The following is a 69402-nucleotide window of genomic DNA, read 5'->3' as shown; positions in this document are numbered from 1 at the left end:
GATCCACGACAGAAGAAGAGATTTGTACTTTTAGCCACTGGATGGTTCTCCTTGATTCTGAACAAGGAAGTTCTCGCTGTGAACTCTTACTATTTGCAACTGTGAATCAAGAAGTGAACTGCAGCTATTCCGTGCTCTCTCTGTTGGAAGGATACACGTGCTATTTACTATTTGGGGAGTGAAGAATCATCCTTTTCTATACAGTAAATAATTTCTAATGGCTGTGGGACTAAACCTGACTCTTTGTTGTGAAGAAATATTGTCTACTGAAGGCTTTTCATGTAGCCCTCCTGGAAAGACACTTAGCACTTTTTAATCCGTGTATTCATTTACCATCTCTCAATAAGAATCACAATTCTTATCAATGCAGTTGCGAACTGCAGTAAGTGCAGGGATGCAGTTTGAATTTGCATATGCAGATGAACATGACATATATATATATGAATATGCAGATGAATTTGGCATAAATTCAGTGCTGCAGGTTCTCAGCTTGATTTGATACCTCCATATTGTTTGAAATAGTCTTGGGCCAGGGGCAAGAGACTTCAAAACAACCACGGGTCATGCTTATGGTTTGGAAGTGCAGTGATTTGTAACCGTACTTGCAGTTCACAGGGGCATTCTTCAGAAACTATGTAATGTGCATATGCCCAAAGGCTCTCTTTTGCCTTCTTATAATGTATCCTCTAGAAAACAGTGAATTAACACTAAATCTGGGTGGAAATCTGGATCCTCATTAGGTGCAATTAAAATACCCTTGAGCAAAAGCTGGAGGGGGGAATGTTATATTTTCCCAACCTCTCTGCAGGCATAAGAGCTTCTGACCAAGCAAAAATCAATTCCTCTGTGGTAGCTGCATCCCACAGACCTCAGAGGGGCTGAATGTGGGTTCCATGCAGTGGCATCCATGAAGTGTGCATTGATCCTTCACATTGAGATCCCCTCCTCGCTTCACCACTCGCCCTTGGCAACTACATCTGCTGAAGGTGCTGTGAGTAAAACCTCCTGTGACTGGTGTTCAGGTCTGTGTATGTTCAGGTATGCACTGAAGAGAGACTGCTCAGCCTTTGTTGTACATCCTAAGGATAAAGATTTGGGTTTCAATTTTCCTTCTCCATTAGCTAGGCATTAATAGAAGCATGATAGGACATGCTAGACATAGACATTAAAGGAGCATGATAAACTTACCCTGCTAGCTCTGTGCGGTTGCTTAAGGAAATCTGACCTTTGAGATTTTAGGCTTGTGATTTGGGAGGACAAATCTACCTGGTATAGAAGTGTATGGCTCAGTTTACACCAGACATGGTGCTGCTGGTCTGCATCAGTTATAGCACCTTGCATAAGTTTGTAAATCACTGGAGCTCAGTAACTTCCAGTGTTATTGGTACTGATTTAAAAGAAAGGATTGCTTAAATCCCAGTTTGTATCTTGTAAGTGGATACATGAGCCAGAGCCAGCTGAGGCAATGTGCGAGGGGGACTATTTTAACCAAAACCAAGACCGGGTAAACTACCATCATGTCTCCCTATGGGTGAGCACCAGCAAATCACTTGGTTTTAACAGTTCCATAAAACTGCTATTTTTCTCTTTTAAGTTTTGGAATATCTCTCCAAATAGTTTTCTTTTGTCAGCCCAAATCACTTAATCCCTTGATTTTTAAGGCTACGTGGTAATATAATGGGCGGAAGCAAAGCTTTCCAAGCTGTACTCTGTATATCTGTCTTATCAGTGTGTGTTGCAATTCCAGTGAAGTTATTGCTTCCAACCAGTGAAATGTTATTTTGTCTCCCTCTGCTATTTCTCTTAATGGAAAATGTTTAACTCATTTCTCTCTAAGGTCTGAAAAGCCATATAACACTACCTAAACCTCCGTGGTCAGGGGCTGTAGCGATAGGACACAGGGTAATGGGTTCAAACTGAAACAGGGGAAGTTCAGGGTGGATGTAAGGAAGAAGTTCTTTCCTGGCAGTGTTCAAGGCCAGGTTGGACGGGGCTTGGAGCAAGCTGCTCTAGTGGAAGGTGCTGGGGTTGGAACTGGATGAGCTTTAAGGTCCTTTACAACCCAAACCACCCTGGGATTCTGTGATTTAAATCTCCTTAAAACTTAGTGCTTTTTGGAACAGTTTTGGTCCTGTGCATGTCACAGCTGGGAACATTGAAGGTGACAGAGACAGTGTTCATGGTGAATCAACCAACTGGAATTGTACAGTACAGGGTGGGAAACCCCTTGTTTTTAAATGCAAGGACACAACCCATCAGTGACTCTACCTTGACACGGCAATGCTTTGAGCCATTGCTGCAGGGTTTGGCAATGCCATGTCCTCACCATCCAGCTGGGCAGCAGACCTGGGGCAAGGCAGCAAGTGCCCATGCAACCCCCAAAGGCCGGTGTCCTGTCCTGATCCCCATTATCATCAGCTCCATGAGCTCTGCTCCAGGCTGGACACTGGGTGCTTGCTGATAGAAGAATGAGGACCTTGGGGACAGAGGCTTTGCTGCTTCAGCATTTTATCTTACACCACTGCAGCAACACGCAGCGGAGCGCGCCTGGGTTTGTAGGCATCTGACCCTTCTGCAATAAACAGAGTTGGCAATTTCCCTTTCACAATGTAGTATGAATAGAGGTTTGGACATTTCACAGCAGTTCCTTGCAGCAGTAAGCCTTTAAATATGTCTGTATATAATATATATGTAAAATACAGATTCCTCTCCCACGTTGTTTGCCCGGAGTGGAGTGTTTCTTTTGCCCTCAGGCCAGCGCTGCGTTCCCGATACTGCCGTCACGCTCCCGGTGTCTTCATTCCCATTCAGTTCCTGCTCTCCTCTGCTCAGAAGGACTTGGCAGGCAGCACACTGCGCTCGGCAGCTGCCAGCTGGTCCTTCCCACGCTGATTTTCAGTTCCTGCTTGGGATGCAGCAGTCGTGGTGGTGACAGGAGAAGAAGGGATGCGGGATGTACCCATTGGAGCAGCGTCTGACTCCCTGACCACTCTGCAGAGCTCCAAAGGACAGGAAGGACAAACGTGGTCGGGGTGTTACATTTCTGGTAATTTACTGTGGGAAATCACTGTTTGCCTTCATTCATTGCCTTCATCACTGTTTGCCTTCACTGGGTACCACTTCTGAAGCTCTAGTCCAGGAATAACTTCTTTGCAGAGATGGGTTTCCTCTTATCTTTTCCTGATGGGCAAATGAGATACAAACTGCATCCTCCATGAGCCCTGTTCAGAGATGAACACAGATTAAACCCCTCCAGCGTTTCACATGCCTTCCCTGTGAGGAGGCTGGGGCTTGTCTGAGTAAGCCACAGGAACTGTTGCACATGTCTTCACCATGCATTGCCCAGGACACAGCTGGGTCACGTTTGCAGGCACCTTGCTTTGTCTTCTCACGTGGGATGGCTCTGGTCCAGCTCCTCCTCTGATGGTCAGATAAACCTTGTGGGTGGCTGGGAGCAGTGGGGCTGGCTGAGCTACTCCACCCCAGTTTAGTCACTTGTTGCTAGTGTTAAAAATAGCCCCGGGCTGCAGTGACAAACAAGAGACATTCTCTTGCTGTTAAAGAACACTTTAATTCCATTTCTGTTAAGGTGTTGATTGATTTCATAGAATCATGGAATGGTTTGGGTTGGAAAGGACCTTAAGATCATTCAGTTCCAACCCCCCTGCCATGGGCAGGGATGCCTCACACTAAACCATGGCACCCAAGGCTCTGTCCAATCTGGCCCTGAACACTGCCAGGGATGGAGCACTCACCTCCATCGGTATTTATGACTATGCTGTGGTTTTTCAGCCTCTCTTCTGGCAGGCTCTGGCAAGCAGGACAGAGCTGCTCCTGTCTGTGTGAGGGGCTCAGAGGCACACAGCGAGGCTGAGATCTGCCCAGAGCGTGTCAGTGCTGGTGAGTTTGCAGAGGTTTGAACGGAAGGTGGGTTCTGCAGCACTGCAAAGGGCAGGAAGCAGCAGTGATGTTTGCACAGGTCCAAACTCCTTATTTTTACATCCAGACTCTCGGAAGTGATTCACTGGGGGAGACCTTAGAGCAGCTCCAGTGCCTAAAGGGGCTGCAGGGAACCTGGAGAGGGGCTTGGGACAAGGGCCTGTAGGGACAGGCCAAGGGGAATGGCTTGAACCTGCCCGAGGGGAGGCTGAGCTGAGCTCTTAGGCAGAAGCTCTTCCCTGTGAGGGTGCTGAGGCGCTGGCACAGGGTGCCCAGAGAAGCTGTGGCTGCCCCATCCCTGGCAGTGCTCAAGGCCAGGTTGGACACAGGGGCTTGTAGCAAGCTGCTCCAGTGGAAGGGGTCCCTGCCCGTGGCAGGGGTTGGAGCTGGAGGAGCTTTAAGGTCCCTTCCAACCCAAACCAGGCTGGGATTTCAGCAAGAACTGGGTGCAAAGCGGTGTTTTTGGTGCCTTGGTTGCCGGGAGGAGGATGCTCTCATTTCAGTATCACACACTGTAAGAAGGCTGCGTGTTACCGCACTGGCAGTATTGCTGTGCAAGCACCCTGTTTGTGGTCACATCATGCAGATCACCATTTCTTTGCTGAGGGGGTGCAGAAGCAGCTGAGGGCTGTGAAGTGAGTGCTAGGCTGCAGTGTAGGGCCATGGGGCTCTCTGGACCAGCTCAGAGGATGCTCTTGGGTGTCTGGAGCCATAATGGAGCTGACCCAAGCTGTCTGTAAACCAGCTCGTACGCTGTTTTGGGGAGCACATGGTTCATCAAGAGTCCCTCTGAGCACCGTGAGCAACTCAGCATCAACGTTGCTGATTCACCCTGCCCTCAGAGCCTGGTTTCCAGGCAGGGGTTAAGCTGGGTGCAACACTTCCAATGAGTAAGGCTGGCCCTGCAAAGCCCTTGCACCTCCAAAGGTGGCTGCTTCCCCAGCCTCCATCCTCATGTCTGTATCCCCATCACCCCAACCTGGGCTCTGCAGGCTCTGGGTTTGAGTCTGAGCAAAGCAATCTTGTTTTTTCCCCATCCCTCTTTCTCCATGGGGCAGAGGCTGGGTATGGCACAGGGCTAGGTAAGCAGTAGGAAGCAGGTTTTGATACTGGAATACAACAGTATTTCAGCCCCTGCTTACTGCCTTTCCACCTGAGACAGGGATGAAGCAAGATGCTATGCTCCGCAATGTAAATCACTCCATTAGCTCCCAATACTGTGTGCTTAGCAGAGAGAAGTGTCACTTTAGGTAAATCCATCTGCCAAGTGAAAAACCAAATGGGAGAGGATGGAAGGAAACTGAATGTACTGAACATGCAAAGGGCATCTCTGGTAACTGAGCACAGCCTGAAATAATCCTGTCCTGGCTGCCTGGCACGTGTTGCTTCCCTGTGTCTGGAAAAGCACCCCCACATTGCACAGGCTTCATCTGTTACCCTGTGTTTGTAGAGTCAGAGATCACAAAACCCCAGCCTGGTTTGGGTTGAAGGCACCTTAAAGCTCCTCCAGCTCCAACCCCTGCCATGGGCAGGGACCCCTTCCGTAGAGCAGCTTGCTCTGTGCCCGTCCAACCTGACATTGAACCCAAGATGATCCAAGTCTTGCAGATACCACTGAATGATGTGGTCAGAGGACAACCCTTTGCTTTGACCTTGCAGAAGATCAACCTTTCCTTGGTCTTTAAACATTAGTTCCCGTGAAAGCCTTGAAAGTCTGTTTGTCCCTAGGGTTTGTGGACCCCATGCAGTCACTGGCCCCACAGAGCAGCCCTCCCATGTCAATAGGTCTGGCTGTGGCTCTGGAAACCAAGACCTCCAGGTTCGTGTAGGCTGTGGAGCAGTATGGACTAAAGCAGGCAAGCCAGGTTCTCAGGAAGGCGGGAGGAGCGACAGTGCTTCTTGTGAGCTACCCAAATACCATCAAGTCTCAAGCCTTAGCTGGGTAAATGATATTTAACAGAAGCTGCCATGTGCAGCTCCACCAGTGTGAGGAACGCTGCGTGCAGTCTGGGTCCTCAAATAACTGCAGAGAAGAGCACAGGGGCTAATTAAAAATGATGGGCAATTAAGCAAGTCTTCCAGCTGGGCTTCTTAATGCTTAAAGAAGGGTTTTTTTTAAGGTAGAATAAGTAGACTTGAAGGAAAACTTGGTTTAAGTCAAGCTGTCACGTAACTCAAACCTGTGATGCACATGACGCCATCGCAGTTCCACCCACCGCACGTTGTTTGTTGGTGCTGGATTTGTGCCGTGTTTTAAGAACAGATTAGCATCAAAATCCTTTTTTCCCCTGCGCCAATGACAGCTGATGGAAGGTGTGCAGGGAGCAGCCGGCCATTATTCTGCTCGTGACTCATAAAGGCACCTTGTTGCAACAGCAGCATCAAGGATGGTGCCGCGGGTAGGCAGCACTTGAGGTCTCTGTGTAATGCAAAGGGGGGTGATTTACTGTGAGTAAACGGGCCGGGGCAGGGGGTGGTTCCACTCTGCTCCATGCAGGATCCAAGCACCCTCTCCTTGACCTCAACTTCTGCTGACAGAGCCCGGGAGGATTGCCCAATGCCTGCCCTGGGCCATTCCAACTGTTCTTCTGGGTTTCTCCGGATATGTAGGACCAGGATTGTGGTTGCATCATTTGTCCTGTTTCTTCCAAAGCACTTCTATTCACTTTATTAGTTTGATTGAAGCATGAAATCTATTTGCATCATCTATAAGGTGGCATATTGACCAGAGTGGGTCAGTGGGGCTCCTCTGCCCCACAAGGCAGGGCTAAGATGCTCACAGTGCATGACGAATCCATGCCTGGTGTTAAGACAGGTCTGATGAGGAGGCTTCTATGTCTGTCATTCAAAACGCACTGCTATGGACCTGTTGTCTCACAGGAGCACTCATGGGACAGTGCAATGATGGGGAAGATAAGAGGCAAAGCCACGCTGGAGATGCAGATGTGGGCAGGAAGCGAGTCAAGGGATGCGCTGGCATTATCCTGCAAGGCATCCCTGTGCAGCATCCTCTCAGCACAGACACAAGAGGTGATCCCTTTCCCTGCATTGCCTGCCCACAGGCTGTGTAATGGTATCCCATAGAGTAGCTTTATTTACACACTTATTTTCCCTTGCTTACCCAGGAAAGCAGCCTGGAAGCTCCACTGGGAAATGCCAGTTTGGGAAGCATCTCTGGCATCAGCCCGCAGGGCGCTGGCGCTGCCTGGGCTGCTCTAGGCAGAATTCCCACACTGACGGTGTGCAGGGCGCAAAACAGCCATAGGAGTCACTAATGGGAAGTGCTGCCTGTGCCCACGCAGGAACAATGGGGAAGGGAAGGGTTTCAGGGAAAGAAGAGCATTCCCTATTGCTGCTCCCTGCCTGGGAAATGTGCTTCCTGTGGCTTTGCGAACTGGGGAGGGCAAGAACCCAGAGCCAGGTTTATTCCCTTGTGCATATCCATCCCCTTCCCCTCCCATATACACAGCTGCAGCATGCACAGATACTTGCTTTTAATGCAGACTGAAACCCCTGAAGGATCTTCTGGCCTGATTCTGGCAGGAGAAGGGTCTCCTGCCTTCATAAAGGCTTTATGATGGCGGATCCAAGCTTCCTCGCATGCAGAGCTGCACAGGGAGTTCAAGCCATGGGATTCCTGCCCCTGCCTCCGACTTTGTTTGTGTCAATAAGAACAGGAATGTTGCACATCTCTGCGGAGGGAAGAATGAGTGCATTGAGTCAAGCTCGGTTGGAGCAGCTCGGGGACTGTGCTCTGAATCCTTCTTAGCAATCCTGAAAGGAGGGAGAGCAATCCGTAATTAAACCAATACATATGTAAAGGAGCATCTGCCACACAACCAGTTTAGCTTCTTTGTGTTCAACGTGGATCTCTGTTGACGCGTTATTTGTGGCTTACCCTTTGCACGTAAGGGTGTTATTACATTGGATTTTTGGCTTGATTTAAGCAATTAAGTGAGTCAAATCGTTCTATTCATTCGCAGGCTGCTCGAAGCTGTTCTGTTGGCTCTTGATGTGTGTTCCTGAGGCTGCCTCTCGGCTCGCAGCTACTTTCGTGATTTACCAGTATTCAGAAGCAGGTTTGGGTAAATCAGGCAGGTTTTCACTGACCAAATGTGCTTGGATGTGAACCTAAGAGCCCTTCTCACAAGCCTGGTTGGTTTCTGTACTTCTCTAACAGCTCTTCCGATGAACGGCTTCAGTAGCTTCAGTCCAGTTCTTTGGTGGCTCTAAGATCAAATAGCTCTGTTTCAGTTTAGCATGCAGTAAAAATACTGAGAGCCTGAGGTCTTTGTGGCATGTAAGAAGATGCTCTTATTTCAGTGTAGGAAATGAGCCTGGGCTTGCATTTCCTGAACTCTCAGTGCTGCCGCTTACTCTATGGATAAATGTGATCCCTTATTCTTTGTTTCTTTCCAGGGCCTGGTTCAAAAGGCTGGAGCTCCCCAAATCTCTCTTCAAAACCATGAATATATGAAAACCAATATCATCTTATTGGTGATTTTGCTGTCTGTGACCACTCCTGCTGCAGGGACTGGCCACGGTGTGCAGGGCTTGTGGGTTGGACTTGGGTGCAGGTGAGCATCTCTTCCTCCTGAGGTGTATGTCCATGTTCCTAGGCTGGAACTCCATCTGCGCCAGTATGGTTCAGTCAGGAAGGAGGCTTGGTCTCTCCTGGTTAGGCGTCTGTTTTGGCTGCAGCAGGCTGTAACCATGTGTGCACAGTGCCCTGTGTCATTGGATCATGCAATGCTGCATCTCTCTTCCCTTTGCAGGATGTTTCTCTTTATCTCCTGCCTTGTGATGCTTCCACTGCCGTGATGGGACAATAGGAGCAGTGCAGACAGCAAGGGGCACCTCTGGCTGCTTCTGAATAGCAAAGCCCTTGGAGGTTATTACAGGCTGAGAACATTGGGGCTGTTCAGCCTGGAGAAGAGGAGCTGGGTGGAAGCCTCAGAGCAGCTTCCAGTGACTGCAGGGGGCTACAAGGATGCTGGAGAGGGGCTCTTCATCAGGGACTGCAGTGATAAGACCAAGGGGTGATGGGTTCAGACTGAAACAGGAGGAGTTCAGGTCAGATCTAAGGAAGTTCTTGACTGTGAGGGTGGTGGGACACTGACACGGGGTGCCCAGAGAAGCTGTGGCTGCCCCATCCCTGGCAGTGTCTGGTGGAAGAGGGATCATGCAAAACTCATGCATGCTCCAGGCCTCAGTCCTCCGGAGGAGGCGGTAACAGACTGTGTGCAAGCCGCCTCTTCTTCCAAAGGTCCCTTTCCCACAGCTAATGCCGCTTCCCGGGGAGCTGTGCTGCGTCCTGGCACGGCTGTCGAATGGCACAGCGTGGGAAGCAGGCTTCCCACCAGGTTTAGCTTGGAAAAGTGCCACGCTGCAGTGTGGCAGCACAGAACGCGTGAATTCCCACTGCCAAGGAGATGGGGACAGGAGCAGCTTGACAAGGATCCGACTGTTGAGCGAAACAAGGGAAAACAGTGCTTCTGTGGCGGAGTGTGAGCAGACTGTGGTGCTCCCAGCTCAGGGATGCTGTGGGGTGCAGCAGCACACACAGTGACACCAGGTCTGTCCTCAATGCAGCTCTCCGGATGCAATCCCCAGTGTAGTGAGCTGCAAACCTTGATGGGCACAAGGTGGGTCCTTAATCTGCTTGGTTATCTATCTATCTATCTATCTATCTATCTATCTTCGAGGTGGGCACCGGATCTTTGGTCTTAATGTAGGCTGGGATTTATGCTCAATGTCTCCTGAGCTCCAACAGGGCTGGCATCACACTACAGCCCTCAAGCCATGTAATGGAGTGTGCTGAGCATCACGTCACCCCATCCTGCATCCTCTAACAGTGCTTGTGGTGTTAACCAAAGCTGCTGGTCAATGTGCTGCCAATACAGGTGACTTTCTCTCCTGCCACCACTGAACCCTGTGGGGACAGAGCAATGCAGGAGCTGGTCTGCTGAGTGCTTCCTTGGCCTTAATCCCATCCTAGAGCTGCTGAGTTTGGGGCTTGGTACTCACTGGGCTGATGTATGAAGCGCTCAAGGGTTCTTCATTAATTGTGTGTGTGAATATCCCCAGGATCCACAGGACAGCTATGTAAGTTCAAGAGCATCTCATTTCCCATGCGAAGCTCTGGACTTTTTCCTACCTGAGGCATAGTTCATTGAGTATCTCATTGGTGTTTTGCTACCCAGCAGGAGCCACCACATTGCAAAAGGCTGTAGCAGTGGCTGTTAGAGAGGAAACTTCCTCCTGCTTATGGGAAGGAGAAGAAAGTTGACCCATCCTATGAGCACTGGCTGTCCACAGGCTACTGGGAGGGCACGGGAGCAGTGTGTGCAAAGGGGTTATAACTTATGCTTCCTCCTGAGTCCTTGTATGCAGCCAGAGAGGGATCTCTCAGGGGGACTGGAAATCTGCTCAGAGCTCTTTGCTGTTATCCCACTGACTTCAGTGGCCTTTGGCTATGACCTGGCCTGGATTTTGGAGGGGACAGCCTGAAATGGGATAAAAGGATGTAGCTGGGTTTAAGTGATGCCCATTGTGTACAGTTCATCAGAATGAGGTTTTCTATACGGTTCCTTGCAGGCACAGCGAACCTCAAGCTCCAGCCTCCTGAGAGGTACCCATCCATCCTTAGCATGCAGGGAGGAAAACCTGCTCTACATCTCAAAGGGACTTCTCAAAGGGAGAAATCCCTTTGAGCTCAGGTATGTGAAGGAAGGTCATATGAGAGCGCTGGGTTTGGACTGAAATGCTTGCAGGATCGTTTGAAGACCATACAAAGTTCCGTGGGGTTTCTGGCAATAGCAGCCCAAGAGGTCACTTTTACCACTAAACTCCTTTGAGGCTGCTCTCAACAGCAGCCAGTGCTCGGAAAATGAACCTGGTAAACACGAGAAGAAGGTTGTGCAATTGCCTGGTTTTGTGGTTTGTTAGAGTTTTGCATGGGTGGGCACTGTGGTGTGAGCCTGCTTTCAGTTCCACTGATGCTCTTGCCTTGCAAAGCTGAGGTACAAAACCTGAGTCCCCTCTTCAAAGGCCCTGATGGATCCCAGGGGCTGGATGCAGGAGGGAATCGGGGGGGGATTTTCCTCCTGCACCAAAGCCAGGCTGTCGCTTAGAAACTGTCTCTGCATCACCCCTGACATCACCCTTGACACAAGGCTGGACTTGATCTTAAAGGTCTTTTCCAACCTGGTTAGTTCTATGAGTCTTGGTCATGTGGCAGTGCCATAGACATTCATGGTCCAGCAGGCAGGCAGTGGAGATGAGATGGGGTGTATGTGTGTGTCAGCGCTGAGACTCAGCAATGCTCTACCCTGGTAGCTGCAGTGATTCAGCTCTTGAGGATGAGGGTGGATTGGCCGGTCAGGGAGCCAGGAAGGGCAGTGATGCTCCTCAGCACCAACTGCACTGCAGAGTGGGAAGTGGATGGGGCTATGGGAGGGCTGGAAGCTTGTGGTGGGTTTCACTTGGCTGCTGTCAGATACCCACTGTCTGTCACCCTCTACCACCCTCTATCAATCACTCCCTCTCCTCAACAGGACAAGGGAAGAAGGTGAGAGGGAAAAGCTTTGAGATAAGGACTGCAGCCTTACCTCCAGATGCAACCCCCTCAGACAACATTGCTCTAAGATCAGAGCTGACAGTGATTTGTTTCTATATCCACTGAATATACTTGGCTGTTCCCATCTCTGGATCCTGACTCTTCCCAGCAACAGCAATGCCTCATTTCACCAGTGATGAAACTGAGACCCGTTGACTTATCTAAGGCAACAGGAGCAACCAGACACAGGCAGCAAGAGGAAGCCAGTTTCTTGCCTTCCAGATCTCTCCACCCCTATGCCCTGGCCAGCTCCATGCAGGGTGCGGAGAGGCTGCTCCTGAGGGAACGAGCCGGGATGTGCTCTGGGTTGTCTTTCCTTCCTCTTACACCACTTTAGCCCTGTTCCCAGAACACTTTCCCCACCTTCCTGTCACAGCCCTGACCACACTCGAGTCTTACGCGCATCGATTTTCTTCCTGCTCAGCAAAGTTCCGTGACAGCTTCATGTTCATCTCTCCCTGCCTGAATATGGGTGGGGGGAAAATGTCCTTTTCTCTGTCTTCATTGTTAGTGCCATTGGGGTGTTTTCCTTGAATGAGGTGTTTGGGGTTTTCCTTTCACTACCTTTCGCAGCAAGGGCCCACTGTATTGTGCAAGCTGACAGCATCACCTCGGTTTCATGGTTCCCTTCAGGTGCGCAGAGGGTTTTTAGCCCAAGATTTTCCACTAGCGAATAAAGGTTGTTCTGCTGCTGAAAGGGAGGGACAGCCCTTTGGCTGGTGATTCATCCAAGTGAAGGAGCCCAGGACGTGATGAGGAGCTGCTCACATCCCTCATAGCTGGGATATGAGGTGGCACAATGAGGTCCAAGGGGAGATGGGGATGTGCTGCCTGGGACTCTGATTGAGCCTGGCCATTAGCAGGGAAACTGAAAGCCCACTTCCAATTTGATGTCTGGATCTGACTCCTGGACCCATAACCAGCACTCACATAGCTCTGCCCCCCATTTATTATCCATGAGATAGGTTTGGAGGAATCTTTTTCTAGAGGACGCTTCTTCCTCTGGTGTTCCTTGATCCTGGGGGAGTTGCATATGGAGAATCACATCAATTTTAGGCTGTTAGCCCCATTCCCTGCTAAAACACAGTGCCTGAACAAGCCATGTGTTGCTGTAGCTCTACAGGAACCTATGGAAAACCTCTTGGAAGGATGAAGGCAACTGACACTCAGCCCCCAGCCCATCACAGCCCAAGTGCGGTGGGACAGGAGCCGGAGCAGGGTCCCATGAGAGGGACCAGCGCTCCCATCACAGCAGCCGCTCTGTTGGCCTCTGTGGTAAGCATGAGATGAGCTGAGGTCTCTTCTCAGTGCTCCGCAAGCAGGCTGCAGGCTCCCACAAGCAGCGTGCATCTGTACCCAGACACTGCAGCAGATTTGCCTCCAGCATCAGCAGGATGCAGGGGCCAGGGCTGCAGCATCTTCTGTCATCAGGTTCCTGGAAGGATGGGAGATGCCCTGGTTGTGTGTCAGGGATGCGTTTTACCCAGGGTGGAGCCACTTCTTGGAAATGCTTTTCCTCCAGGCTGGAAAGGGCAGAGGGGAATGTTGAAGCTGGGATATCGGATGCTGTACCATCACCAGGCACACTATTGACCTCATTATTCGTTTGCAGGTGTGTAGCATCTCTTGCAGAAAGGATGTTTAGAAAGAGAAACATCTTCAAATCGATGTTTCTGGTAGCACCATCCCACCGCAGCCCTCCCATAGGAAGTCTCCATTCTGCGTCTGCTGCATCCCCAGAGCCCTGCAGGGAGAGGCAGTTCCTGGCCTCTGAGGAACTTGACATTTGTCATTGTGCTGCCACCATTTTCCTCTGCAGAAGCCCCCCGGCTGCCTCCAGGTGTTCCTCAATTCCTGGTTTTCCACATTCCCACATAGCACACATGAGACATGAACTTGGTAGGGCACGAGCTGGGATTGGGGTGCCGGTGATACCCGTTTCCTTATGTCTGGATTTGTGCATCCTTTGCTTTGCAGTGTTTGAAGGAAGGAGCTGCCCCAGCAGCCAGGATCCAGCCTGGGATGTTCCTTCCCACCCTGTCAGGATGGTTTCTATAGCACCAGAGATGTTCTATTTCCATTTCTGCACACGTTGTTTCCTTTGCCTTCACCGGCGAGGCGATGCTGAGCTGCTCGGGTTCCTGTGCACAGCCCAGGGGCAGGAGTTCCTACAAAAGGGGTTGCCTGTGCCCCTGTGGCCATCAGCAAAACCAGCTTTGCACCAGCTCTGACCATGGCATTGGGGCTGCCAGGCCGGCTTGAGGCTGTCACTTGCTGTCTTCTTTAAGCAGGTCTTGTCCCTGGCCTCAGCACGAAGAACATTGCGATGTTGGCAGCAGCCTTTGAAGCTTTACTTTGCTCTTCTCCCCACAGAGCCCTTTGTTCTGCAGCCTGAGGACTACCCTGAGCCATGCCTGCATCCTGGGGCACAGGGCAGGTGAGGCTGCACACGTGTGCCTGGCTGCAGGGCTCCTCCAGCATCACTGCAGCATCATGGCCCAGCGTGGAGGTCCTTCATCTTTAGCACCGGCTTTCCATGTGGCTGTGTGATGGAAGGGTGGACAGGCAGGGAGGAGAGACAGAGAAGTCAGTAGATGGCAGAGTTGTTTTAGCATCTGCTCGCTGCCATGTCTCATGCAGGCTCACAGGGATTTTAGGATGGATTTCCTAATATCCAACCCCCAAAGCATCACAGCATGTGGTGCTGGGACTGTGGGTACCATTGCGGTATGTACTGCGTGCTGGTGAAGGTGACACTGCTCTGCCTTTGCATCGCTGTGCAAGTGGTTCAGGATGGGTTTTGCTGCTTCTGACTGTGTGTGCCTCATCTTGGTTGGGCTCTCAGGTTGAGCAGGGTGGCTGTGTGTGGATTTCCACCCCAGCACAGATCCCACCTTCTCAATGGGGATGGTTATTCCCAAGCAGGGGCTGAGGATTGGCTCCCCAAAGCCCTCGGATCAGAGCTCCTTGTCTGCTCCTCACCCCTTTGGCTGCTCACCTTTGCTGGCTGACCTGCCATCGCCAGCAGCATCGCTCTCTCTTGCTCCACATGGGGCTGTGCTTGATCTCAAGGGGATCACAGTGATCCCAAGGGATGAGCAAAACCCCCCAGGGATTTCCAGGGCCAGCAGAGGTAGACGGGAGAAATGACAGTTAAGGCTGACACAGGATGCAGTGAAGAGCCACGGGGGTGATTCTCTTAGTGGTAAAGAAAGCCCTATGATGAGAACCTCATGGAGGTCGATATGTGTTAGGTTTTGAATGAGTGATTTGCATTGATGTTGCCTCATCAGGGGGCTGTGGTTTAATGCAGGAGAGAACAGCACAAGATGAAGTCACTGGCTGCTAAACCAACCCAGGGACATTGCCCATCTCTTGACCATTTCCAGCCAAGGATCCACATTTGCTACAGGATGTGTTGGGGCCATTGAGCCATCCCAGAGCACAAGGGCTCACTGCAAACCTCTGGCTACAGAGGGAAAGGCTGTGCAGGATGGCAGCTGATCAAGGCTGTGTCTCACCCACCTCCCACATCCACCCAAAATCCTTGGCCTCCCATCCATCCCTTTAAGGTCCTTTCTGACCCAAACCAGACTGGGGTTCTAGCTTTGGCCAAGAGCAGTGAAACCCTCCTTAGGGCACCATGCAAACCCTGACCTAGGGGCACATCCCACCCATGTGGCCGGGGACCCCCATGGGACGGCGAGAGCTGAGGTTGGGTGGCTTTGCCATGGGCAAGGCTGGGTTTGGAAACACGGAGCTCATGGAGTGCTTGCAGCAGCATCTGCCTGGACCCAGCCCCACAGGGTTTCGCTGTAGCTTTGATGGTCACAGGCTCCTGCATCCCTGGAAGCTGCTTTTGGTGCTTGGCTGAGTGAGGGGAGATAACACGGGATGCTCCTGGTCCCTTCCGCTGTGACTCGGGCAGCAGGGGCTTGTTTGGCAGGGCTGGGGCTCGCCATGCCAGGCTCTATTTTTAGGAAGCCAGAAGTAGGTGCAGCCGACACAGCAAGAAGCTTCTGGTGCAATCTGTGGTTTCACAGCTTTGGTGAGGCTCAGCATCAGCAGTTTAGAGAGCAGGTGCTCTCCATGGCTCAGCACAGCAAGGCTGGCATCACCACCCAGATGCGGCATGGAAGCCAACGTGCTCCTTTGGGGTCCTTAATCCTCTGTGGGGTCCCTGGGGCTTGTTTCTCTGCCTTTCCTGGCTCTCCAGCCACTTTGATCCCTTGGGAAAGGACATCCATGGGTGGTACAGGAGGCCAGGGAAGTGAGGAGGGAAGGGGGTGCAGGGGATGATGGCCCTTGGAGCAGGGTGGATCAGAGGGACAGCATCACCTCAATGCCATTCCCTGCAGCTCTTTCCCGTTGCTCTTTGCTGCTCTGGAGGGTGGCTTGGAAGGGGCAGATGCCCCTGGGGGAAATGAGGCAGAGGTGGTGCTGTGCACCCTGCTTCCATCAACCTGCAGGGCAGCGGGAGCAGGGGCCAGCTCGTGTTCATGTCTGATGGAGCCTGGAGCTTCTGCTGACCTCCCCATGGGTGTCTCCACGGCTGAGGGCCATGGTGAGCGATGGGGGTGCAGCCTGCCATTGCCACCATAGCGGCTACAACCAACATCTCTTCTTGCACAGAGAGGCATGAACACTGCAAGCACAGGCACCTTCACCTCTCCCTGAGGCTGCCTCTTGCGGCTCTGCACTCCAAGAGCTTTCTCTCATTCTTGCCAAGGTGAGAAAGGAACGGAAACTGCCACGCAACCGTTCCTTCTCCGGATGCTGGTGATGCTTTCTGCGGTGTTCTGGCTATGTCTGTTCCCTCTTCCTCCCTGTTGACGGCATTGTCCTGGAGCCACAAGAGCCCAGGGGATACAGGAGAGGGAAAAACCCAAAGAAGTGACAAAGCAAATAGTGGGGAAGCTCAACTTTCCCTTCTGCCAACGGCCCTGCGCTGAAGGGACTTCATTGGGGTTTCTCTCATAGGTTCCCTTCTGCATCTCTCCCACGGCATTGCAGCCAAACTCCTTTGGTGACTCAAAACAGCATCTCCCTTTTGAATGCATTGTTCTCAGTCCTGCCCAGCACCCAGCTTCTGTTACTTGTAGAGAGCATTCGGGGTGAGCAGCACAGCTGAAAGAGCTTGTCAGGAAACCACAGTGGGCATCTCAAGCCAAATGAAATCACTCCTTTCTCAGCAGCTTTCACCTCGCTGCCTTCAGAAGTGCTCCTGGGCAGGCGAGCGGATGTTTTCTCAGTATACAAAGCTCTGAGCACCGAGGACAAGTGGAGAAAACGTGCCGCTGATGAGCGGAAACAGCACGACTGGGTCAATAGGAATGCAAGCGATGGATCACATTTTCCCATCATCTCAGCCAGGGGTGGGATGTACGGAGGAGCGCTGCCAGTTTGGGCTCACACGTGGATGGGCACGGTTACAGGCAGAGGGTTTGGGCACTGAAACCCTGTAGCTGAGCTCATTGATGGTGAAGGTGTGACTTCACCTTCCCTGATGTTATCCTATGTGGGCAGACTCTTCCCTCTGTTGCCGGGCACTCCTTCCCATCATCGCACTCAACCATGCGCTGTTCCCCAAGGCTGTAGCATAGAATCCGAGACTGGTTTGAACTGGAAGGGACTTCAAAGCTCCTCCAGCTCCAACCCCTGCCACGGGCAGGGACCCCTTCCACTGGAGCAGCTTGCTCCAAGCCCCTGTGCCCAACCTGGCCTTGAGCACTGCCAGGGATGGGGCAGCCACAGCTTCTCTGGGCACCCTGTGCCAGCGCCTCAGCACCCTCACAGGGAAGAGCTTCTGCCTAAGAGCTCATCTCAGTCTCCCCTTGGGCAGGTTCAAGCCATTCCCCCATGTTCTTACAGCAGCCAAGGGGTCAAGGACATGCAACCATGATGCTACCTGGCCCTGCCATGGGATAACACAGGCTTTGAGTCTTTCTCCCTACCCTTACCATCCATGCGGCCAACCTGGTGATGCAGGGTGGCGGATGCAGCTCCAGAGGGTTCGCTCTGTGCCACTTAGTGCTGGATTGCCAATGCGGAGCAATGGTTTCCTGCAGAGAGCTGCCAGCCTGCCCTCCCCGCTGACAAACCCCTGCCAGGATCCCTGCTGTCACACTTTCCACCCGGTCTCTCCCGTCAAGGTGACGGTGACGAGCAACTTTCAGTTTCCTGGTGTGCAGCACAAGCTGGCCAACTCTCCGATGATGCTTTGTACCTGGTACCCGAACCCTGAGCCTCAACCCATCCTCCTCGTCGAACCCAGCATCCTCCCGCGAGGCTGCCACCAGCTCCGGCCTCCCCAGCAAGGGGCATGCAATGGGGCCAGCAACACGTTTGGGGTTTCCGGCGTTACCTCCGAGTTCTTCTCATTTCAGTGAAGCAGTGAGAGGGGGAGATCCAAAAACGGCTTTGAGAAGAAGCCGGGGCTCAGGAATAGCAGTGTAAATCCTCCCCTGCTGCTCTCTGCAGTGCTTAGTGATGTGGCTTCGCACGTTATCGCTGCCTCTCAGTCCTGATGCTCTGGATTCAGGGAATGTGTGAAGTGATGACTTCCGGTGTCCTTTTGTAGAGACCTCCCCCAAATGTGAGTGTTAAATTCAGAGGAAGAGCCTGGAAAATGCTGGTGAGCACCATGGGGCTGATGCACAGCGGGAGTCTCTGGGGAGCCATGAAATGGCTTTTTGCATGTGGCAAGCTCACCGTGGCAGGGACAGTGTGAGGGAGCCTGATGTCAGACCAGACCCCTGTGAGGACGTTGGGGCAGGTTTTGTCCAAAGATAATGCCCATTTTAACACTTAAAGGATTGAAAGCAGTGCCCCCAGGCTGTGTGTGGGCTTGATCCCATGTACAGCAGAGCTTCAAGCCCAAGGGACCAGGTCTAAAACCCAGCAAAGCCAAGGGAACCCCCTTTTGCAACCCAACACTATGCATCCCCAGCACTGTTTGGGTCACCTCATTGCTGTCAGCATGATGCTCCTGTGGTGCTTGTGAAGCCCTGGTGACCTGGACAGCGAGGCAGCCCTTGGATGGTGAGGGAATGTGGGCATCCCTTGGGACACGGGCACAAAGGAGCTGGGACCCCAGGGCCACTTTCTCTTCTAGAAGGCAAAACTGACACTGGGGAGCTGCCCTGGAGCTGGCAGCCCCATCCCAAAGCTCCCCTCATTGCAGAGGGGTGACAGTCCTGGCACGGTGAGGCTGCAAAGCACCATCCAGGGCCTCTGCCTATCGCTGCCCACAAAGACCCTGGTGCCATCCCACACGTGCGATTTGGGTGCTATATTTAGGAGCAGGGTGACCTGCCAAGGTCAGGCTCCGACTCGGCTGCAGAGATGTTTGTGCTCTGTTACCAGCGCTTGCATTTGCAGCTCGAACGCCCTAACCACACAGGACAGGATGCGAGGGAGAGGGTAGGCAGCAAAAGCGACCGCTGGACTCCATCCTGCAACGCTCTGAGCAGCCCTGACGAGGTGCTGTGCACCCTCCTCTCCTCTCCTGGGGCTGCTGGGGAGCAGTGCCCTGCTTCGAGCAGGATCCAGCCTTTTATTTGCTGCATTCACATCTGATAAGAGCATCGCCTTTAGCGTATGACATTCAAAGCAGCTTGACATGATGGCTTAGTGCCTGTCTTCCAAGCAGCCCTCCTCACAGAGCAGCCCTGCTCCTCTGCACTCCGACAGGAAGCCGGATTGGTCCCCCTTACATGGGGAAAAGGAGGTCTGTCCCCTGCTACAAGCAGTGAGACCCCTCTGCATTTACACTGCGTTATTGGTGGTGCATGGCTGCACAAGCATCGGATGCCTGAAGAGCTTGGAGGCAGGATCTTGCCTCCCTGCTGCTGGCTGGAGAGGTGTGAGGACATAGAGGGGATATGGGTTGCCCAAAGTTGCATGGAGGTGATACTGGGGGGTTAGCAACCAACATCCCCAACAGCCCTTTTCATGCCCAGATATGTAGATAGAGGTAACATGGGTAAGTGAGGACAGAGTCTGTGATGGCTTGTGCCCTTGGGTGCAGGGTGAGCACCTCACTATGGTGTCACTAAAGCTGTTTGAAACTCATCTCTCCAAAGTGATGCCAAGCACCAAGACCCGAAGTCCCACTGTCTATTGAGGAGCATGAAAGCTGTGCCCACACTAGAGATGCAGTGCCCATGGAGATGGTCCTTTCTCCAGCATCATCCAGCCTACCCAAAGAGAGACTTCATCCATTGGGAACACAAGGGAAAGCCAGAAAGCAGCACAACCTGCCAAGTGTATTCACTGCAAAATCACCCTTCCCGCGAAGGAAACAGAGGGTAAAACATCTTTCTTCTCCTTTTGAGAAACCACTGATTTTCTGGTGCTCCCTAGCCCCTGTTCAGCAGCTCTGTCCTTGTATTCATGGTCTCCATTTCTCTGAAGGCAATTTGTCATGAAACTTTCATCCACAGCAGGAAAAAAACAACCACCGGGGCATAGCCTGGACTGTTTCGAGGGCAAATATGAATATATGGAATAATACATCTCTCTGCTTCTGGTTGAAAGATAGGAAAAAAGCATGGAAGTGCTCCAGAGAAGAAAGTCTAAGCAACCTTCTTTTGTTGTGGGAGAAGGCAGTGAACAAACCTACCCACTACGAAGAGGTTTTTCCAGGAAGTGTAGGTTGCTGCAACCTGTATCCCTTGAGCAGCGGGTGCTCACGCAACAGTTCTCATGCTACTTGCAAGCAGTGCATTTGAAGGAGCCCCAGCACCGTGCTTGGAGGATGAACGAACCCTACAGCCCCGCGGCGCCCCGACCCATGAGCAGCACCTCGCCCAGCACCATGAAAACGCTCATGGGCTTCCTCGCTGTATTTATTGTAGCACAGACAATCGGGACCGTGCTCTTCTGTTTGTATCTTCACATGAAGATGGATAAGGTAAGTGGAGAAATGAGGTGGTCTGCGTTGGGTTGCTAACGCGATTTGCCTTCCGCCGCGGTGAGATGTTCTCACCCAAAGGATGAGGATGGTAGAAGACAATGCTGGACACCGGATGGATGCAGGAGTGGCATTTATTACACCCATGTTGTCATTTCTGTTTTAATTTGCCGCTAAGATGTACGTAAGGAAGAAATCTGTTCCCTTTGTTAACGGAACAAGAACGGATCGATGAAGAAGATCCGTTAATAGCAAACCATGGCCAGTCCAAGGAAAGAAGAGTGTGGTTTAAGCACATAAGTGGCTATTTTAGGTTCATTGGTCTCTTTTCTGGTGACACTCATCACGAGGATGGGGGGGGGTCCAGAAATGCAGCTCTTTTTAGTGTTTGTATGTGTGAATTTGACCAACATCTCACTTTAGATGCTGTCTTTTTGGTTAGGGAAGAGAAGAGTGGACCTTAGTGCTTGGCCTTTTAGTGAAGAGACATGGTATTGGTGACCATGTCTTATACTTGGGACAATATTTACCAGAGAATTAAAAGCTAAAAAGCTGGGTTTGATATTGCCATGACTGCACGATGCTTAAAATCACCAATCATCTGAAGCTACTTTCCTCCAAACCAGAAACCAGCTACAGAAACGGACTGTGTCTAAACCCAAGAACGAGTTCTTTATATCAGATACAATGATCAGATCACCATTAGTGGTTTTTAAGCATGCTGTCTCAACTGAAATTGACATTTAAGTGAGTGACTTCTGATCTTCAAGGGCAGGAAGCAACCCTGAACTAGAGGGGCTGAAAAGACAGGGTGGTGGAAGCAGACTTCACTGCATAGAGTTTGCAGCCTGGGGTGAAGAGATGAGTAGAGGGTCCCCAGAGGCAGCTGAGATGCAGATCCATCTATCTATCTATCTATCTATCTATCTATCTATCTATCTATCTATCGGTCTATCTATCTATCTATCGGTCTATCTATCTATCTATCTATCAGTCTATCTATCTATGGCTCTTTTTAATCTGAAGCTCTTGGCAGAATTCAGCCCCAAGCCACAAGTTCTTTTGGTCCCCTGGCTGCTCTTTTAGTCAATAAGCAATCTGAAACAATGGAAAGCCACCCTGCATGGGCAGGGTAGTGTGGAGTTGAGGGAGAATCCCAGATGGATCCGAGCTGGGGTGGACCGAGCCAGTCGCTGAGATTTCTGTGCCTGTCGATGCAGGCGGGTGGAATTTTGCCACTTGCCTTTAGGAAAAAGCACAGTAGGAAACTGAAATTCGTGTTCAAGGTGGTAGAAAACACAAAGGGATCCTGAGTAATCCTCCTCTTAGCCAGTGGTACCAACTGGGGTCAGCAATTCCCAGTGCATGCGGGTGCGGATGCAGTACCGGGCGGCTGGTGAGAGTACTTGGTACCCACAATGTGTCTGCCCGGCTCATCCCGATGCTGAACAACTGACCCTGAGCTTTCCAGGCTCTGATTTATCCCTGCAGGAATACAGAGTGGCTCCGCTGCCAGCCATTGCAGGTTTCCCACTAACACCCCATTCACCCTCTCTTCTCTCCCGCGCCGGCAGATGGAAGAGGTGTTGAACCTGAATGAGGATTACATCTTCCTGAGGAAAGTACAGAAGTGTCAGACACCAGAAGGCCAGAAATCAACGTTATTGGACTGTGAAAAGATTCTAAAGGCCTTCCAGGACCTCCAATGCAAGGTACGCTGCTGTTAGATGTATAAAGACCGCACTGAAGATGGAGGAGGGCTCCAGGCACACAGCCAGCTTCACCCCGTGGGTGCCCTTTACCCTGGGGCTGCACAGCATGTGCCCCTCTTTACACTGGGTTAGTTATACACTGGATTAGTTTTACGCTCTATTTTTATACTCTATTGATAGAATTGAAAATTCCCATCCATTTTTGCCTCAAAATGGTCTTGGTCAGAGCACATCCAGCTGCAGGTGGGATCCCTGCGGAGCGATGCTCAGTGCTTGTGGTTGGAGGGATGGAGCTGCAGTCACCCTGGTTCTGCGCTCTCATCCTGGTCTGATAAAGGTTCTTTTCCTGATGCCTGGCACCTTGCCCCGATCCTGTGGGGATGCTTGTGACCACACAGGTGTCCATGAGGGTACAAGGCTTGGGCCAGGCAGCACAGCTCCCATCAGACAGTGAGGAGGAGGAGAAGGATGTACAAATGCCACTCCATGGGCTCCGGGCTGGTACCTCCAGCCAGTGCAGAGGCTCCTTGTATTTGGGTGTCAATGCCCAATGAGACCAAATGCCTCAGGTCTGCATCGGTACCCATCTGATAACAGAAAACTGTCTGAGATGGGCCCTGCTCAGCAGTCCTGAAAACCCTCTCATATAGGAGCAGGGATGTGCCCAGCTTGCTCTAGAGCATGGCTCTCCAACATAGTTTTAAATGAAAAGGGGATGGTTTTTTGTTTGTTTCTCAAATAAACCTTTCCCATCCCATCATTTTAACTGCACAGAAACTGGTTTTTGTGCAAAGATCATAAATCCTACAATCCCCCTCCTGCCAACAGCCAGTCCAAGGCCGTATGTGATGGTACTGAAGGGAGCTCAGTGGTACCTTCTGCTCAGAGCTGGCAGGGCTACTGGGGCGAAAGAGAACCAACCCAAGAAGTGACGAGAGCATCCTTTATACAGAAGCTTTCAAAATCATGGATTTGTACATCCCTAAAACCCAACCGTGTATTTTTGCTGTTGTTACAGGACAGGGGAGCCAGCGAGGAGCAGCCCAAATTTGAAATGCAGAGAGGTGAGTTCCCTGGTGCTGTCAGTGCACCCGTGGCTTGGAAGGGGCAGAAGGAGTAGCTTGGCCTGGGAAGGGCTTTCCTTCACCCTGCCCAGCATCAGGGCATGGCACAGAGGCAGGGGATGGGGTTGGGGTTTGGAGCATCCCCATGGGGGTATGACTGTACATGGAATGGGGCTGGCAGAGGTGGGGCCACTGGCCATGGCTGTGTCACCAGGGCAGGCAGCTCTGGGTGCTAAGGTGCTTACATCAATGAAATTGAATCCACAATTAAATCTGTGGCCTTGTTGCATTGCAGGCCACGAGCACGAGCATCCCCATTCGATGCACAAGAATGAAACCCCTGTGGCAGGTAAGGAGCAAACGCATCCTCTTCCATAGGGGCCCAGTCTCTTCCATGGGCTTTATCCCCCAAAGGCTCCACCTTGAAAGCAACCGAGTGTCTTGGCTGAGCAGAGGCCAGATCCTGCCTTGATCCAAGCTGATGGGGGGGACTTTGGAGACTGTGTCTCTCAGATGGATTTGGCCCATAGACAAATAAAGGTGCAGCAGTCCCTGGGCTGCCCTGGGAGCCAGTGGGTGCCAAGGCACCAATAACCCCAACCTTCCTGAATTGCAGTGGAGAAGAGGCAGCCGATTGCAGTCCACCTGGCAGGTCGGAATATCAGCAAGAGAGTCTCAGGTAAGACAGATCCCCTTGGTACTGCCTTGCCTAGGGAGCCAGTGGGACACGGCAGTGTCCACTCCCTGGCCTGTGGTTACGGTCTCATGGCTCTCTAAAGGCAGGGGCAGGGTCTGTATAACTCCAGCATGGAAGGTGGAGCCGAATTCCCAGTGGTCCCATCACCACCTGCACCTCTGCCACATGGGGTTCATGCATCCCATGCCAGCTGTCCTCAGTATCCTTATATATGCCTTCCTAGAAATATATATCCTATATATCCTTCCTAGAAATGCACTGCAATGGCTTAACCGTTGCAGTGTTTTCCATGAGTGGAAAACCATTTCTCTTTATATTTAAGGAAAATCTTTTGGACTCAGAACACAGCAAAAATGCTTTTGCTCTCCTGGCCATGTCTTGCCTGGTGGCTGCTGCAGGAGGGCTCTAAGCATCTTCTCACCTGCACTGGTCCTGGTAGCACTATGTGACTTTGTAGTCACAGCATAGATAGCTCCAGACTGATTCAGGCAATATGCACTTACTCACAGCCATGGCCACGTTAGGTTTCAGAGATGCACGTGAGTCCGTTCGCATTTGTGCATCCCTTGGCACAGACCATGGCTGCTCTCACATCTCCCTTCCCCAGCACTACCTTAGCTGAGGGACATCATCCGAGAGCAAGGATTATCCAAGTAAGAGCGTGCAAATGGTTCTGTGCCCTGGATTTCACAATCTGGGCACCTCTGCTTCAATTCTGGAGTAACAGCCGGTAATCAGCAAGTGCTCTTTGTATCTCTGACACAGCATTTCACCCAGAGCTCAGCCTGCCTGTGCAAAGCTTCGTGTTAGGTGAGATCAAAGAAGTGAGAAACTTGCTGCATTTTAAACCTCCCAGCTTGAGCACTTGTTGAGCCTACAAAGCAGGTTGAAATTGCTGCCTGGAGCTTGGCACTGGGCACATAGGAACCCTCCCCATGGGATGTGCGGGCATGGCCCATAGGCTGTGTGCATCGCCAGGACCTCTTGTGCCACCCTGACTGTGGAACCCGTTATGCCCCTTGGAGCCAGGTTGCTCTCCCTTGCTGCTCTCATTGGTGTCTCTGGAGGATGGGGAAGGTCCAAAGTTCCTCCTGGAGATCATAGCTGAGCTCAACCCCTGTGGCCATGGCTTCCTGGTCTCTGTATTGACCTATCGGTACTGATTCCAGTGGGAGGGCACGCTCCTGAGCTACTCTGATGACACTGATAGTGTCCCAAAAGCAATGGCAGGTCTCCATGGGCAGCGGAGGCAGCATCTGCCATGCAAAACCCTTCCAGCTCCGCACCCTGCCGGGCACCAGAACTGTGGGATGTTTGATTTGCTCCTCCTTTGCAAAGTGTCAGCACTCAGATGGGAGAAGCTGTGTGTCCCGGGATGGGAGCCTCCAAAGATGGGAGCTGCAGGGTGCTTTGGCAGTGCCACTGAAAGCTATGGAGATAGCAACCTCATAGGGGCAGACACGAGGGTGTTTGGGTGGCAGTGGCAACTGTGTGCAATCCTCCACCCTCAGCGTTTCCACTTGGTTGGATGGAGGAAGCAAAATGTTCCTCTGCTTGCATCGTTGATCCAAGGGTGTCAATGCCAACGACCAGAAACATGAGTTAAACTTGTCCTGGTCTCAGAGAAGGGGATGCTGCTCCCCTGGGCTGTGGCTGATGTCCTGAGGTAGGCAGGAGCCACCCCTGCACCCAGCAGCAGACACAGGCTGTGATGCCAAACATCTGTGGGGTGTCCCCCCCCCAAAATCAGCCTGCCAAATGGATGCCTTTCTCCCAACTCATCTGCCGTGCTTTCCCCCTACAGTGCTAGAGTGGGAGGCGACGATGTATGGCCCTACAAGCAACAACTTGATAACCTACCAGGAGGGGAAACTGAAGGTGAAGGAAGCAGGACTCTACTACATCTATTCCCAAGTCAGCTTCTGCTCCAAGAAAGCAACTTTGGCACCATTCACCCTCTATATTTATTTGCATCTGCCTATGGAAGAGGACCGGCTCTTGCTGAGAGGACTAGACACACACGTAACCTCCACGTCAACCTGCGAGCCCCAGTCCATCCGGGAGGGAGGTGTCTTCAAGCTCCGGGAAGGTGACATGGTCTTTGTCAACGTGACAGACTCAACGCGAGTGAACTACCGCCAGGGCATCACCTACTTCGGCATCTTCAAGCTGTAGTGAGGAGGGGACCGCCCTGAGCTGGTCCTGAGCTTTCCCTGTTTCCCCTATTTATGTCCCTCTGCCTCTTTGGTTTCCTTGTTTCTTAATTTGTATATTTTGTTATTTATTAATGGGGGCCAAGGGGCCCTGAGAACACAAATGGAACAAAGTCTGAAGCTGTTGTTGTTTGCACCTTGCTCTATTCTTTCATTGCCACCTGGGTCCACCATTGCAAGGGTGGATTGTCCCCGTTGTGTCACAAACCAAACTCCATCATCAACGTATCTTTCCTAACAACGTAGGATGGCTCAGGCCTCTCCATCCTTCATACCTATCTCCTGTACCAATCTGCTTACAAAACAGCAGTGGAAAAAGATGAAAAGGCTTAGGAAGGTCTCTTCTAAGGGAATCAGTCAGCCCAGCGCTGGCCTTACGTGCTGGCTGGTGGTGATGCATCCTTGCCAACCTAACTGCCTGCTTTGTCTTGAGAAAGCCCTTTTTCCACTTGTGTCTGCCTATGAAACTCAACCAGCCTTCTCATGCAGGGTGACACAGCCTCGGCCAGGTACATGAGGGACAATTGGTGGCTGATTTCAAGCTAGAGTGTGGGTAAGGGACCAGCTGTGCTCTGCTCTCATGACCCAAATCCACTCACCAGCCTGTCCTCCTCCCACCTCTGCAGGTAGAAGGGATCTTGGCCATCTTCATCAGATTTGGACCTGCCTCCTCCCCTGCGACTCCTCCTACTCTAAGAGGAGGACCAAGAAAGCAGGGGGGTGGCAGGACCATCTGTGTCTTCCCAAGCCCTCCAAGGTGCTTGTGCACTTCCAAGAGCATCTTTGGTCTGTCCTCGGCGAGGACGTGCCCACAGCAGCACTTTACCTGGAGCTCTAGGAGAGCAGGACTGCGCACACAGGCAGGAGTCCCTCTTGGGCAGGGGGGACACTGCACACTAGGGTCTCCCTGACCCTCTCCTCCAGCCTGGCCTGAGGCAAAGGGGAGCTGAGCAACAGCAGGGCACAAGGATGTTGATGCGGTATTCTTCAAAGGCATCTGAAGGTGGCAAAGGTGGCAAGCCTGAAGCATTTGGTTGTACAGGTCACACTTGCCAGAGTGCAAAGGTTTGGGAATACTCCCGGAATCTACCCGGTTTGGAAGTGGAAGAGCTTTCACATGTGGCCAGTGCTTAGGATTTGCTTGGCTGGAGGCTGCAGGTCTGCTCCTAAGACGGCGCTGGGATGGTCTTGCGCAGGCCATTGCACTGCTGGATGCCAGTTTCCAAGCAGGGTCTCTTACTGGGTGCCTTTGGTACCAGTCTTACCTTGGCACCCCTTGCTTGGTGATAGCCCTTTCCCCTGGCTGGGGCAGGGTCCCCACTGACAGGGTCTTTTAGGAGGCCAAATCCATTGTGTGCACACCTGCTTGGAGGCAAGGGAGACTACTTCCCCTCAGTTCAGTTTGGGTTGGGGGCACTCATGCTATGGATCAGTACTGGGGTAGTCAATGCCCACCATGAATGGGCACCTCCAGAGCATCCCCAGCTCCTGCAGTGCTTTGGGCTGTGCAGATTAAGCTGTTGGGGGTTATTTTCCTGTTTTTTCATGTTGATGGTAATTTGGAGCCCAGCTCCATTGCTCGGAGGATGCTGTTGCCGCTTGTGTTGGAGTTGGGTCATGTAAAGGGGCCGTTTGGGAGCTGGCACAAGAGAGGGGACCAAAGGGACCCTTTATGTATTAGGAAAGCAGGATAATCTCTGGATAAAGCCTGGATCTGGCTTCAAGGGGACATGGGAGTGGAGATGCTCCCTCCAAGATGAGCCTGGGCGATGCCTCCTCCTTGTTCTTGTGGCCAGCACCACCTCTGGGGCACCCGGGGCTGGAGGTGCCTTGCTCTGCCTCTTCCTTGAGGTCCCCAAAGCACCACTTGGGTCTCCCTTGCAGACTCCAGTGGTTTCTGCACCATGTGCCCAAGTGTTTTGTTTGCACTTGTTCTTTTTCCTGCTCCAAGTGCTGCGTTTGGGAAGGGAAAGCAAGATCCAGCCCTTGAGCCTCCTGCTTCGGCTGAGAGCACGGTGCGTCCCTACCAAAGAGTTAAAAGGAGAGGAGGTCTTGTCCAAGCGGTAGACCAAAGGAAATCCTGTCACCACACCTAAATGCCAGGAAAAACACACACACCAACTAAAGAGAATAAAATCAAATCTCAAACAAGCAGGAAGTCACTTATCTACAGCATCCTGCCAGTGCTGCGGGAAGCGGCTGCTTTTCCATACAGCATCCTTGGGAGCAGAGTACAAGCAGGGCTTGAGGGATGGAAACGCATCTCCTTCCTCTGCTGCAGGGTGATGGCGCGAGTAACGGATCCAGTGCTAGCAGCATCATTTGCACCAGTATCGCCCCCAAGTAGGTGATGCAGCCATGGCTGCTTTGAGCATATCAGGGATGCCCAGAACATCGTGGTGGAAACAAAGGAAGCAGCCCCGAGAGCCAAAAAGTGATTGGGTTTTGTCCTTCTTTATTTGTTGAAAATGTCAATTAAAAAACTGTTCAAAATAAAAACATGTTAGAAAAGTTGAACTTGCATAAGTAGTTACAGTAAATAAACCTACGTGACAGAGAGAAACTGGAAGGCAGCGGACACAACATCCACCTAAAGACAGACTCACTGGAACCTATTTACAAAGCGCTGTAAACAAAGTAAATATGGAAACATTGCTGTCCATCCGGCATGGCTTCTTTTCCTTTTTAGTTAAGTTTCTTGTCTTGTTTTTTGGCTTCTAGCTCTTGACAAAACGCTTGATCCAAACAGTCCCAGTGTGCCCTCCACCACGTTACGCCTCACACACATGCATATGTACACAGCACGGGTTTCAACTCAACCGGGCGGGCAGCGAGGAAACGTTTTTACCCTCTCCTTGGAGTGTGAATGGCCCTTAGTTTGCTTCATTGCATGAGCTGCAAGCCTAAACCTGGTCCCCATCCCACCTCTGGGCAGGCAGGAGGACAGGACAGTGCCAGGGGTTCTGGATATGGCATCCCGGAACAGCCGCATCCCATGTGCAGCACCCTGGGATACGATTAACCAGCACAGCAGGGCCTGACTGCCAACCGAACCACTTCACGGTGTGCCTGGGTAGGGATGTGGAGAGCTGCCACTCAGAAGGGATGCTCTGGAGCAAAAAAGAACCTCTGTTCCGGCCTAAAACCAGCTTCAAGAGGGGTTCTTTTCCTGCTCCTTGTTTTGGAGCGTAGCTCTCCCCAAACATCATTTCTGGCTCAATTCTAACTGCAAGGAGGGAGCTGTAATTATTGCCTCTGTTATGTCCTTCATGACCAACGTAAGCCATGAACTCATGAGCTGTGGTGTGTCTGCACACCCTGGAACCATGCTGCCCAGTGATCCCAGTGATATACATAAGACTTATCATTAGCTTTAACAGAAGGTTACTTTTATAATGCTGCTAAGGAAGGAAGGAAGGAAAACAGTTGTTCTAAATGAGGGCATAACACCAAATAGGATGGAGATAGCTGATACATATGCATGTTGCCTGTGTGCTGTGTTCGAGGAGCTGTGCAGGAATCTGGAGGGTGCTGCATATCCGTGCCCCAGGAGCGTTCCAGCTCTTGTCAAAGCATAAATAACTTTCCTATCCCAAGGGAAAGTTCCTTTTCCCTAGCAGAAAGCCCCTTTGGGGCCATGGGGGGGACAAGTGGCCATTGCCTACATTCCCAGCCTTTGGGAAGGAGCATTGGCGAGCCTAAGGTGAAGGGAGCAGGGGGCCAGCACATTTGGGGGTGGTGTTGGTTGTCAAGCAGTGTCTATAATTCATACAGAGAAAAGCCTGTCCTGCAAGGGGAAGCACAGCAAGACTCTAAACTGATACGATACCTGGACACTCAATATGAAAACAAAGCAGGGGGGAAGGAGGTGTGGGTCATGCATCAAGGGAAGGGATGGGGGGACAGAAGAGCAGTTACCTGTTGTGCTAATCACGAGCTGTCAGGAGGCAGCACTGCGCAGCACACCTTTCCCATGCGCTCTGACAGGTGCTCCGGCTCTCACTTCCCCAAGGAATTCCAATGTCTTCATGATAATTGCACATTTGAATCAGGATCAAGGCCACACAGGAACCACAGTATTGCTGGGCTCTAAGTTCGCTACAGTCAACTAATGGGGAACAAGAAGGTGGATGGGAAGAGCTTCCCCACTTGTGATTATCTGAACAGAGGAGCACGGTGCTTTTTGGTTTCTGCTCAATGCCACCTCAATAATGCTTTCATTCAATAAATAGGTACCGGTGCTTTTGATCAGAATGAAAGCATTAAAAAGTGCTCAAGCTTCCTCTTAGGAAACTGCTGCCAAACCCTTTGTGAGCAGCAATCATTTAGCAGAGTTTGTATTTGCTCCCAGTAGCAGGTACGATGAGGTATTAGTTGCTGCAGATGAATTGTGAATCATGGACCGCTTGCTTACTGGTTTAGCTGTGATTGATTGTTTCTGGTTTATTTCCTTACTGCATGGAAGGAAAACTATGGAATTTTTTGTTGTTTTTTTTTCTCTAGGACTCTTTTTTTTTTTTTTTGGTAGCAAAATTCCCCAAACCAACAAAATAAGGAGCAAGGAGAGGCAAAGGATCCAGTTCCACTTCCCCAAAACACCTGAGGTCACACACCACTGCCAGCAGCTTCTCCCCTTGCTCAGGCAATCAGGGACGACTTGCGCCCCGTGTCCTCCCTGCCGCACTCATCCGTCTGCTTCAGCAGCCTCCTCACCAGCTTCTCCAAGTCCTTCCTGGATTTCAGCTCTTCCTCCAAACACTGTTTCATCCTCTTGTTCTCCTGCGAGGTGAGAAATAAAGGAATGAAGGTGCAGTCGATGCCCACATGCACTTCATGCAATGAGGCACTGCCTGGTGCTTCCAAGGTGATGAAGCATCAGGGACATGTCACGTGTTGAGGATGAACAACATGGGTTACTTGTGGTCTGATCCACCCAAGCAGTCCCTTACTACCCTATGGACCTGCACAGAATGACTTTGAGCAGGCAGAAGCATCCTCCTGGAAACCTAATTTTAGCCTAGGCTGGAGGACCCTGTTTCTCTGGGGTGCTCCCTCCCACCCCCAGGCTTGGGGCTGGAGGGAGGAGGATGTATTTCCTCCCAGTCTACAAGGACTGGTACCCACCAGACCCATAGAAAACAAACGGTCATAGAACCCCAGACTGGTTTGGGTTGGAAGGGACCTTAAAGCTCCTCCAGCTCCAACCCCTGCCCCGGGCAGGGACCCCTTCCACTGGAGCAGCTTGCTCCAAGCCCCTGTGTCCAACCTGGCCTTGAGCACTGCCAGGGATGGGGCAGCCACAGCTTCTCTGGGCACCCTGTGCCAGCGCCTCAGCACCCTCACAGGGAAGAGCTTCTGCCTTAGAACTAACCTGAACCTCCCCTGCTTCAGTTTGAAGCCATTACTGCAGTCAAGTTGAAAGAGCTTTTAGAGTAGGGGGAAAGTTTCACGTTACCACAAGGACCAACTCCTCCTGCCCTCCTACTGCCTCAAGCAATTGCATGGTGACCTGATTGAGGGAGCTGCAGGATCAGACCAGCAGTGGGCAAGACCCTTCCTGGGCACCAACCAGTCCAAGACAACAACCCAGTATAGCCTGGCTGGCTTTTGCTCGGCTCCCAGCACGAACAATCCCCTTAAATTACCTGCTTCAGTTCTTTGACTTCATCTTTCAGTGCATAAACCGTGTCAACAAGGCTCCTGCAAAGAGAAATGCAAGGAAAGAGCTGGAGTGCAGCGAACCAGCAACACACATGGGAGGTTTTGTGAGCGAGGTGCTGATGGGGATGGTGCTTCTGCTTTGCAAGCATCAAGCTGCTGCTACTGCTGCTGCCTATGAGGGGACTCTGGAAGCACAGCTCGTTTATAGGCCACTGGTCCAAAATTCAAGGCTCTCTTCTCAAACCTCAAGAAAAATACCTTGTTCTGCTCTCCTGAAGCTATCAGCAGAGGCCTGTGGCTATGGCTTCCTTGTTCATGTTACTGCAATAGATACCCATGATTTCAGAACTGGAAATGCCTGAGTATCCTTTGTAAAACAGCCTTGAGCCCTTGAGGTTACGCTGCAAAGAGCCAAGCATGAAAGGAATGCATTGTCTGGGTGAGGAAAGGAGTGGATCAGCGCAGTCACCCAGCTGCTGAAGCTGCACAGGAGAGCCCTCGCAGATGGGGTGCTGGGCAGCAACCGAGGGACAGCAGCACCCCACTATGGCAGTAGTTAAAAGAGCCACTTGTTTGGGTCTGTCCTGCATCCGGATCAGCTCTGGGATTCACCCAGCTGGCTCTCGGAACCCAGCTCCCAGACTCCCAAAGGGCTGCAGCCACGTCAGAGCAGCTGGAAGGCGGCTCTGCTCCTAAACAGGGACAAAACAGCAACTGGAATAGCCTGGTGGCTCCTGCCGGGACCAAGGCAGCAGTCGGTGAAAAGAGCAGAGGCCAAAGGAGAGGGCCTGGGTTTTCCAAGTCTTCCCAAAAAGCAACAAGGGATCGGGAAGCAGGGAGCAGCGGCGCTTACTTTTCCTCCGTGACAGTCTGGCCGTTGCTTCGTGTTTCCTCTATGATGATTTTCTCTTCCTCAGGAAGAAGGACTTGGGGGATGGAGTCTTTACGGGAGCCTGCGTACGAGAGTTAATCATCGGGATGGAAAAGGGGGACGTGTCCCTGATGCCCTCCTTCTCCCTGCCCCTCTGCATGCTGGAGCTGCAGCAGCCTCCAGCTACCTGCCCTGGTTAAATACAGGCTGACGCGTACCACCAACCTGGAGCTAAAGCAGCAATGGGGAACTTTTCAAGAGCGCTCACTGCATCTGAAGCTGCATCATGACTTATAAATGAGATCATTCGAGTAGGGTCAAGAGCTCTCAGAACCATGGCCCCTCTTTTCCACATTACAGTGATTTAATTTGCCATCTCACCAGCAATGATAAAACACTTTTATTTCCAGAGCTGAAGCTGTTAGGTTCTTATGAAGCAACTTCAACACGCAGCTGATTGAGAGATAATACTCATGCTTCCTTTCTAAAGCTCTATGCAACCTGAGATTACCATCAGGTTGCCAGTGCCGACAGCCACAGGCCCTGACTAGGTCTGCTTAATTCCTTAGTGCTGGTGAAATAGCTGTGTCTCATCTGCCCTCCTACCTCCTTCATTCTCTGTGTTTAGAAGAAAAACAATGGCAACTAAACCACTAGGCAGATAAAGCTCCCTTATCTTGAATACCACACAGTTTCCAAGCATGAGTCTCAGTGCTGTATGATGCAACCCTCTGTTTTTTCCCAGAGGGGTTATCAGTGCTGTGGGCAGAGTAAGAACTAAATAATGTGGTTGTGTGCCCACCTGAGCTGAGAGCTTGCTGGAAACCTGCCCCGGTACAGTATGCCTCGATCACCTTCAGGATCTGAGCATCTTCTTCCAGCGCGGCGGTACCTGTCAGACACGGCAGACAGCAGCTCTCACACAAAGGCATGTTCTCTGGGTTCACCTCCCCCAGCCTTTGCTCCCAAGCCCCTTAAGAGAAATGGATGCTGCTTCCTTGACTGAGGCTGCCCATGGGACTTTGTCCTAATCCCCTTTGAGATCCTGCTGGAGCGAGCCCAGAGGAGGCCATGGGGATGCTGCGAGGGCTGGAGCAGCTCTGCTCTGGAGCCAGGCTGAGAGAGCTGGGCTGGGGCAGCCTGGAGAAGAGAAGGCTCCTGAAGGGGAGACCTGAGAGCAGCTCCAGTGCCTAAAGGGGCCGCAGGAAACCTGGAGAGGGGCTTGGGACAAGGGCCTGTAGGGACAGGCCAAGGGGAATGGCTTGAACCTGCCCGAGGGGAGACTGAGCTGAGCTCTTAGGCAGAAGCTCTTCCCTGTGAGGGTGCTGAGGCGCTGGCACAGGGTGCCCAGAGAAGCTGTGGCTGCCCCATCCCTGGCAGTGCTCAAGGCCAGGTTGGACACAGGGGCTTGGAGCAAGCTGCTCCAGTGGAAGGGGACCCTGCCCGTGGCAGGGGCTGGAGCTGGGTGGCAGCAGCCAGGACATCCCGCTTTGCCAGTGGACACCCCTGCAGGGAAAGAGCCTTTTTGTGTTCCCATGGAGACTGCTCCAGGACCCACTGGCATGGTAAGGGTCTGTCCCGGCTCTCAAGACATATTTCGGTGCCTGCTGATGCGCAGTTTTACGGCAGCTTTTATCTACTTGGAAGTCGTTCCTTGGCTTCATACCCACAACAAGACCACCCCCAACCCATGACCTTGTGCTAGGATGGTAGCATGTCCGGCAGTCACGACTGGAAGGAGATCTGTGGGAGGCTTCCAGAAGCCTCCCATGCCCAGCAGCACACAGGCTTGCTCCCAGTATGGGTATCCCATTGTACCAAGGTCCCGTGGGGATCACTGAGTACAGAGACGTCCCCAAGAAGAAAAGGAAATCACAACACTTACTTTTCCGGATAACAAACTCTTCATCTGATGGTTTTCTCTCTGTTTTCCTTTTTGGAAGAAACTTCTTCATTGTTTTGGGACTTTTGCTGGAATCCTATAGAGAAACAGACCCTTGTGTTTAACCAGATTGAGGGGCAGCTCTAACAGCAGAGCAGCACAGTTGAATGCAGCTATATCCTTGTTATGCACGACACTTGAGAGAGCTACAAAGCAGACAGTGACAAAGTTGGGGACAATGAGGCTTTCTGCCTTTTCCATGTGCTGGTTGTGGCCTGCTGCTGCCGGGAACAGCGATGGGGATTGCACCAGGACAAGCCCCTTGGCCAAAGATGTCAAACACATTCACAGCACTTTCAGACTGCTCACGTTGAGTATAGAGAACCCTATAGTATCATTTATTTCCCTGGCTTGCTTTGATTTCCCATATAAAACAGTTGGCAAATGCTATTGCTCCTAAATGCATTCATTTGAGAGTATAAATCCCATACACGTACACAGAGAACAAACAAATACACATGAAGTTAGTGTTTGCTGTCACTCCACAGGTAAGAAGCAGAAGCTTTTATCTATCTCCTTCACTGAGTTACAAGTCTTGCTGATTTGGAGACAATTAGTGTATTAGCAGGTTACATGCAATGCGGATTTTGAGCAGGAGAGGCTTGCCAGGAAGTTTAATACCATAATACTAAATCCTTCCGGAGAGTTAACTCAAAATGTACTTGCCAGCCACTACTGACTCTCATGATAACTCACTGATACAGCCAGGCAAGGGGAGGGTCATGCAAGCACGAGAAGCGTGAACAGGAACAAGCATTCTTTGCCACGACAAGCCAAAGAGAGATGTGTCTACCCTTACCTTTAAGATATAAGACATCCTCTACAATGAATATGCAAAGAAAGAGAAGATGAGTGTGAGAAATTGATGATTTTATTGACCGAGTCCATTAAATCCACAATTCTAAAACACATTTAAATGTTAGTGATTAATGTGGCACACCCTCCGTACTGCTTTCAGAGCACTATCGACATGCAAAGGAGCACGGTGGCATGCAGAACTGAAACCATTACATGTGAAACGCATGGAAAGTGGCCATTAATACACTCTAAACATGTAAAACTAGAGAACATGCCTCCTTGGTTAGTAGTAGGTTTCTGTAGCTGCTGGTTGTGTCAAACAGTGCTTAAAATGCAGGACCTATTGGTACCAGGAATGCTGCAGCCACCCTGCTCGCCCGGCTCCATCCGAGCCCTGGGGAGCAGCTTAGGGCTCAACACCCGTCCTGTGGTCTTCAACCCAACCCAGCCAGGGTGATGGGATGCTCTGCCCACCCTGGTGCTCCCAGGACTGCATCTTCTCCAAGGGGACCTTCTCAGAGGGAACCTGCCATTGACAGCATCAGGCACCAGCATCTCCCCGCTCTGCTGGCAGGACAGGGAGCTCCTGGACACCCCACGGAGGCTCCCATCCCTGGGATGCTCAGCACAGGGAGCCATGTGGCTCTCCTACAGGTCTGGCCAGCCAAGTCCTGAGTCCTGATGTTATAAACCCTTCATCTAAGGCAAAGCAGGCCACTTCAGATAAAGAAAGAAAAGAGAGCAGAAGAAATCATCTGTAAACCTGGGGTTTTTCCCTTCGCAAACCTGAATCCTGACACAGGGCTTTACCCACAGCACCTGCTCTGTCATCTCAAATGGTTACTGGAAACAGAACAGGAAAAATGACCCAATTTCAATGGAAACAACACGAGTGCCGTGCAGTGCGCAAGCAGGGTCTGGGGTTTCCTGAGCACAGCGAGGTACAAGGAAATGCACAAGACTCTGCCAGCCCGCCCTACACTACAGGTGAAGTCACACTGGATGTTTGAACATCTTATCCAAACTCCCCACTCACTTCCACGCAAATAACCTTTGCAGCTTTCATTATCCTTCATTATAGGAAGCATGGAGCTTATTTTGTGCCCTACTTTAAATCAAAGGCAGAGAAGTGAAACAGGAGTGATTAGCGATGGAGCGCCCGGAAGGAGGGATGAGGAAGACGGAGATCTGCTTGGGACAACAATTAAGCTTATCTCCCATCACAGGCTCGTGTTCTCCTTTGAGAGTATGGACTGACCCCACTCCGCCTCTGGTGGACCCATTGGCCTTTGGGTTCCCACCACCGTGGCCAGCACAGCCTGTTCCTATGCAAACCACACAATGGGTCCTTTGATACCTTGCACGCCACCATCCAGCCCACAGCAGCATCCTTTCCTGTCCCTGTGTGGCATAAACCTCCTGCCTGGTTCTGACACTAAGTTTAACTCCTGCTCTGCATCAGGGGACAACTGAGAAACTGCAAAGGAACATGGTGTTAGTGATATCACCCAATAGGGTGAGATGGTTTGGTCTGCCTTAGAAATAAGTATCAGCCTTTCACTTTCACACAGGAAAATCTCTCCTCTTCTTTGCCTTTCTAGCCTATTTTAATTCACCATACAAGCAAGTAACAGTTTAGCCTACGTTATGGATCTGGACCATGGAAAGATCAAGGGTCATTTCCAGTCTGCCTGGTTGCACAACTTAATTCCCACACTGAAATGAGCCCTTTTACATGTTCTAAGAAATCAAAGTAACACAATGCCATGAGGCTACCCGAAATCTCTACCTGGAGCAGCAAACCCACAGCCCCCTCGGCTGCCGGGCTCTCCATCCCTGACTCCTGAGCCCCCATGCCCCCCCGGGCAGTGATGCTCCCAGTGCTGCTGTACCAAGAAGAGTGGCTGACTCAGAACCAGAGTGCTCATTCAGGAAGGGGAACGTTACCCAAGCTGCTGGTGAGTAATCCCCCAAGTTTACCGTGAGGCAGGGAAGGAGAGCGCTGCAGTTGCAGCAGGGGGGTGAGGAGCAGAGCTGGGTTGTATTTTGGGGTTCCCCACGCCGCCTCCTGCCTCCCAGAGGCTTGAGGTTTCTGTGGAGGAAGCGATCCCTGAGGCTGCTGCCTCCTGTGCAGGGTATGGGTGCGTAAAACACTGAGGTGGGTGGTGAAGAGTGCTGCAGGAGCCCTGCTCCATCCACCAAAACACAGGGTGGGAGACATGAAAAACATCAACAGGCTTTTCTCCTCCTCCTCCTCCTCCTGGTGCAGCATTGCTTCTCCATCCTGCAGCACCAGCACGGCTGGAGCTGGAGCACATCCCAGCAGGGAACCCATGGCTCAGACTAAGGCAGGAGGAGGAGAGGATGCAGCTCCACCACCCACCGTGGCACTGCCAAAGGAGTCAATGGGACACACACTGTGGGACCTGCAAGCACACGTGCTCACGCTTCACGTGCAGCACAAAGCCAGCCACAGCGACAAGCACCCATCACAGGGCTGGGGCAAAGCCTGGCAGAGCCATTGCTCTCAGCATCCCATTAACCTGAGCGTCTGTGCCCCTGCTATGGGATGAGAAACCTGGACGCGAGCAGTGGGGATGCTCTGCAGGCACACAGGGTGGTTACCTCTTTGTAACTCAGCGCTGCCGAGGGTCTGAGTGGAGGAGCAGGACGGAGGCAGCTCAAGCTCCAGGGCTTGAGGATTTTGGGGGGTTCCAGAGGCCCACGGATCTGTCCGGCTGAACTAAATGCCTGGGAAAAGAGATGGGAAGCAGATGAAGGCTGTTAGCCACCAAGCAACGCAGGGGGACAAGAGTTCAGTGGGCAGGATACATGTAGAATGGTACAAGCACGACCCAGTTACAAACAGAACTGTAGCATGTGTCCTAGAGCTGTACCTCAATATCAAGGTGCATTCCCTACCCAGCATGAGGGAACGCTGGGCACGGAGCAGATGGGGAGGTGAGACACTCACCGAATGAGCATTCCAGGACTGTGTTTTGGAGATGGTGTTGCACGTCCCCTTGGTCAGCCTTTGCAAGTGGTCCAGCCATTCGTGCAAGTCCTGGCTGGTGCTGCAGGACACAGTGATCCGCTCCGTCATGGTCCCTATGGCAGAGGGTGAAAGAACAGTCTTTAGCTAACAGCAGAGACACAGAGGGTGAGCTCAGCTCGGCACAGCCACAGGATGCTCCTCAGACTGCAGCATCTACTGTCTGCAAAAGGCCAAGGCAAAGATGTGACTGTCCTGCTCCAGGCACCCAGTGCGGGAGCTGCACAGACATCCAAAGGGAATTAGTGAAATGAATGTGTGAGGCATTATTGCATGTTAAAGGCAAGCAAATGCAACATTCCCATGGTTAACAGGACCCTGACACCAAATGCCACCAGCACAAACAGCTGCACTGCAGCCAAAGCACTGAGCATGAATTGACTGCGTAGAGCTACGAGCAATAAGTTGAAGGGGAAAACCAGGAGGAACATTAGGAAAGCTCTTTAATGACCAGAGCTGTTAACAGCCGCATGGGATGGATGCTGGATGCAGACAGGGCACACGCAGCCCAGAGCAGCGCTACTGGGGAAGGTGATTTATCCCATACAGAGCACTGAAGGTCTCCAAAAGCAGCCCAGAGGCAGAGCTGGAGGGCGCTGGGAGGAGGCTGCCTCAACCAGGAGGGAGATGCTCAGGAATTTAGGGAACACACAGTGGAAGCACACAGAAAGCGTGGTGCAGGGGTTAGGGCGAGGAGGAGACCACCAGTACCTCCAGTGGCAGCTGCTGTTGGGACTGGGGGCATGGCCTGGGGCACTGACCTGTGATTTCAAACATGTGCTCATTCCCTTCAGCATCTTCCAGCTTTGTCAGTGTCATTCCCGTCAAAGGCAGCCTTCCCTAAGGGAATTGAGGAGGAGTCAGTGTCTGCATCGGCTTCCCAGCGGCGGTTGTGCTGCTTGTTTTCCTGCCAATTCCTTTCTTTTTAGGAATCACCATTAAAAACTCATTTGTAAAGGCTCCTGACTGCAGGAAGAGTCTCCTTTAATGTATGGATCTCCATTTCCCTGCACAACTAGGTCAAACCCTGGGAAGAGGCTCCCATGACAAGTGAGTCATTCCCGGCTCATCTTCTCCACCTTCCCTTCACTAGATGCAAACCCTTTGTACAACCAAGTCAGAAGGATCAACTTGCCTTGGGTTTGAGGAAGCCTTCCCTGTGCCTCTGCTCTGCGTGTTGAACTGCTTGCTCACAGATGAAACCCAAAAACCCCAGCCAAATCCTTCCCAAACCTTTCCCATCTCTCTTGGGTGTGACAAACGACACGTCAACGCAAGAGCATCCTTCTTCTGGAGTGTACTATTGATGGTTTCAGGCAACCGGAGGGAGCCCAAGCTCCCAACAGCCTGACTGCACCCATTCAAATGGTGAAACTCAAGAAATGCAGGGTTTTGGGGTGCTCCATGGAGAGGAAATGTTGAGCTTTTTACAGAGGGCTTTATAGTAGTGAAATATTCTCCAGCGAGGGCACAACACTGAAATCATGGGGGGCAAAGCCCTACGGCTGGGTCAGGACACCTTCACATCCACATCCTTCTTGAGGACAGCCCGCAGGCCACCATGCTATGAAGGTTTTCCTTCCTACTTTCACAGCATTCACCTACCAAATGCTGTTCAACCACTTGGCAGAACAAAGGCACCAAGTGTCCTGGTAAAACCAAACCCAAGTTCCCAGCCTGGCACACTTGCATGCCACCAGCGAGGTTTAAGGAAGCAGAGGGGGTTGAATTTGGTAGAAGCTATCTGATTTCCTCCCTCACACCCAACGCCTTGCAGCTTCCAATTCAAACAGAGCGTGCCTACCTGATAGATGAACCCACTCATCCGTGGGCTTGCAGACAGCATCAGCAGAACGTTTGAAAACAACAAGAAATAGCGCTCCTCTTTCTCCTGCATGGACATGAGTGTAGGTTAGGCCAGCCTGCAATGCTTCCCAAGTGTTTTCCTCCAGCAAACTGGACCTGCTGCAGCTGGAATCACAGCCTGGGAGAGATCCCCCCCATACCTGTTATTGTGGCTTTTCCTCTTTACAGCATCTCATTGCTGTCCTACTTTTCCCTGCATACATCTTTGCCTGCTTAATCCTCTCCCAGTCATTTCAAACTGCCTCCTAAGACCTTATGTCCTTCAGCATCTCACATGCCAAACCAGACTCTGGGACCAGACCCTATAGGGCTTTGTTTTACAGCTCTTCCCTTCCTGGGGAATACTGGCTACAGCAAGCCAGGAATTCAGTGAGAACAGGCACTTTCCCACAGCAAACATGCAGTGTGCATGGCTTTAACAGCATCAATGAAGGTCTGTGGTGGGATGCTCCAGGACCAGCAGCACAGGAATCCCTCCAGCTATTTCCAAAGCACAGCCAGCTCTGGAGTGGGACGTCACAGCGGGCACAGGAAGTGCAAAATGGTTATGGTAATGCACACTTCCAAGTCACTCTCATTTCTCAGAGTCAGTCACAGGGGGGAAAGGGGGAAATGAACGTGCTATATGACACTGAGATGCTTCTGCTTGAGGAGTGTGTCAGCAAAGACCTGAAGCTAAGCCCCCGGGGTGCCTGGCTCCAACAACATGCACAGTCCCATTGCACAGCTCTTCTCTGGCTAAAATGATTTATTAGCATTGCTTGTCAGTGCTTTGCTGGCCTGCAGTGAGAGTAGCTGCTGCCTGATGCTGTGAGCAAGGGGGTATTTGGACACAATGCCTTCAGGCAGCAGGAGGACCACTGCACTCACCTCGCTTCCCCCGCACTGCACCATAACCTGGGACATGTAGATGATGCTTCCCATCGTTTTTATGTCCTCTCCTTCCCAGCGTTGGATGGATTCGGAAAGGATCTGCAGCTCGAGTTGTTTCCTCTTCCTCAGCTCCTGGCACTGTGCCTGGGAATGGCAGGGGGGGCTTCATTAGCCAAGAGGGCAGGAGCAAACTCAAACCATCCCAACAAAGACGGTTTCACCAGCAACGCTCCCACCAACCACACGGGCTCAGGGCTGGTCATGTCAAGGGATAGGCAAAACCTGCTTGGGTTCTATTACACAGAGCCGGTTGCAGATTTAGTGATCTGTGAAGTAATGAACACACGAAAATGTCACCAAACATGCACCCTGCACTGAGCAAGCTTTTCTTTCCAGACCAGTCCCACCTCTGAGAGCACAGAGTCACAGTTTCCTAACCCAAGACAGCCACAGGGTGACAAGTCTCTGCCTTTGCTGCTGCTCACAGAGGTTTTGCCCATTTTGCCCAAGCAGCAAAGAGAGTTTTAGTTGCAGCAATGCAAAACCCCTGTGAATCAGTTGGGGGGGGTGTTTTGTAACCAGAATCTGCAAACCCAGCAGCAGGGCTTGGCGCGGTGTTCCAGCAGAGCAGCACAAAAAGAAGGTGCTGTAATTGAAAGGACTGCACTGATGCTCAGCAGCTGGGCACTGGAATAGCTCCATGGAGCCGCCAGTCCTTCAGCAGCTCTCCGCAAGCAGAGGACAGCACTGACGGAACAGACAGTCCTGCAAACCCAAGCAAAACTTGCTTTAACTGACCCTCTGCCAAGGGAAAGCTGCTGCAAAGCCAAACCCGGGCTCGGTTTTCACCAGATACTTGGGTTTTTCCAAAGCCCTGCTCCTGGCAGAGATTTTCCTCCTTTTCCAGTTCAGTTTCATACAAACTCTTTGCCTACCCAGATCTTTAAAGTGAGACGCTGCACTAGGGCTAGTTTGAAAGCACACATTTGAACCAAGCTGCGGGGGCTTCCTCTGGTTTTGCAGCTCCAAATCCAACATTCCCAGGATGCAAATCCATGTGAAATCCACAGCAGTGCATCGCAGTCTGTGCAGAGGCACCACTGCAAACCACAGCAGCTCCATGGTCCCTCCCTGGTCCTACTACGGGACCAGGCATCTGTCACGAGGGGCATCTCTGCCCATCTGACCTCAGATCCGCACTGGACCTCTTCAGTTATCTCACAATTAAGTTACTCAGCACCCAAGTGCACATTTCAAGTAAACCCATCCATTGCTTACGAGCACTCCTGTAGATTAACATCACCTTGTAATTTCACTGAATTATTCCCCTATTATCTACCAGAACGAATGGAAGGGGAGCTGGGTTTCTAAGTAAATGCAACATAATCGCCCTTTCCTGTTTTCTATGAACTTTCTCCTCCCCATCTTTTATCTGCACTGCTAAGCATCGAAAAACTTGCATCTGCAGTGCTAAGGAAGGAAGTTGGACCACATCTGGAGTGGTTGTAGTGAAAGGTATTCAGGCTACAAAGTGAGAGAGACTACAGTTTCCTTAACAACTGAGAAAAGCTTTGCTGGGTAAAAGCTTTGCGCACGTGGGTGGCTTTTCCCCCTCTTTTTCCTCTCAGTGCAGCAGGACTTGGAGGGGTACAGGTAACACAGCTCACAGGAATAGGTTTGTTAGCTCGGACTCAGCCCTTTGCTTGCGCTGTTCCCCACAGCAAAGTCCCTGCAATATGGTCAAGGTCTCCCGACACCCATGGAGCAAAAACCCTCTGCAAAACCAAGAGTCACTCGATGGGCACCAGCAGTTGAGTCAGGCAGCCCTGGTAACCTTTCACAGCTCATCTCAGTGAGCACGGAGCGCACTGGTTTTAGGTGGCAAATGATCAGGGTATGGAGGCAAAAGGACATGAAAGGGACCCTGTCATCACCACCACCACCCACACGTGGCTTTCTGCCGCGGAGAACACTGAGCATCCTTCATCCCTTCATCCTTCCGGCTGGGACCACGGAGCCGGGGTGCAATTGCTGGGAACACGCAGCCAGAGGGGCAGCTCTAGGGCTTGAGACTTGAGATTAAGATGCTTTAAACCCCATCTTTTCCATTCCAGAAGACTTATTTTGTTTCTAATGGAGGAGACAAATGTCAGGCTTGACTCATTCAACGCAGCCCTGAAACGGAGCGCGCTATTTTAAGAACTGCCACCTACCACAAGGGACTTGAAGGATGTGACGGCTTTCAGAACCTCTTCGTGATCTGCATGCGCCTCCTAGTGAAGGGAGAGAAGAAGCCTTCAGCCACCACCACCATCAGCATCATCACCCTGTGCAGCACCCACTGCCCCAGGGCACCCAGGGCTGCAGAGCCCACAGAGGGGCTGCTGGAGGGGACAAAACCTCCCAGGTACCTTCCTCACCACGCAGTTCAATGGGACGTGGTTTAAAGCAACCATGCAATTCATTAATACCAATTTAATGAGTGTAAAGTGGGCACAGCAAGAATAGATGTGATTTTACTCAGGACAAACTCAGCTTGCAAAGAAAATCGATGAAACCAGGCAGAGGTGTAGGGCGGATTGCTGGCTTCACCTTCAGGAAGGAAACTCCCATTGGCATGCATGGTATTGTAGCCATTGCCCCATCAAGGGTACCATTTCCATGAGCATCAATGGGAGCTTCACCCGCAGGCTGAAGGGAGCAGAGACCTCGTGGGTTAGGGAGGGGAAAGCAGGATGCTGCCCCCTTATCTCTGACTGCAGCTGCATGCCAGTGCTCTCCTAGCACCTTCCCCTGGATCTAGGGCCCCACAACATAAGCTCTTCACCATCCAGTCTTCACGCCAGGCAAATCCTAAGGTGTCCAGGTTGTGATGGAGCAGTCCCTGCAGCTGCCAGGGATTGCTCACCTCTGAATCTGGGATGAGGACTGCCCTGAACATACCTACCCTGTTTCCAGCTGCGCAGCAGGAGAGGGAATGCTCTGGTACACTCCACACTGCATACATCTGCATTGAACACATCCATCCTCCTCCCACGGCATCACAGCTTAAACCTCAACCCTACTGATTCATGCAACAAACCTCCCACACTCAGCTTAGAAACTAAGAGGAATAGGTGATGTGTGTGTCCCTGAATCCACCGCTGAATCCCACACAGCATCCTGTGAAGAGCACGCTGTCTCTGCACGGGCATGGTGGCTGCAGCCACGCTCAGCTCAGTCCCTGCAGCTCAGCTAAGCTGGGTGAGAGCAGGACAGGTCTGTGGTGCATACAGTGCTCTTACACCCTGTGCCAGCGCCTCAGCACCCTCACAGGGAAGAGCTTCTGCCTAAGAGCTCAGCTCAGTCTCCCCTCGGGCAGGTTCAAGCCATTCCCCTTGGCCTGTCCCTACAGGCCCTTGTCCAAAGCCCCTCTCCAGGTTCCCTGCAGCCCCTTTAGGCACTGGAGCTGCTCTCAGGTCTCCCCTTCAGGAGCCTTCTCTTCTCCAGGCTGCCCCAGCCCAGCTCTCTCAGCCTGGCTCCAGGGCAGGGCTGCTCCAGCCCTCACAGCATCCCCATGGCCTCCTCTGGCCTCGCTCCAGCAGCTCCACGTCCCTCTTGTGCTGCTGCCCCAGGGCTGGATCAGGGCTGCAGGGGGGCTCTCCCCATTGCACAGCAGAGGGGCAGGATCCCCTCCCTGAGCTGTGCTCACGCTCTGGGGGTGCAGCCCAGCACATGGGGGGTGCTGGCTGGGATGTGCAATGAATGGCCCTGGTGAAGTGGGCTGAGTAATTAATACTGGAAGAGGGAAAAAGCAAACCCAGCTGAAACCAGACTTTGTTGCTTCTGTTTCCTTCGCCTCCTTATCCCACCCTCGGGGTTTACATGCAGCAGCATCCACAGGCAAGGAGCAGAGCTCCAGCAACAGAGATCTCTACAGGAGAGGGGGGGAGACATATCCTGAAGCAGATCTGCCACTTGCTGAGGGTCTCTGTGTCCCTTTGCTGCTCCCCCTGCTCCCAGGCACTTGCCCAGTGTCGGCCCCGGCTGCCAGGTCTACCTCTGCCTCCACCATGGAGCACAAGCCTGGGGTGAGGGTTGGGAATGTGCCTGGGAGCAAGCGGCATTGGAATGTCATGAAATGGAAATAAAAACAGTGATTTATTAACCGCTGTGCAAATAAATACCAGCTGTGGCCTGACCCTCAACTCTGCTTTTACTTGTGCTGGAAATAGCCCATCTCTGAGGATGGGCTGGAGCAAAGAGCAGGCGATGCCTTCCTACAGCATCCCCCAGACCCTTCCACTGCTTCCCCACTTCCAATCTGAATGGTAGCTAATGCCTCCTGGAGCTGGGACACCCCCCTGGAGGGGTACTAAGTACTTGTAGCAATGTGGTGCTCAATGGGCAGAGCAGCTTGCGGGGGGGCAGCACCAAGGGGCACATCCTGCCCAGCAGCCCCCCGCATCCCACCTACCTCCATGTGCCGCTCCAGCTCCTGCAGCAGCGTCACGTATTTATCCAGCCTCAGGAAGGGTTTGCTGAGGCTCGTGGTCAGGATGAGAATGCCGGGGTTGGCCGCACCCTGGCTCTCCATGAACTTCTCCAGCTCATCACTATAAATAGAGACAACAACAACAAGGAGGAGGAGGGCTCCCCACTGCCGAGGGCTGTGTTCTGCTGCCTCCCACACTCTCCTCATGGCCAGGGCTCTGCCTTTCCCAAGGCAGCTCAGCCTCCCACTTTGAGCATCTCAGCACCACAGACCCGGCAGGGAGCTGCGAGCTCCCAGCCGAGCAGGACCCTGCTCCCCAGGGATGCAGGGGAGGTGCTGTGCTGGAGGATGCTGCAGCAGCGCGCTGGGATGCAGGTGGTAGCACGTACATCACCCCGGAACACACGGCCTCTGTGTGTCAGCACATCTGCCAAAGCTGGTTCTTGGATTGATGGAAGGAAAGGGGTCAGATTGAGGAACCACATGAGTGAGTCATTTACAGGAGTCAGGCTTTGCGTTAGGCTGAATCAAAGCTGGATTTTGGGAGGTAAGTAAATATACTATGAGTTCCCATTGCTGAATGGAAAGGCTTAAACAGTGTGGTCAGGGGTCCTGGCTTTCCTATCACTGCAGGGAGAACAGCTAAAGTGCATTAGGGGTGACACAGATGTAGGCTTTTGGCTTGGCATGCTCTTTAGCATGACATGACTCAAATTCAAGTGGGACATGAAGAAAGACGTTATTACTGCTATGTACCAATGACCCTGCAAATCAACTTTGTGGTTCAATAGCAGCTCAATTGACAACTCAGGTGACTCTGGGTGACTTGATAACCACCCTCCTTTTGCAACGATGTGCTCCACACACCATAGTGCCATACGGGAACACACTCCCCTGTGAGTGGGTCTGAAACAGCATCTCTGTCCTTAGCAAGCAACAATCAGAGGAGATGCTACTGCATGGGCTGAGATTGCCTCTGTTCTACTGAAGAGTCCTGTATGTGCAGACAGGACCTGTGAACACAAGCAGCACAAGTTGTGTCCATGCTGGAGCTAAGAGCCCAAAGCCCCAGCAGTTTTCCCATCGGCAGGATCCCATGTTATTCCCTTGCTCTATTGTCAAACTACAGGTCAGAAGCCACACGAAGCCAAGTGTTAATGATAAAAGGAACTTCTTAAAGGCAGGATTTCAGCCTCCATCTCCTCCTCCATCACTCACCTGTGTTGTGTGAGCACGTTGACTGCTGAGGGGTGGTTAGCACAGTAGGTCAGGTACAGGGAGCGGAACTGGGGCATCAGGTTCATGAAACAGCCTCCCACACGCTGCTGGTTCTCGGGGAGCCTATGGACACCAACTCATCACGTTAAGCCTCTTGCTCTGCACCCTGCACCTACAGCACCCTCAGGGATCTGCCCAGGAACCACTTGCTGCACCGGGACATTCCCAAGGCACCACATAACTGCAGCACGGAGCGGAATACCCAGTATTCCCAATATTCAGTCTCTTCCCCATCTCCTTTCAGCCCTTCCAAAGGAGAGGCCAGGCTAAGGCTGCACACATCTGCCAGCTTCCCTGTGGGAAACCATCACCTTTAATAACCTGCTCTTTGCTCACTGGCAATCCCCATCTTCCTGCCTGCCAGGTCTCCCACCCTGTTTGTGTCTGCATCTTTGGTCTAGGTACACTTCCAGGTCAGGTCTGGGACTCTCTCATTCAGCAGACGCCTTAACAGTAGAAATGTCAGAGCTTCTCCTCCCTTCCCTCAATCCTGTTATTCCCTGCTCTATTTAACAAGCCTAAGACAGCAGCCAGGAGGAGCATTAACGAACAGGTCTTTCTATTATTTTTAGCTGCAGTTTAATAGCTTAACCACCTCAGTGCTACGGCATGAGCTTACTTTGCAACTTCTTCCAAGGCTTGGTTCAGTGTCTGCTGGAACGCAGAGATTTCTTCCATGTTTCCCAGCAACGACGCGATGTCCACAGCACTGAGCCTAAAAGAATCAAATCAACAAGGAGCATCAGAGAGGGATTGCTCCAGGGAGCACCCCCATGGTTATTTGTCCTTCCAGAAAGACCCAGGGATTTCTCCTTCCCCAGCTACACCATCAGACGTAGGAAAATCCAAACCTCGCGATGTGCTACAGACCACAGCCTCCCGGAGAAGATGCCTGCTGCCAAGGATTATCTTAATTGGATTTTAATCACTTAATCACACTAATCTCCTCCGACGTTTAGCTGTCTAATAGGCACAGACAGACGGGATTTCAGCCAGGGGTGGGGAGGGAGGTGTGGACGCAGACACAGACAGCTTTGTCTGCAGGGATTCACGCTGTGCGGTTCCCTGTGGCAGGAGGGTCCTACAGAGCTGCTCCTTGGGTAGAGCTTGCTTTGTTCCTTAGAATCATAGAACAGTTCGGGTTGGAAAGGACCTCAAGACCATCCAGTTCCAACCCCCTGCCATGGGCAGGGACACCTCACACTAAACCATCCCACCCAAGGCTTCATCCAACCTGGCCTTGAACACTGCCAGGGATGGAGCACTCACAACCCCCCTGGGCAACCCATTCCAGTGCCTCAGCACCCTAACAGGAAAGAATTTCCTCCTTAGATCCAATCTAAACTTCCCCTGTTTCAGTTTGAACCCGTTACCCCTTGTCCTGTCACTACAGTCCCTGATGAAGAGTCCCTCCCCAGCATCCCTATAGGCCCCCTTCAGGTACTGGAAGGCTGCTATGAGGTCCCCATGCAGCCTTCTCTTCTCCAGGCTGAACAGCCCCAACTTTCCCAGCCTAAGCCCCAACTTTCTCAGCTCCTCACGAGAGATGGATTCTTCCTAGCCAAAGCTTTATGTGTTTGCTTCTGAGAGAGCCATCCCCAGAGTCCCTCTCATACCACCCTCATTTGCTGCCTACAACGCTGAGAGCTCGAGACGTTTTCACAGCTGAATATGTCCCACATGGAGATCTGGGGAAGGAGGAGAGGTTTAAATACAAAGGCCATAAGACACCACTGCCCCATCTCTCCAGACCGGACCACGTCTGCTTTTTGCCTGTGATGCTCGGGAGTACCCGGTCCCCCTGCAGCGTGTTTGGCCACAGGGACCCCAGCCCCAAACGCAGACACAAGGACAGGGTCGCTGATGGCACCTTCGGAAGAGTGACTGAAGCTGAAGCAATAAGCAGGAGGTGAAGATGTTGCACCAGGGTGAGACCGCCAATGGGAATGTGCTGATAGGCACCAGCATGCTGGGTAAGCACAGGGCGGCGTGTGGATGGAAACACATCAGCTTATTCCACACGTAAGCCCTGGCAACGCTCCCCCTTGGTGTTGCTGAGGCCTAAGGGATGGCAGCGTGCTCTTCCCAAGCATGAAGGTACTTAAAGCCGGTAGCTGTGCAGATGGGAACGCTGGAATGCAGGAACAGGGGAGTCACTTCTTGCCCAGCAGCAGTTTTGATCTAGTGAGAGGCAGTCTGACCACAGAGAATACAGGGCATCGTGCACCAAGTGAAGAGAGGATGAGGAGGTACCCCCTGGGGCTGAGAAGTCACACCAAGGCAGATGGCAAGGGGAGAAGCCATGCACTGGGAACACGCATGCTGCGACAGCCACACAGAGGGTTCAACAGGAGGATCTGCCCATCTCGAACACAGCCCGATGCCTGCACCACCTCTGAGGAGCAGGGAAGAGCAAGGAACTACAATGTGGGGGCTTTTGTGGTTCATGGAGAAGCTGTGAGGCTTTACAAGAAGAGCAGCAGCAAGCCCTAAACATCCGTAAGCAGGGAAGTAATGAACTCTGGTCCATTTTACGGGGTTCTCTGCACCTCGGATGCCCTTATATCTTACTTATCATAAGACTGGAGGGGTCTTAAGTAAGTTCCCAGAAGTGACTGTAGCTCCTTCGCATAATCTCGCTCTGTTTCCAGAATGTTTTGCAACACCTAAGGGTGAGAGACACAGCACTGAGTACATCCTTGTGCCAGCAGCTCAGGAACACGACATCAGCTTCCGAGTGGGAAAAAGCATGGAAGCTCATTTCAAACCCAGAGATTACATTTGTTACCGCAGACCCCAGAATGCTCAGGAAAGCCCTGGGAGTCCAACCTAGGGATCTGACTTTGGAAACTAGGGGAGGGCTGGAAAGGAGGCGTTAACGGCTGCTCCTTCTCTGGCATAGCGTGACCGCAGCGTCAGCTCAGCTCCGAGTTCACCTCTCTGCAGCCAGTTCATCCCTGGGACACCCCTGCCTGCACGCTGCCGCTCAGCACTCGGGTTTCTCGGTGTGGATGAGCTCTGGGGACAGAGGAGGTGGCCCTGGACCAGCATTTCTGCTTCACTTTGTTTGAAACACGTTTAGACATGCTGACGAGCACGTCCCACCTGCGGCACGGAGAGCCAGGGACGTCCATATGCAGGCGTCTCAACTCCCTTACACTGCAGGAAGGCGCCTGCCCCTCTCTGCCAGACCTGGGGCTGGTGGAGGAGGCTCCTCCATGCCTTCTGCAGCCCCAGTTCATAGCCCAGCTCCGAAGCCCGGCCCAGGGGACCAGCCAGGCTGGGAGCTGTGGGGCTGCCCCATCTCTAAGGCACAGGCAGGGCAGGCAGCTGGGGGTGTAACACCCCCAATCAACACCCCCAATCAGAGCCCTAATCTGGCTTCCTTCATGCCCTGCCATTATCTGCCCATCTTTATCAACACCCTGCAGCCCACGGCAACGACTGGAACAGAGACATTGCGTTCCCCAACATCCACCTCAAAGCTGCCACCTCTGCTGCGTTATCTCTAGAGTCTTTCCTCTTGACATCTTGCAGCAACTTCCATTCATTGTCTCGGCAGCCCTAAATCAAGGGAACGGCAACAACCACATTGAACTACACTCACATCCCCAGTTGTTACCAGCTGCTCCAATGATTTCTAAGGGAAGAAGCCACTTCAGGAGCCTAATAATATGCTACTTATTAAAATGTACGCTCAGCACTTTGGAACTTACCACCGGGTAATAATTCTTTGTCAGCTGAGTGCTTTCAAGTCCTTTTAATGCTTTGGGAGAGAGCGGTTTATCTGCACAGAGAAAAATACATCAGTAAATGACAGTGCACAGCTCGCGTTGTCGCAGCAGGAAAAGTCAGCGCCACAAACACAGCATCACCCCCGCGAGCGCAGCCCTTCAGCCACAGGGTGGTTTGCCTGCTTCAGAAGAGCCAGGAGCAGCCCAAAGCTGCGCATCTGAAGGGGGCCACAGGGATGCTTGACATCATTTCACCCATCAGGGACTGACGGGTGACAAGGTCTAGCGTGAGGCATCCCTGCCCATGGCAGGGGGTTGGAACTGCATGATTTTAAGGTCCTTTCCAACCCAAACCGTTCTATGACAGTGCAGCAGCCGAGTGAGCAGCACCAGCAGCACCGCACAGCCCCTGCCAGCTCCCTTACAGGTCTGCTCTGAAATCCCTGGCAGCAGCCCCGTGTCTGGCACTGTTTGGAGCTACAGCGTGGCTCCAACCAGCCCACAAAATCCGGGGTTTAAAACTGGCTGTCTATCAGAAATGCTGGATCCGGCGTTGTGTTCCAGGTGATTCACAAGGCACTCGATGCCAACACCCATCGAGGGGCTGGACCCTGACCCCCACATCATTTGTGATGCAAAATCCTTCTCTGAATGAAGGCAGATTTGAATAAACCTGGAAATCATCGAATCATGGAATGGTTTGGGTTGGAAGGGACCTTAAAGCTCCTCCAGCTCCAACCCCTGCCACGGGCAGGGACCCCTTCCACTGGAGCAGCTTGCTCCAAGCCCCTGTGTCCAACCTGGCCTTGAGCACTGCCAGGGATGGGGCAGCCACAGCTTCTCTGGGCACCCTGTGCCAGCGCCTCAGCACCTCACAGGGAAGAGCTTCTGCCTAAGAGCTCAGCTCAGTCTCCCCTCGGGCAGGTTCAAGCCATTCCCCTTGGCCTGTCCCTACAGGCCCTTGCCCAAAGCCCCTCGACTGCTGCTCCATCCAGCCTCCCCCAGCCCGTGTTTGTGCTAGGATTGCCCCGACCCAAGGGCAGGACCTTGCCCTTGGCCTCGTTGAACTCCAGCCTACCCATGTCCTTCTGGATCCCATCCCTCCAGCGTGTCAACTGCATTACACAGCCGGGTGTCATCAGCAAACCTCCTTCTGCATTGCTAAGTCTCACGGACAGCAATTACTTTCACACCGATAGCACGGGAGAGGCTTGAAGTGGTAAATTCAGCCCCTGGAAAGCACAGCTGGATGTATTGTCTAATCATTGCCCTTGCAGAGCTCCCTGTCACTTCCAGCCGGGAGCTCTGTGCCTCATTTAAAGCCTCGGAGCAGCTTTGCTCCGCTCAGCACGTCATTCCCACCCAAAGGGCACGCTTAGGGCACAGTGAGGTACAGACACCGCTGATAAACTCCATTCAGAGAGACAAGCCCCACACTTGGGAGGTGAGGAAAGCAGCTCCCCACGGCTGCAGCCCCCAGTCCTGGGGCAGGAGGGGGTCAGCATCCACCCCTGCATCCGTCATTTGCAACCCAGCCACGTGTCCTCAGCAAGCAGAGAGCAGGGGAACGAAGGAACAAAGCCTCCTCCCAGGTGAAATGGGTGCTGGAGAGAGGATCTGGAGGGAAAAGCTGTAGGGATGGGGTCCTCCATCTGGATCAACGGGAGGCTCACCCTTGGCTTCAATGAGGTGCTGTTCTTTCACGCAGCTCCCATCGGATTCCCCCACAGGACTGATGTTTGCTCTCCTTTCTCAATACCATTCCGCACTGCCTTCATTAGTGATTCCCGGGTTGTGCCAGACAAGGCTTCAACCCGCTGCAAGGCCTGCTCCAGCTCAGACAGCATTTCCCAGGGGGAAACAGCGGGAGATGGGTTATCCTAACAGTGACTTTTTCATGTAGAATTAAACAAAACCTGGCCTAATTCTGAGCAATCATTGCTTTTAGTCTTCCTTCCTTTGCTTTTGTGCTTCCAAGTGTGGGAGCAAGGATGTCTAAAGGGGCTGTACGCTTCGTAGACCACGTGTTAGAGGCCAGGGCTGATCCGGAGCCATAAAACCAGCACCGAGCACACAACAGGTCTCTGTCTGGGGTAAACCCTCGAGGCACATTAAGGAATTAAGTTGAATTTGGTAAAGAAACAAGTGTTTTGTCACACAATGGCCTCGGAAGCACAAGGGGGTGAGCGGTTTGAATGGATACGTAAGGCGACAGGGGCTTGCTTCCTGGCATCACCACCCCACATGTGGTTAAAATCACACCGCAGAAATGGGAAGGACACTCAAGACAAAGCTCAACGAAGGCAGACGTCACCGCATGGATCATACCTCCCTCTTCCTTTCTCAGTATCACAGCAGAAGATGCATCTGGGGGGGGCGATGCACTATGTGAAACCAGCCGTTGCTATGGACAAAAGGGAACCATTCCCTGGGGCCACAGGGTGGTGTTGGTTGGATAGGACCGTGAGCATCCATTCCAGCACTGCCAGAAACAGCAGGATCAAACAGAAACACATCTCCTGACCAAGGTCTCTAACAAAGAGCTAACTCCGTGCTCAGGCACTGGAATAACCTGGCGGCTTCCCAGGACAAAGGGGACCACCGCAGCCATCTCTGGCTGCATCCTCCGGCAACACCCAAGGAGCAATAGAACGGGGAACAGGGAGAAGCAGCTCTCAAACAACTCATGCACAAGCCTAGGCTTCACGTTCTGGCCTCATTCATCCTTCCATTAGGAAGGATGCTTTAAGGATGCAAATGGCCCTTAATAAATAGCAGCAATTTCCCAAAGGCACAAGGCCCTCCACTGCATTACAGCGCTGTCATTCGATCAGCCCTTGGAAGCAATGTGCTTACCGGCGGATTTGATTTCCCTGACGTAGTTGCTTGGGAACCAGCCTGTTTTTCCATTCAAGGTCCCTTCCCACCAGCCCCCTTCTTCAACGCGGGTGACATAAATAATGTCTCCTTTGTTAACGGAGAGCTCATCCTCGTTGGTCTGCTTAAAGTTGAACCTGGCCTTTACCACCAGCTGATGGCTGCCATTCTCGGTCATCTCCTAAGGAAAGAAACATGGGAAAACATCAGTAAATAGTCCAAGAAAGCAGAAACCACGAGGACGAGGCATTGTTCTGCTTTGTTGTGACAGCTGGGGTTTCAGTATTGCTCTTTAGAACAAGCAATAATGGCTTGCTGTTGTGTAAGCAGGCCTGCCAGAGGACCACAAGGTCCCTCCCAAGCATTGATTTAGCTCCACAGCGCAATGGACAGCAGACAGGAATCGCTCTCCTCCTGCCACACAGAGGAGCACTGCATCCATCTCCAACCAAGGCAGCTGAGCTGTGATGGAGATGAACGGAGAACAAGCCTCGTGTGCCTGACCCAGGTGTACTACTCACACCGCTCTACCCCGCAGCCATCAAACCCTTGTGAGATGTTAAAGAAAGGATACCACAGGCTTGGATTGCCTCCTTAGCACCCTCGTTGTCTCGGAAGCTGCGCCGTTGGAGTCCGTGTGGGCACCTCCAGCCGCGGAGCTAAGAGAGGACAGATGTGAGCATGGCCCTTTGGATGGCTGATCTGGTGGAGAGGAAAACAACATCCGAGTTTTAGCCAACTGTCCCCCGTTCCTTCTACATCCCAGCAAAGCAAAGCCACACATCAAATCACGGGATTTCACTGGAATGCCCCTTTGGAAGCCTTTGGGCTGGGGCAGCCTGGACAAGAGAAGGCTCCTGAAGGGGAGACCTGAGAGCAGCTCCAGTGCCTAAAGGGGCTGCAGGGAACCTGGAGAGGGGCTTGGGACAAGGGCCTGTAGGGACAGGCCAAGGGGAATGGCTTGAACCTGGCCGAGGGGAGACTGAGCTGAGCTCTTAGGCAGAAGCTCTTCCCTGTGAGGGTGCTGAGGCGCTGGCACAGGGTGCCCAGAGAAGCTGTGGCTGCCCCATCCCTGGCAGTGCTCAAGGCCAGGTTGGACACAGGGGCTTGGAGCAAGCTGCTCCAGTGGAAGGGGTCCCTGCCATGGCAGGGGTTGGAGCTGGAGGAGCTTTGAGGTCCCTTCCAACACAAACCAGGCCGGGGTTCTATGTGAAAAGTGAATGGCAAATAAAAGCCCTGTGAATAAATAATTCTTAGACCTCAGGATTTTTCAGGCAGTTGCAGTATTTGGGGAAGTCCAACACTGGAATTAATCTGTTAAATCATTCAGAGAGGAAACCGCAGGAAAAAAGAATACTTAGTCCAGTGCTGCCCAATGGGGAATGCTGCTGGGCCCTGAGCAAGCACTGCTTGGGGAGGAATGCTGGACAGCCAGTCTCACAATCACTCCTCTATTCAGATGAGTCCTTCTGGGTTCATTATACAGCTGAAAGAGGCTGGGCACAATCCTGATTCCTATCCATGGACTGCTGCCATCAGCCATGTGAGAGAGGGATTCAGACTGCGCTGAGGCAGGAGAGCAGTGTAACGCCATGGAAGGGCTCAGAGCATCATCCACAGCTCTTGGAGCTGCCTCTCTGACATAAAGCTCCTCACTTTGCACACTGGTCTCAGGGCTTGTTTCTCAGCCTCAGAACCCTGTTTAGATGCCGTGGAGCAGGAAACACCTGGGATTCCAGCCACCCAGTAATGCCCAGTACTTCTCTGCTACTGTACCTCCCACCACACTGTGGGGCAATGGCTCCTTCCTATGTGTCATGGTGCTCAAACGAAGCAGCAGCAGATACCATCATCCCAGTAAACTGGGAACAACTGTTAAGATTCGCCTTGCAGCTTCTTTGTAGATTTAAGAGCATCCCCTTACTCCAGAGCTGCTCTTTTCCACCTGCACTGTGGAGCTGGCATTCGCATGGGCCTCCAAAGGGGAACAGAGAGGAATGGTGTGCAGGCATCGCTGCGCTGCCTGTGCAAGTCCCCACATAACATTTGGAGCTCTCCCCTGGAAACGGTGCAAGAGGAGAGGGTGAATCCAGCCCCAAAGCGTGCTCAGGAACCAGCAAACACAAGCTCTAAAGCTGCTGTTCCCCCATTCTCCTCCAGCCTGAACATCGCCATGGAAAAACCATTCCGGAGGGGAAGTCTGGTGGGAGTTACAGGAACTCAGCCGGGCTTTGATTCTCCCCAGAGGATTCTTGTTTCAATAGGAAAACACTTCACCCCTGACTGGACCTGGAGCAATACAAACTGCGAGCTCCAGGAGTGTGGATTCGCTTTGCCTTTCCCCAGTGCCTTGCACAAATGGGGATCACATCCATGACTACGACTTCCAAACCCTCACCCATCCCATACCCACGCACCAGTCTGCCCAGTCCCGGCTCCAGCAACAGACAGCGTTCCCAGTACGTGCTGCCAGTGAGTCAGTTTTCTGCTCATTACACAACTGCTTGACAACCACACAGTGAATTCCCAGCTCCCTGCGCTGCAGCAACAGCAAAACAGCTCCGCATGGAAAACCCACTTCAAAAACACAGAGTGTGTGTGTGTGTGGGGGGGGTTATTTCTCTGGAGCATCCTGACATTGGAGCAGCAGTGATTTCAGCTGCTCCCACCGACTCCCAGGCCAGGAGGGGGGGATGGCTGCCAGCCTGAGATGTTCTTCCCCTGATTCCATCTGAAAAGGGAGGATGTGACCCAAGAGTCTGGACTTACTCAAGCCATCAGCCCCAGTCCCATGGGAATGACTCGGTTACTGTAGGTTTTGATGCTTCTCCCTGCCCCTCCCAATCTTCCAAAAGGCTTTATAAATATCTTGCAGCAACCTAGAAACAAATGTAAAACTGACTTCGACACTTTGGCAGGGAAACGTATCATTTATATGGCATCATGACAGCGTCCTATTTTATGCCTGGTCCAGCATGGAATGCTGCTGCCATATGTTGCTTAAACTATGGTTAAAATAGCTGGGGTTTCTGCTCACATTCCTGCGCTATTTTTGGCAGATGAGCCTCGTCTGATCCAGCACAGCTGGTTTTCCTCCCCTGCCCTCGCTGTCAGATAAAAGCATCAGCTCCGTGTTGCTGCGATGCGATGGGCAGCTGCTGAACTCTGAGTTTATCCCCTCTGGTTGGTTGCATAACAAGACCCACGAAGGCACAAGGATTTGGACTTCAAATGGATGCTCAGAAACACACTCCCACGGTGTTTCCTTGTCACCTCCTTCCTTCTGCCTCCGACAAGGGTGCTGGGATGCAGCCGCTCTGCAGGTGGCAGGATGCGCAGGGATGCCAGAGCGCGGGCCGTAGCAGGGTACCAGGCTGATGCTCCATTCATCCTCTGGTGGGACAGACAAACCGGACTCTCTGCAGTGGTGGTTTGCAGGACACAGGCTCCTGCTTCTCAAGGAACTTGGCCAAGCCACCAAAAAGCAACCGTTTGAGACATGTATTTATTTTACCCTGTACTTTCCCCAAGGGTGAGCTCTGCCTGTGCAGCTAATTATGGCGCAGGCATTGCGCTTTTTAACATCTCAACAGGGAAAGCATATGTTCAAACAGATGTTTGCCACGAAACCAGGAGGATCATCCCAGCTTCCCTACGGCTCCATCGCTAACGTGTGATAGAAACTACTCCCCAGCAAAGCCGCATCCCGAGCCTTGTGCAGTGATTGCAGGGGTGAGCTGGGACACGGTGGCTGCCAGAATAGAGCTGGATATAAGGGGAAGGTTGTGACAACAGCACCACGCACACCCCATCAGAGCCCAGCAACAGGCGAGCACAGAGGCAGGGCAGTTTCTCCCTCTTTGCTTTCAGAGCAATGAAGCTCGTGTCAATCCCAATGACAGCGTTTGCAGAGGCTGCTCCCGCTGTAGGTAACCTGCATGTTACTCATGTAGGTAACCTGAGCTTCCTACATGGGGGCACGGGGTGCTGCCATTTAGCAGAGCAGGCAGAGGCTGGGAGGAGATGTGCTGGAGCTGAATCACAGGTCACTGACTTCCAGAGAGAGAGATGGAGGCTGAGCTGAGTGCTGGCTGCAGAAGGACAGCCTAAGAACTTGAACTGCTTCACAGCAGCACTATATGCACATATACATATATATAGATACCATTATACACCATATATATATTCAGAGAATCAGAGAATCCCAGATTGGTTTGTGTTGGAAAGGACCTTAAAAGCTCATCCAGCTCCAACCCCTGCCATGGGCAGGGACGCCTTCCACTAGAGCACGTTGCTCAACAGCCCCATCGAACCTGGCCTGAAACAATTGAGAAACCCATCACAGACCAAAGCCAGGCAAAACTGCAGTAAACCAACAGGAAAAAACCCTGCCATTAAAGGAAAACAGTGGGGTTTGTGTTTGAATTTCCCCCCTTTCAGTAGCCTACAATGCAATCTGCAGCAGCGAAACGGAACTCTTCTCCTGGTGCTGCACTTTGGTGGGTGACCAGGACTCTGCAAGTCCACTCGTATGACCAGAGGCCACAAACACCTTCCACCCTGCAAACCCTTCCCAACCCCATGCGGCCCTGCTCCCCATGCCCTCAGGAAAGAGACCCTGGTCCTCTCACCCCTCCCCAGAGCACTGCGCTGCCATCACCCTCCCTGTTGAACCTCTCTTCGCAGCCTATGGGACTGATATCAGTTTAAAGCAGCCTGAGGGGATGAGCTACATCATTGAGATGGAAACCAGAGGAGCTGATCTGCTTGGCTTCAACAGCACATAGAGAGGCAGGACAAGCTATGAGCTTGATTCCCAAATCCAGGAGTCTACTCCATGGACCAAGGGAGAGGGGAGAAACATGAATACAACTGGCAGAGCACCAGGTCTGCTTGGGCATTCAGTAAGGACATGGGGCAGATGGACCTGTTTTTCTCTTTGGCTTGAAAACACACTATTTAAACCCTGCTATTTGCATTTTGGGAGGTGCATGCTCATTTACATCGCGGCTCCTTTACAATGACCTACTTTGAGGTCCCTTAATGCCGTCAAACCTGAGCAGAGGTCCCTTTGTGTAAAGCAATGATCTAAGCCAGCAAAGCGCACACAGCCACACTTAAACCTGGGGTTGGTAGAAGCATGAAATACCAATCCCACCATCCAGCATCGGCCCAAGCCTCCAGAAACCGGCATAAACTGGGAAGTACCAAACAAACACCCCCCGTGCCGGCATTTGTAGGAGAGGAATTGAAAAGACACCAGAAAAACCTCCTTGTTTCTTACCTTCGGTGGCTTTCCTTAGAGCTGTTAATGTGCTCAGGACCTTGGAGAACTGCTCTCCGGTGTACAAATCATATGGATCAAACACCTGCCAAAGAGGAACTTGGTCAGTTGAGCCCAAAACACCCCACTGGGGCTGTCTGAGGGTATGGGTGAGGATTGAGAAGCCCTTGTGTCTGCAGGGAACGGGTTTATTCAGGGCCGACAACACCCCTTTATAGCAAGGGAATTCCTGGGGCAGGGCAGGGGGAGCTGGCAGCATTCCCATCACAACATCAGGGACAAGGGGAGGAAGGAATCAGTGCTGGCTGCAGAGCAGGGACTTGCAGAGCATCACGGGGAAGGTTATTGCTTGCCTTGAGGGTAGGAAAGATTTTGCTGCTATTTTTTGCTACCGAAAGCTGAAGAGATGGAGGCTGTACATAGACATGGATATACACACACACGCTGTCAGCAGCAGCAGACACAAACACACACAGTTTGCTGCTGCTGCAATATGGCACAATATAATGCATATACATTCTTTGACAGGAAGACAAAAGCAGTTGTTTTATGTGCAAAACTTCCACTCTAAGGAATCCTGCATTCCCAAGCCTCAAACAGACACACACAGTCAGCAAGGGCTTATTTCCTGTGACTGGTAACTGGACCCTGCGCACCCAGACCTTCAGAACTCACCCCCAGCACAACGAGGGGCAATTTGAGCTTCCAACCCCTCCTAACACCGGAGAAACCCCCCCAAGCTCACACTGACTGCACAAATCCTACCCTTCATGAAGCAAAGAGAAGCGATACAAGGAGTTCCCGATACAAAAAGCTCCCGTTATCGGTATGACCGAGGCACCATCTGCTACTCCCCACACACACACTGTCTTGCAGACGGAGACCATAGATCCAAAGAACAGGAAAGATGGTCTGAAAGCTCTCCTGGCAGACACCATCCACTTACAAACACTTCCAACACATACGAGTATGTCCTGCTAAATAAGTACACGAGGCTTTAATTACCTCGAGGGTAGCACTGCCCTTTAGAACAGCCCTTTCTTCCTTTCCACATTGAGCTCCTTGAGCCCACTTGGCATCTCTCCATTAGGACGGGGCCTGGCCTCTTTCGCAGAGCTGGATGCTCGCAGCATCTCTTGCTCTCGACAGACACATCAGTGCAGCAACAAAGTCCCACAAGAGCAGCACAAAGGCTGCTCTTTGGTGAGAATCTATCTACAAACTGGCTCAGCCACTGCCAGAAAGGCTTTACTCTACAGAAACAGAGGGGGACAGCCTGCTGTCATTATAGATATTAAAGTCAGCAGCTCCACAGCTACGGCTCGGCACATCCCCACCTACCTTGGGCTGTCTCCGAGCTGATCTATTGCCCTCACTCACTTGGCTGTGCTCCTGTGGACCACGCAGACCGCATCCCCTGTGCCAGCTGGTGCATGAACTAGTTCTGTGCCCTGCAAGCGCAGGCAGCGCTATCAGAGCATCGCCTCCAGCCCTCGCCAGTGTCTGCGTGCACAGGGAGATGGTAATGGAGAGCCCGGGTGTGCACTGACCCTGTTGGCAGCCGCCGGAGGATGCAACGTTACAGCAGGAGGGATGTCTGTGTGCAGCTCTCTTCTGTGTCATTCCCTATCATAGCCCTTCTTTTCCCCATTTAGGTAAGTCCAGAAAAACAAGTCCTGCCTTGAATGAATAGCATCTTCTTTTATTAAAGTAGCACAATATAGCCCTGATGCTTCCGAGCACAGAATAATGCTGCACGCTCAGAGTCTGGCAAAGTCCAGAGGAAAATGGTGGTGGGAAGGAAATTATAGCATCAAACCTAGCAATAACTGTAAAGACTTTCCTTCGTGAAGAAATTGTCTGGAGTAGCTACTGTGGAGCAGTGGCTATATGGAAAACTCTGCTGGATCAGCTACTGTAGTGTAAATACACTGCAGCTTGTTCCAGAATAGATTAATCATACAGAAAAGTCCTCATTTATGAGCTAAAAATTATTTTTTCCAGCACAATCCATCCATAATTCCGTTCCTAACTGTAAGACAAGCTGCGGGGCTGGAAGAAAAATAGAAGTGGAAAAGGTTTTTTTGCTTTTAGCTCATGGAAGATCACAGAATCCCAGTCTGATTTGGAAGGGACCTTAAAGCTCCTCCAGCTCCAGCCCCTGCCACGGGCAGGGACCCCTTCCACTGGAGCAGCTTGCTCCAAGCCCCTGTGTCCAACCTGGCCTTGAGCACTGCCAGGGATGGGGCAGCCACAGCTTCTCTGGGCACCCTGTGCCAGCGCCTCAGCACCCTCACAGGGAAGAGCTTCTGCCTAAGAGCTCAGCTCAGTCTCCCCTCGGGCAGGTTCAAGCCATCCCCCTTGGCCTGTCCCTACAGGCCCTTGTCCCAAGCCCCTCTCCAGGTTTCCTGCAGCCCCTTTAGGCACTGGAGCTGCTCTCAGGTCTCCCCTTCAGGAGCCTTCTCTTCTCCAGGCTGCCCCAGCCCAGCTCTCTCAGCCTGGCTCCAGGGCAGAGCTGCTCCAGCAATCGCAGCAGCTCTGTGGATGTAAGCAAAACCCCTCTTAGATCTATGCTGTCACCTGAGCATCTCCATTAAATCGCGCTCCCGACTTCCACAGTCACGGAGCGCAGCTCCGGCTGCTCCATCGGGCATCACACCGGGAGAGGGAAACCCGCACTGCCGCACTGCCAGGCCTCCCAGAGGCACCGAGGAGGGGAGGAAGCGCCGGGCAGTGACCAGCAGAGCTCGAAAAATCCCCCCCCAGCTGCACCTAGCGAGTTACCAGCACCCAAACGCCCAGGACCGGGTTGGGAGATGCACAAGTGACGGGAAGCCGGGCTGCGCTTCCAGCCCGAACCCACCGCAAACCCGGCAAAGCCCCAGACCCGAGGGCTGGCACCGGACTGCCCCGCTCCGCTGCCGAGGATAACCGGGGGCTCCCCGGCGGGACAGACACCGGCAGCGGCCGGGAGCGCCCTGCGCACCGCCGGGGCCCTCGGCTCCGCTGCCCGCAGCTGGACCACAGGCAGCAAGGAGCCGCGCTCCGGTTACCCCAGCGGGGACACCGCGGTGCGGGGACACCCGTCGGGGATGCCCGAGGGGGGACAAGGGGATGCCCGGCGCGGATGCCGGTGCCCGCAGCGCGGTCGGTACTCACGGCAGCGGGCGGGCGGGCGCGCAGCCCCGGGGCATGGCGGCGGCGGCGGTCGGGGCTGCGGGCTGCGGGCGGCCGCTGCGGCTCTGACCCGGAGCCGGATCGCGGCGCGGGGAAGGGAAGGGAAGGGAAGGGGAAGGGGAAGGGGAAGTGACAGGCGGTGCCGCCGCCCCGCTCCGCCCCGCCGCTCGCTGCGGGACCCGCGCGGCCGTGAGACCGCAGCACCCTCCGCCGGCCGCGGGGGGGAAGCGGACGGCAAAGGGGAAAGGGGGGAGAGAAAGGCCAGGGGAAGGGAAGGGAAGGGAAGGGAAGGGAAGGGAAGGGAAGGGAAGGGAAGGGAAGGGAAGGGAAGGGAAGGGAAGGGAAGGGAAGGGAAGGGAAGGGAAGGGAAGGGAAGGGAAGGGAAGGGAAGGGAAGGGAAGGGAAGGGAAGGGAAGGGAAGGGAAGGGAAGGGAAGGGAAGGGAAGGGAAGGGAAGGGAAAAAAGTGAGTTAGGAAAGAGGGGTAAAAGGAAAGGAAAACAGGAAAGGATAGGGAAAAATAGGAAAAGGAAAAAATAAGAAGAGGAAAGAGAGGGAAAGGAAAGGAGAAAAGAAGCAAGAAAAAGGACAGGGAAAATGAGGGAGGGATAGGATAAGAAAGGAAACCCCAGGCTATTGAAATGGTCACTACAGCAGATTTGCACCACCCAGAAGAGAAATGCTGCAGGAGGGCCTGTAGCGGAGGCGCGGTTCCGTTGAGGATTCCCAAAGACAGCACGTCCCGAGCACAGCACCAGTGCTGTGTGTGCCCTCCTGGAAAGGGAAGGATGCGCTGTACTGAGCCGGGGGGAGCCCGGCTGTGGGTCCCAAACCCATGCAGGGACCTTGGGGTGTCAGAAGACATCGCACACCCTGTGAGCAGGAGGGCACTGGGACGTGGGGTCCCTCCGAACACAGACATACCCATCCCCAGTGCTCGTGCTGGGCAGGAGCTCTGCCTTTTGATGTTACCCATCTTAGAAAGGTAACGTTGCTTGGGAGTAAACCAAAGCAGAGCAGGCTTTGGGAGCACAAGGGGATAATGGTTCTTCATCTGCTCTTCCACTCCTTCGAGGTACAGTTTGGTGAAGGCTGCAAACACCTCCAGCTGCAGAAATAGCTTCGGTTGTGCCCATGATGGCAGTGCCACGCTGCGTGCTCTGTGTGGGTTAATCCAGCTATTGATTCCTCTTGCACATACGTTCTTGGTTCAACACAAACACCAGCCCCTTGCCAGCAGTTTTGTGGTCATATTGGCAATAAAACGCTGCTGCTGAATGAGGGTCTTGTGCTTCCTCAGCAGTAAATGATGCTTAGGTATTGAGCTGCTGTTACTGTATACGCAGTGGTGTCAACAGCTGAAGCCAAGAGGAACAATTCCCATTTGTGCCCTCACGAACAAGCAGGACCAGGAGTTTTCTACCCAATTTGTCCCTTTCCTCATCATCTTTTCCCTCCATCTGCTACACTAGACTGCACAAACCATCAGGTTCCGTCCTGCTTGCATCCAGCTTAGCAGTACTCACTCGCTGGACCAAACCTTGGGCTCACAGCCACAGCTCAGAGGTTAAAGCCACTGTTCCTCAGTCCAAACCACTAAGGACTCTTAAGCTCCAAAGAGGTGCCCACATCCTCTGTCTCAGCAGTGTTGGGCTGATGGATGCTCTCGACTTGAATCAGATGCCACTGAAAAGCAGTCAGAAAGTTTTAGGCACAGCCTCATTGTTTCAGCTCATTACAGCGCTCGTCTAGTACACAGGAGGTGTCGGCTTCTCCGCATGCTTTCTGTTCTAGGACTGACACATTTGAAGCAGCACATGGTTGCAGGCTTCAGTCCTGGGCTGAAGCTAAGGGAGAGTTTGGTTATTTATACCCTACAACGCGATGGATGACTCCAGCTCACACCACAGGCCTGCAGAGCTGCAGCAGCTTAAGGGAGCCACCTCAAAGGAATGTCACTGAGTGTTCTTCTCCTTTCCTTCCGCTATGTCCAAATGTCTCCCTGCTCCTGTAAGGCAGGAGAAGGTGCTGTTTGCCTCACTGTGCTTTTCTTCCTAAGATTGGGTTACCAGGACAACAAAGAAGGGTAGGTGGGAAGCGCATATGTGTGGCTCTGCGGGAGTAACCTCTTTGCATGCCCCCCCATTGGAAGAGATTGGCAAGCAGTTACCTGTTAGGGTTTCAACCCAAAGCTGTTGGAAACCCTACCTTGCACGCTGCTCACCTGCCCTGCACGCTAGCAATGCCCACTGAAGTGATGCATTCAGCTCCAGATGGCAGCTGTACAAACATCTCTGACAAAACCAAGTTTAAAGCATGGTGTGATGCTTTGGCAAAGTACAGCGAGGCCACACGATGCCAGGGTGGGATGCCAATGGTGTGGAAGAAGTTTTTCATGCTTGAGATTCCCCAGGATGAGGCCCTTTTGTACAAGTAGAAGTTGTGAGCTCTGATTCCCTCGGAACATCCTCTTTCGCTCACATCTGCAACAGGAACAGGATCTTTGACCTTAACATGCACTTGTCAGTCTGAAGACAGGAGAAGTGGCTCAGATCCAGTCCCAGGCTACTTCTTCATATCTAAGGAACAAGAGTTCTCTGTGGAGAAGGGCAGAATTTGACCAAACCATGAGGGTTTTATTGTCAAATCCAGGGTGTGAGCCAGGGCATTTAAACCCATTAAACCAAGAGCTTTGCTGATGTTACTCTTTCCTCGGGATGGGATAATGGAGCAGCACAGATTTTCTATCCTGTGCTCATCTTCCTTAGACATAATACCCCATCACCGCAGCTTCAGGGTGGATAGATCTTGGAACCAGAACTCTCCTTGCCAATGAGGTCCAAACAGGGCAGCTTTGAGAAGGAACAGAGGGTTTTCATGTCTGCCCTGGCTTTGCCTTCAGGGAGCACTCAGACAAGCTGGCAATATGGGAAGAGCCAGAGGGAAGCAAAAGCACTCTGCCTTGTGCCGTGTCTTGCCCACCATCTCAGCTGTCCTACCTCTAGCGTTCCTCTGCCTGAAGCTCCCGAGGGAGAAGCAAAGTTTCTGTGTTCTAATGTGACTTCGTATTTGGGGGAAAAAAGAAGAAATCATACTGATTTCACTGCAAAATTCAAGCTGGAGAGATTTGAGCTTTTGTTCAGCTTTTGAGGTCTCCTTTCACAGTGCAGGGCGGCCACACGAGCACTGGGGTTGTTCCTGAAGGATCAGAATACTTCAAAGATTAAAAGGGTTATAAATCAGAAGGAAAAAGAAGGCAGAAGCCTTTTCTGAAGTGAAAACCAAGGAAGAAAAAGCACAGGGAGGATCAGAGCAACACCAAGAGCCAGGCACACAACAGTGCTGGTTCTTGGCATCTGTAAATTGAGTGTGGCTGCAACAGTGCAGAACTGGCTTTTAAAACTACGAGATGCTAAAGCACAGCGGTTGAGGGCTATTCCCTGGTCCTGATTTTGAGCTCTGTCAGACTCCTGGTTTTTGCTGTTTTCCACCACAAGCATTATGATCGGTTTTCAAACACAAAACTAAACCCTCTCAAAGCAGAGGAAATCACACGGCCAGCACCAGAAGACTGGCAGCAACTGATTTCTGATGTGACAGGCCTTCGGTGAGTCTATATTTATCTGTTCTTCAAGCTGCTGCAGCAGCAGGCTTGGAGAGATGCATTTACTGGGGAACAATGGGCTGGTGAAGCAGCTCTGCAATGAGCGTGTTTTCATGCTGGGTTGCTCTAAGATGCTGAAGAAAGGCTCTTTGCTTGTTCAGACCTACCAAAGGAAAAGTGCAAGTAACAGAGCTACCACGGGTTGCATGTTTCACTATAGTGCCTGAATATTCCGTATAATGCCCAAGGATGCTGTCCCTGCTTCTGGCAGGTATTTTTCTTCCACAGTGTTGGGCATATTTCAAAGGAGACAGTGACAGCTCTTAGTTATAAGTTTCTTGTAAGCATTTAAGTGTGACACAGAAGTCTTTGCATTTTAAATCCATATGCACTTAGTAAAAGACCTGATGGCAAAATGAGCTGACCTCTGAGGTCACCGAGACCCTGATCTTGCAAATACGAGCTATGCTTAAGCATGAGAATCAGTATTTAGACAGGACCAGTAACAGCCACTGAAAAGGTGTCTTTTGACTTCATTAGGATGATTTTCATGTACAAGGATCAATGTAAGATGATGTGTTTGGCAGATTCCCACACAACAGTTGCAAGGAGATGAAAACACTTCAGTATTGAGAGTATTTCCTATCAAACCCTGCGATCCCTTCTCTCCAACACTGAAAAACAACATAAACAGGTCCACAGCTCAACTCTATTTAGACAGACCTCCTTTTATCGCTGCATGTATTCCTACCTGACCACTCCAGCTTGTCTCGAAAGACAAGAAGGAATCAAGCTCACAGTCAATGCACTCTGTTTCCACATTCTCCAGACAGAATGTTAAGTTACCCGTGCTCTGATTGCTGTCACTCATACAAAAGATGAGGAATGACACCAATTCCATCCCTCTGGTATCCGGCTTTTTTCCAAAGGCTGATGGAACAAGCAGTTTATGACAATAAAAGCAAGGAGCCAAGCTGACTTACCTCCACTTTAAGGAGCGCACAGCCTTTCAGGAATTCTTGAATATTACTGATGCAATCGGCTTCATTTTTAGGCTCCAGGCAGTGCTAAAGAAAGAGAATCCGCTGAGCTCATTGCATTACCTCCTGTCTAGGCTCTATTCAGGGGGCCCTGCATGAATATTGACATGTGCAGTTTATACTGAATTAGGGAAGCTTCTGGAGGGGGCGGCTGGGGGAGGCAGGCAAGCTGTCGAAGCAGGAAGAGCCAGCCACTGGAGGAAGTGATGCACACATCGAGATGGTCGGCATCTTGTTTTGAATGTCAGCAGATGCCAGTGCCCCAAGCGGCAGTGGGAAACGGGTGACCTTTAAGAACACACTGCACCCCAAGCATCGCGTATGAGCACAATCGGGAGCTTCCAGTCAGCAAAACTGATTTGTGCACAAGAAATAAAGGCTCCTGTTCTACAGGGTGAACCTGGTGTTTTCTTTCTAATTAAACAGCATTCTTTGTGTTGCCATTTCCTACCTCTCATTGGACTCCTTCCCTTTTTGCTCCTCTTGCAGTAACTTGCCACACTCTTGGACTGTCTGAATATACCCCTTGTAAAACTGTAGCAGGAGCTTAAATGGCTTTAGTACCAATGGATTTGCTGGTCTTGGCACAGTTCAGAACGCTATGGATGCAAGGTCTGTGATTTATTCCTGACCTAAGCTGCTTCTCTGGTGTGTTTCCTGACTAAGTGCTTTACACTAAGAGTTCTGAAAGAGTGAATACATTTACAGTTGTAGCTAATGGCATTTACGTAAATACAGACAAACTGCATCTCCTTCTATTCAAAACCAAGCTATTTTGATCTCTGGTAGGCCCGGTATTTCCTGCCACTGGATGAACACGTGTAACTCAGCCAACTGCAAACTTATGGTGGTTTTTCCTGCCTGTAGAGATGAAATCAAAGGACTAAAGCTACAATTGCACTGTCCCCTTCATTAGGTGCCAGTAAGTGAGATGTAAACCATGTTGCTGATACTCCTTGCTCACCTTACCAAAGAAAACCACAAAGCAGGGCAGTATTTTGCTGTTTCAAGCTCCCCAAAATACGTCTTTGAGAGTAGTTACCTTTTCAGCAGATCCCGGAAGCAGTCGATTGATGAGTTTACAAAGCACAGTTCCATCTTTGAGAGCAGCTTTCAGGAACTCTTGGGGATCATCTACTGTTTTCTTCGGGGAATTTAACACTCCTAAGGAAATCAGCCACGTTACGGTTTGTTCTTCTGGATTCATCCTGGAGCGCTGTGCCGCCAGCGCAGTTCTCCTGTGCAGCAGCTTGCTGGAACCCACATCCGTGATTACATCTTCCTGCCTCTGCTGCTGCTTGCACAGCTCCAGGGTGAAACAACCTTTTTTTTTTGCTCAGCACAGAAACTCACCAAAGCTTAAGAACCAGAAGTACTGTTACTGGGAGGTAACAAACTCGTTCTCGAAGCAAAAGAGCTTCTAGTGCTCTGTTAAAGACAGTCAACTACATGGTTCCAACATCACTGGAAACAGAAGTGGTTTATGTGGATACCTGTTCTACCAATAGCATCATGGAATGGTTTGGGTTGGAAAGGACCTTAATAGCATCTAGTTCCAACATACCTAGTGACTTTCTCCTTGTGGTACCCTGGTAAATGTGGGCTTTACTTACACCTATTGTCCCAAGAATTTGTCTTTACTACTGTAAATAAAGAGGTATTTACAGCTTTAAAACAGAACTTCACACTAAAGAGGATTGGGAGCAGCATTACACTAACTTTAAATCAGCCTTTTTTGACTTCATGGGGCAAATGTAGTTATTAAAATTGCCTTTTAGAGTAAGTTTTCTGTTTTCAAGATCTGAATTTTGAAAATGAATTCTGACCATGCACTGCATGCAGAAAAATAATGGGGGGTTTCAGTTGCTTTATTTAAGTGCACACCTAATCCAAAATGGGGTTGGGGAGATGCTAAATCTCTCAAACATCTGGATAATTTAGGGAAGTTCATAAATTTAAGTCCTCCAAAGCTGAGAATTAAGCTTCCCGACTATCTTACTCATCCTAAATGTCTCTTTCCACCAGCAATTCAGGATCCACTGGAATTAATCAGTTTTCACCCTGCTCTGGGGCTGTATTGAAACCATCACTAATGATCAGATTAACTTGAAGAAGTCCAGTTGTCCTGACACCTTAACTATCCTCTCACCAGAACAGATGGAAAGTGAAGTCATTCTCCATTTATGATGCCAAAGAAGTTGGAGCAGCCTGGATTGAAGCAATACCATAGGAACAAATTATCCTAGAGACTAGCACTGTACAGTGACAACGTTCTGAGCCAATTCCTAATCCTGTTACTTGAAGCAACTCTTGACATCAGTGCTCTCAAACTGCTGAGGGTTAGTGATTTAAAGGGTAGGAATAGACCAGCAAAAGGATAAATTACATGCAGTAAATATGCTTGGGTTTGCATCTCCACTTTCCAGGTCTTATGCCTGCTCCTGGGACCTACTTTTAACAGCCACCAGTAAGAAAACATTGGTCTTCCAGGGTTAGACACATTTTGACCTTTGTGAGGCCTGGGGCTGAGTTCCAGTTCTCTGCTCGAAGGACATGGTAGTACCAGAGCTGCAGACTGTGTGAACGGTAAGCTGGCTGAAGCTCCATCAAACTCATTGCCATCTGGTGAAATGCATCTACAACTATCCATATGTGCCAAACACTGCAGATTTATGACTAATGACAAGAACTTGAGGGTTTTTAATCCTTTCTCCAG

General features: G+C 51.8%; 3 protein-coding genes across 8 annotated transcripts in view; 2 read left to right on the top strand and 1 right to left on the bottom strand.

Moving 5' to 3' along the window:
* The window catches only part of VGLL1 (vestigial like family member 1), an 8633-nt gene extending 8411 nt beyond the window's left edge, over positions 1–222 (top strand). For both annotated transcript variants that reach the window (XM_065689411.1, XM_065689412.1), the window contains one exon: positions 1–222. This exon is cut by the window's left edge and continues 7 nt beyond it. In XM_065689411.1, coding sequence (XP_065545483.1) covers positions 1–34 — 34 coding nt within the window. In that variant the 3' untranslated portion in view covers positions 35–222.
* Positions 223–10571: 10349 nt separating this feature from the next.
* CD40LG (CD40 ligand) lies at positions 10572–26283 on the top strand. 2 transcript variants are annotated; one of them, XM_065689474.1, is made up of 6 exons: positions 10572–10658; positions 22046–22183; positions 23202–23247; positions 23543–23596; positions 23864–23926; positions 25749–26283. In XM_065689474.1, the coding sequence occupies exons 2-6, from the start codon at positions 22046–22048 to the stop codon at positions 26117–26119; spliced, it is 672 nt and encodes a 223-aa protein (XP_065545546.1). In that variant the 5' UTR covers positions 10572–10658; the 3' UTR covers positions 26120–26283. The 2 variants fall into 2 exon arrangements, with proteins under 2 accessions (XP_065545546.1, XP_065545544.1); XM_065689472.1 differs by lacking the exon at positions 10572–10658 and adding an exon at positions 20283–20471.
* Positions 26284–28592: 2309 nt separating this feature from the next.
* ARHGEF6 (Rac/Cdc42 guanine nucleotide exchange factor 6) lies at positions 28593–67955 on the bottom strand. Of its 4 annotated transcripts, none has more exons than XM_065689166.1 (22): positions 67729–67955; positions 66630–66713; positions 58868–58952; positions 54158–54285; positions 53563–53764; positions 50689–50759; positions 49544–49638; positions 47592–47687; positions 46913–47035; positions 45677–45815; positions 43434–43493; positions 41218–41364; positions 40286–40372; positions 39243–39321; positions 38404–38537; positions 38055–38180; positions 35431–35451; positions 34575–34668; positions 33492–33581; positions 32672–32771; positions 31803–31857; positions 28593–30936 (listed from the first exon to the last, which is right to left on the bottom strand). In XM_065689166.1, exons 1-22 carry the CDS (start codon positions 67891–67893, stop codon positions 30796–30798), a joined length of 2322 nt encoding a protein of 773 aa, XP_065545238.1. In that variant the 5' UTR covers positions 67894–67955; the 3' UTR covers positions 28593–30795. The 4 variants fall into 4 exon arrangements, with proteins under 4 accessions (XP_065545238.1, XP_065545241.1, XP_065545239.1 ...); XM_065689169.1 differs by lacking the exons at positions 66630–66713; positions 67729–67955 and adding exons at positions 56353–56462; positions 62027–62129; XM_065689167.1 differs by lacking the exon at positions 35431–35451.
* Between the last annotated feature and the right edge of the window lie 1447 nt (positions 67956–69402).

The sequence above is a fragment of the Lathamus discolor genome, chromosome 9, assembly GCF_037157495.1.
Source record: "Lathamus discolor isolate bLatDis1 chromosome 9, bLatDis1.hap1, whole genome shotgun sequence".
NCBI classification, from domain to species: domain Eukaryota; kingdom Metazoa; phylum Chordata; class Aves; order Psittaciformes; family Psittacidae; genus Lathamus; species Lathamus discolor.
This window is presented reverse-complemented; position numbering and strand designations above follow the sequence as displayed.

Bases quoted from the DNA above. Each gene is read 5' to 3' on its own strand.
- CD40LG (XM_065689472.1), top strand. From the start codon at position 20,316: ATGAACGAACCCTACAGCCCCGCGGCGCCCCGACCCATGAGCAGCACC. The intron at 22,184-23,201 runs GTACGCTGCTGT...CTGTTGTTACAG, and splicing joins TCCAGGACCTCCAATGCAAG to GACAGGGGAGCCAGCGAGGA. The intron at 23,597-23,863 runs GTAAGGAGCAAA...CCTGAATTGCAG, and splicing joins GAATGAAACCCCTGTGGCAG to TGGAGAAGAGGCAGCCGATT.
- ARHGEF6 (XM_065689166.1), bottom strand. From the start codon at position 67,893: ATGAATCCAGAAGAACAAACCGTAACGTGGCTGATTTCCTTAGGAGTG. The intron at 58,953-66,629 runs GTAAGTCAGCTT...CCTCTTTGGCAG, and splicing joins GTGCGCTCCTTAAAGTGGAG to GTGTTTGATCCATATGATTT. The intron at 50,760-53,562 runs GTAAGCACATTG...TTCTCTGTGCAG, and splicing joins CAGGGAAATCAAATCCGCCG to ATAAACCGCTCTCTCCCAAA.